The 72,089-nt window shown below is 40.9% G+C and overlaps 1 protein-coding gene across 1 annotated transcript; it reads right to left on the minus strand.

The window, feature by feature from the left end:
- Positions 1-3,410: 3,410 nt before the first annotated feature.
- On the minus strand, positions 3,411-47,979 carry RP2 (RP2 activator of ARL3 GTPase). The gene is made up of 5 exons (XM_010376466.2): positions 47,689-47,979; positions 31,335-32,000; positions 24,991-25,105; positions 7,824-7,909; positions 3,411-6,087 (listed from the first exon to the last, which is right to left on the minus strand). Exons 1-5 carry the CDS (start codon positions 47,788-47,790, stop codon positions 6,004-6,006), a joined length of 1,053 nt encoding a protein of 350 aa, XP_010374768.1. The 5' UTR covers positions 47,791-47,979; the 3' UTR covers positions 3,411-6,003.
- Between the last annotated feature and the right edge of the window lie 24,110 nt (positions 47,980-72,089).

The following is a 72,089-nucleotide window of genomic DNA, read 5'->3' on the forward strand; positions in this document are numbered from 1 at the left end:
TGGTGTTCAGTGCCTGTAATCCCAGCTACTTGGGAGGCTGAAGCAGGAGAATTGCTTGAACTGAGGCGGAGGTTGCAGTGAGCCAAGATCGCACCATTGTACTCCAGCCTGGGCAACGAGCAAAAACTCCATCTCAAAAAATAAATAAAAAGTATAAAAGGTCCTATCAGTTCACCTAACAAACCAACATACATTTGACAAATGAAAGTACATCCATCAATAGGAAAACCACAGTAAGTCTTGTATTTTTAGTAGAGACGAGGTTTCACCTTGTTGTCCAGGCTGGTCTTGAACTCCTGACCTCAAGTGATCCTCCAACGTCGGCCTCCGAAAGTGCTGGGATTACAGGCGTGAGCCTCTGTGCCTGGCCCAAACTGCAGGAAGTCTTAGCAGCATCTTGCACTTGTTTTTTCCTATTCAGTTGCCTATTTGTGGCCGGGTGTATGGCTTCACAGCTGAACTACTTTAAAAGAATACCATATAGAAGTCTCTCTTTATTTGCAGCGATACATTCCAAGACCCCTAGTGGATGCCGGAAACCATGGATAGTACCAGACCCTATATAAACTATGATTTTTCCTTATATACATACATAAATACATATAACATTTATAAATTAAGCACAGTAAGAGCTTAATAAAACAGAACAATTATAACAATATACTGTAATAAATGTTATGTGAAGGTGGTATCTTTTAAAATATCTTATTATACTGTATTCACAGTATTTTGGGACTGTTGGTTGACCACAGGTAACTGAAACCACAGAAAGTGAAACTGCAGATAAGCGGGGAGTCCTACTGTACTCATTTTGCTCAGCACAATAATGCTTAATATTTATAAAGTACCTTTCATTTTCAAAGCACTTGACAAACATCAGTTAATTACTTGTCACACAATTTGCAATTTAATTTTCATTAGTCCAATTAGGAGTGGACCAGATAAAAATGAAAGAGTAAAGGCAGGCCCCAGAGGGAGGATTCAAGCCAAGGTGAGAATGGTGGGGCTGTGTATGACTTACGCTCACAGTTTTTATAGAAAAGAAACAGCCCTCACCAGGAAAGCACTAAAACACTAGAAAAGGAAGAAATTGCCATTTCTGAACATCTTGCTGGAGCTTGCCACTAAGAACCAAAATATATAAGGAAAGTAGTGAAGTATTTTAAATGCTTATTACCCTACCCCATCTACCAAAAAAGAAGTCAACAGTGAATGACTCCATTTTCACAAAAAAGATTTCTATTATGAAAATTCAAATGAAGTTTAGCTTTCTTCGTGTTGTAGTTTTAAAGGATAAAATATTTTCTAGAATGAGTTTTGAAGGAGTGATCATACCCTAATTATAATACTTTCTCTTCCTATAGAGAATGGTTAAGTATGGCTAGGTGTGGTGGCTCACTCCTGTAATCCCAGCACTTTGGGAGGCCAAGGCAGGCAGATCACTTGAGGTGAGGAGTTTGAGACCAGCCTGGCCAATATGGTAAAACCCCATCTCTACTAAAAATACAAAATATAGCTGGATTAGCCAGGCATGGTGGTGGGCACCTGTAATCCCGGCTACTCGGGAGGCTGAGCCAGGACAATCGCTTGAACTGAGGAGGCAGAGGTTGCAGTGAGCCGAGACTGAATCACTGCACTCTAGTGAAACTCCATCTCCAAAACAACAGCAACAACAACAAACAGCTAAGTATGTCCCTTTTAAATGAGAAAAACAAATTTTAAACATCAAGAATTATCCAATAATCTTGCTGGGGGCAGTGGCTCACGCCTGTAATCCCAGCACTTTGGGAGGCCGAGTTGAGCAGATCACCTCAGGTCAGGAGTTTGAGACCAGCCTGGCCAACATGGTGAAACCCTGTCTCTACTAAAAACACAAAAATTAGCTGGGCATGGTGGCACACGCCTATAATCCCAGCTACTCAGGAGGCTGAGGCAGGAGAATCACTTGAACCCAAGAGGCGGAGGTTGCAGTGAGCCAAGATCATGCCATTGCACTCCAGCATGGGCAACAAGAGTGAAACTCCATCTCAGAAAAAAAAAAAAAAAATCCAATAATCCAGGCTGTCACTACTTAAAAAGTTAATCCAATAAAAAAAATTTTTTGTTATTGTCTTATGCATGTTTTTCTTAGTGCTCCAAATGCTGCAAGTGTACATGCAGAACCTTTATAAAAATGATAAATGTTATTTTAAAAACTAATCAATCTGCAGTTGTCTCAGTCCTTCTGATTTATGGGCTAGGAGAGAGAGAAGTTGGGTACAAAAGACTGAAAAATTTGTAATTTTAAAATAAGGTCCATTTGTATAAACCTGAAAGTGTATCCCTATTTTTGTTAAATATGGAAGAGAAAGATACCTAATCTTACTATCCATTCATAATAAAATTCAAAATAAAATTCCTTTAAGCAAAGGAAGCATTATATTGGAAATTCCTCAGATTAAAATAGGTTTTCTACTTCCTTCACATTGCTCCAGCGTCTCACACACAAACCAACACACACACACACACACAGCTCACAGCTCATATCTCATTAACATAAAATGTAGATTAGAGCATTTTACATTTAATATTTAAAAAATTACATCAAGTTTTGGCACATGTATGAGTAAATGCATGTTATAGAGTGTTCTTAGTGGTAAGTCATTTTATCAGTCCATTTCAGGTTGCTATAAAAGAATGTCTGAGACTGGGTAATTTATAAAGAAAAGAGGTTCTGGGCCGGGCAAGGTGGCTCATGCTTGTAATCCCAGCACTTTGGGAGGCCAAGGCGGGTGGATCACTGGAGGTCAGGAGTTCGAGACCAGCCTGGCCAACATGGCGAAACCCTGTCTCTACTAAAAATTCAAAAATTAGTCGGGCGTGGTGGCATGTGCCTGTGGAGGCATGTGCCTGTGGAGGCTGAGGAAGAAGAATCATTTGAACCTGGGAGGTGGAGGTTGCAGTGAGCCGAGATCACACCACTGCACTCCAGCCTGGGTGACAGAGGGAGACTCGGTCTCAAAAAAATAAATAAAAGAAAAAAAGAGGTTCTGTAGGCTCTCTTAAAGAAAAGAGGTTCTTTATAAAGAAAAGGGGTTCTGTAGGCTGAGAGGTTCAAGGGCATGGCTCTGGCTTCTGGTGAAGGCTTTTGTGCTACATCACAACATTGTGGAGAAGGTTAATGGGGAAGTGGACATTAGCAAACAGAAGGAAACCCTGAGGGCTTTATAACCCTGCTTTATAACAACTCACTCTCATGGGAGCTAATCCAGTCTCTCTAGAGACAGGACCAAGCCATTCAGGAGGGATTGGGCTACATAATTCAAACACCTCCCACTAGGCCCCATCTCCCAACACTGCCACACTGGGGATCAAATTTCAACATGAGCTTTGGTGGGGACAAACAGACCATATCCAAACCATTGCAGTCATTTTCATTTTAACATTTATTACAAATCACATTTTATAAACACTAGATAAATTACATATAAAAGCTAGACATAAATATAAAGAAGCAAAACAAAAACAGCAGTACTATTAATGCAAGAGAAATAAGCTAATATAATATTTAAACACATATAACTTAATTACCAATTTTTCATTGTTAATAATTTTTCATAAATTCAAAAGCTATTCAGAAATGAAATGTAATACATTCTGATTACTATCGAAGGTTAGAATTATAGAAATCACCACCATAGCACTACTTATTTTTTAAAATCGTTTCAAACATTCAGAAACCAAATGACTGTCCTTAAAGACAAATTAAATGGGTAAAAGGTCTTATCTAACTGAAGAATACAAAATTTTAAGCTTTGGTTAATAGATAGTAAGTTTAGTGGAAAATTTTAAATTAACATCTCCCTTATATGTTATATTCCTGAGTTGTTGTTGCTCAAATATCATAAAGAACTCAGTTTATAGCTTTATATAACATTGCATTTTATTTTTGAAAAACAAAAAGTATTGTTATTATTTTAAATGTGAATAATGGTGTTTAATAATATCATCATGGCCAGGCGCAGCAGCTCACACCTGTAATCCCAGCACTTTGGGAGGCTGAGGTGGGCGGATCACCTGAGGTCAGGAGTTCGAGATCAGCCTGACCAACATGGAGAAACCCCATCTCAACTAAAAATACAAAAATTAGCCAGGCGTAGTGGCACATGCCTGTATTCCCAGCTACTCAGGAGGCTGAGGCAGGAGAATAGCTTGAACCCAGGAGGCGGATGTTGTGGTGAACCGAGATCATGCCATTGCACTCCAGCCTGGGCAACAAGAGTGAAACTCCATCTCAAAACAATAATAATAATAATAATGATAATAATAATATAATCATAACAGGAGGGAGTCCCTTTAATTTAGCTTAACTAAGGGAAAAACTAATGCCCTCTGACCACTATTTGCAAAGATCATTTGTAAATTGTGATCAGAATTATATTAAATGTCACCAACTTTTATTTGCACCTTATGAAATCATATTGATTTTGTAGTATTGAATGCCCTTATAAAAGAATTGAAATGATGCAGTGCTAATGGTTAGCACAAGGCCACGCACAGGGTGAGTGCTCAATATTACTAATTAATTTAAAGTGAAAATCTTTTAATGTATTATTTTTGCACCTTAACATGCAATTCAATGTAGTAGTTATTAACCCAAAAATATCCAAAAACATTTTAAACATGAAAATACATTTTAGTAACAATCATAGGAATGTTTATAAGTGGTTATTTTCAGTCTTAGGTTTATCAAAATAGAATTAAATTTCAGATTCCTTTTAAAAATAGGCCTATGAAAGCTGATTTCATAATAGCTGCTATATGTGATGTGGATGGCAGATTCAGTGCCTTCTCACAAGTTCAACCTATTGACACCTCCTGAACCAATTACTTTAGATTACAACATACCCCTTAAAACAGAGTTTCCCCTGAAGACTGAATCTGTGCATCTGAGGACTGGGTCCAAGAATGTGGATTTTTAAACAAGTAGCTCTCCTCTGCTTCCTGGTAAATTATTATGATCAGGTAGATTTGGGAAACAGTGCTTTAAAGCAACCAAAATAATTTTATCATACTTGAACATTACTTGATATGAATGGCATATCTAATGAAAAACTAAATGTATCAAGCTTTTTAATAATCTGCATAGCTTATCATCATGCCTATTTCTTACCTAAAAGTCACAAGGTTTTGTTCTAATTCTCTTGATAGCCCCCAAGAGCTAATACAAGTTATCACCTTTTTAAAAACTGCTGGTGATGGCTTCTATAGTTTTAGTATTGCATATACCTTTTCTCACCAGGAAGCAGAAGAGTCATATAGCAGTTGCGTTAAAAAACTAAACAATGTGGAATTTATTCAAATAATCATACTACTTACGAAGTAGTCTTTAAATAGCTATACCAACATCTGTTAGTAGAGTTACTCGCCAAGCTGGTTATCAAATGCCTATTTCTTTAAAAAATTCAATTTACAAAGTCTCATGTCAACTCCATGTACAAAATCTCATTTGCCATATAATGCAACTAGGAAGCAATTATATAACTGGATATGTGTACATAAAAATGTGCATAGGTTCATTCTAATTCATCAACTAGTAACAAATCCCTCTAAATTGAAAAAGGTAAAATAAGCAATGAAATGTAGTCTTAAAAAAAAAGTATCATGGAGCACTGAGGAAAGTTTACATTATTAGAGATTTGAAAGAACATTTAAATAGGATTAAAATAATAAACTGTTAGCTACTTCTATTTTCTAATAAGAATATCATATGTGGAGAAACAAAACTGCAAGCTTATTAAAGTGGGTTAAATAGCTTTTAAGCTGATTAAAACTACTTAATTTAAAATGAATTATTTTTGAACCTCAAGTAAATGATGTGATAGTCAACAATTTATTAAAAAATAAACTTTAACAGTTTTAGCATTAGTAAAAACCATTGCTAATACACAAAAGTATATTATCAAATTCTATATTCACAAGTTGGGAAAGGCTTAATACCAAGTCCTGGTTCCACATTGCACTTCATATTCCCATCTGTATATCAGCAAAGTTGTAGAAGCTGTCTACATCTCCAGATGCCGTCTCCTTGCTTTCTGATACAAACATCTATTTTAAATAGAAAAAAAAAATAAAAAAATAAGTACCAAGTACTTCAGAATGCCAAAGCCCATGTTCTCCACAGAACAAAGTCCCAAGCTATTTATTCAAAAGAAGTTCAAGTACATCATTTATAATGACAATATTTAATCTGTAGATTTTCTTTAGAATTCATGTAATACAGTTTGAATAGCTATAATGTAAATTAAGCTCTTTTGGAAGCACCTATATAATTAAGGTCTCTGCTTTCATAATACTTGAGTTGTATTTTATTACATCTGGACTTTTACAACACTCAATATTATGAAAGCTACTGAGTAAGAGTCACTTAAAAAACTCTTTGTTTCTTCTGTTTTCTAATAATAATCTCAGTAGTCTGAGCAGCAAAACTTGAGATTATCCCTTTCAAAGCTGCTAAAGATATATTACTTTTTTATTTTATTTTATTTTATTTTAATTTTATTTTTGAGACAGAGTTTTGCTCTGTTGCCCAAGCTGAAGTGCAGTGGCTCACTGCAGCTAGACTTCCAGACTCAAGTGATTCTCCTGCCTCAGCCTCCCAAGTAACTGGGACTACAGGTGTGCACCACCACACCTAGTTGTTTTTTTTTTTTTTTTTTACTTTTTGTAGAGTCTCGCTATGTTGCCCAGACTGGTCTTGAACTCCTGGGCTCAAGCAGTCTTCCTGCTTCAGCCTCCCAAAGTGCTGGGATTATAGGTGTGAGCCACCACACCCAGCCTACTATTTTTAAATAAGCTATTTGCTAAACATCAATGAAGCAATATTCAATAAAACCCTTCTAAAGTAGCTTTTACAAATGTCAGCAAGGAATTAGAGCAGATGGGGGTTCTATTCTAGCTTTATCATAAACTAGCGTATGATGCTGACAATTTAATAAACCTCTGTGGGCTCAGTAACTACACCTGTAAAATGAGAAAGCTGGATTAGATAATCTCTAAATCATTCAGCTCTAAAAGTCCAAATTATAACCATTTTATCTCTCAGTTTCCTTTTCTATTCAATCTGGTATTTTCCCTCTCCCTTAGTACTACTGTGATGATAAAATGAGATCAAAGACAAAGTACTTTAATTTTGTAAATGCAAGGAATCATAAGCCAAATCAGATGACAAAACCAAAATGTCCTCCAAGGTATTTATCAAAATGTAGTCAATTATGGATTTGCTAATGTAATCTATGTTTGGTTTTAAATTTATTTATGTCTGAAATTCTTAGATATAGCAACTTCATCAATATATTTAGAAAATGCCTACATGTGATGATTTCTATATACACCTGAAGTTCAATTTTTGGTGAAGCATTACTGAAGCAAGTAAAAATGAACCCTGGGCAACAGGATCATCCATCTAAAGACTATAATCTTAGAAATAAAATATTTTCAACAAATCAGTATTTTTAAAAATGCAAAGACTTGAAAAGACATTTGATGAGACTTTTTACTTTAGAAACTTATATACTATAGAAGGTTTTTAATAAATAGATTCTTATTTTTAAATTATTTTAAACAATTAAAGTTTTAGTTTGGCAAGAAAAAAAATCACAGCTTAGTTCCCAATTATTTATGAAAGGTTCTAAAAATCATGATCTGTTTTTAAAAAAAACACACACACAAAACAAAAATTCCAAGCAACATTAGGGACAAAAGTATTAAAGTATTATTTGACTGTAAGGAACAGGAGATGAAATGAAAGGTTAGATTGAAATACAGTCAATAAAATCTTGTACCTTGGTCCCATTGAATATCTCGTTTACAATAAGTTGACATCCTTCTACAGCACCATCTCCATTAAACTCCAAGGCAATAACAGGACCTATAAGCAAACCCAAGAAACATTTTCTTAACACGAATACAAATATATTCTAAATTTAATCTTTTTATCCTTCCCTGAAGAATCTCCAGCATCTTCTTTGAGGGTGAAAGAGAAGGAAGATGAAAGCAGACAGATGGGACATATCACCTCAGCTGCTTCTTCCTACGCTAATCATAAAACAAATTAACACAGTCTCATAACAAGTAGCTTCAGTACTATTATAGGACTAGTGTCACATTTTTAAAGTGTTGTAAATAGTCTGGCTTTTCTGGTTCTCATTCTTCTATAAAAACCACAGAAATTCTACTCATTTAGGAATATAAAAATAGTTGATAAAATAGCAAATAAGATCAAAAGCAATCCAAGTCAACATAAGTAGGTTTTGCCAGGCAGCCAGCCTTGCTTCCAACTCTCCTACTTACCAGCCAAGTTCTAGGCCACCAATAATGAAGCTAAACCAAATGAGAATTGAGGTCAGGCACCAAAAAGTAATGACTATCTGAAAGTATTTTCCTCGAGTGTGTGTCTTCAAAGCTACATTCTAGAAACATAGACAAAGTTTTTATTTTTTAATCCTTTTAATATAATATTTGTGCCTCCTTTCTCATACATTAATTTGAAAACATTAAAAACCTCCTACAGTGATGGAAAAGTCTTGATCTCCAGGAAATTACAAATGTATTGAAAGAAGACATAAACCCATTAAGCAAATACAAACCAACATATAACAATGAAGTACTAAGTAATGAAATACTAGAGTGAATGAATATGAAACATTAAATTGAATGTAACTGTGTGCTGCAGTACAAAGTACAAGAATGAGAAAGAAAAGATTACACTACATTGGGCATCAAGATAACTGAAGGCTTGTAATGTTTTTTTTTTCCTTGAAGGCTTGTGATATAATACAGGCAACAAATACACATAAGGCAGGATATAGTGGTCCCTAGGTATCTGCATAGGATTGGTTCCACTGGTTGCTCAAATCCCTTATATATTAATAAAATGGTATAGTATTTGCATATAATTTATGCACATCCTCCTGTATACTTCATTACAAATTTATTAAAAATTTTTTTAGAGATAGAGTCTCACGGCTGGGCACAGTGGTTCATGCCTGTAATCCTAACATTTTGGGAAGCCGAGGCAGGAGGATCACAAGCCCTGGAGTTCAAGACCAGCCTAGGCAACAAAGCAAGACCTCATCTCTACAAAAAATTAAAACATTAGCTGGGTGCAAGGTTGCAGGCCTGTAGTCCCAGCTACTCGAGAGACTGAGATGGAAAGATCACTTGAGCCCAGGAGTTTGAGGTTACAGCAAGCCATGATCACGCCACTGCACTCCAGCCTGGACAACAGAGTGAGACCATGTCTCCAAAAAAAAAAAAAAAAAAAAGATATGGGGTCTCACTATGTTGCTCAGTCTGGTCTCAAACTCCTGGCCTCAAGCAATCCTCTTGCCTTCACCCCTGGCCAGGAGTTCAAGAACATATTGTAATAAAACATCTAACCTTGCAAAAGAGAAGCTTAAAATCTTAATTTTTTATTTAGAAATATCAATGTAAACTCATGATCTTTTCCTTTTTAAAAATACATGGTTTCTAGCTATGTCCACTGAAAAAGCTTAAAAGAAATGACAACCCAGTAATACACAGCACCTAACATGTATTTCTAAATATCATTCCCCACTAAAAATAACTAAGTAATCTTAGAAAAATAGATGAGTCCATGTCTGGGGCAAGAAATGGATTAAGATCAATGTGGAATATTTTCTTCAGCCAAAAAGTAATGAAGCTATCAAAGGCCAGTGGGGTTATATCAAAAGGAGACAGAAGCCAGCCTGAAGGAGCTCCCAATGGCCAAAGATGAGACATAGTGAGACAGAAGGAATAATGACTCTAATTTATTAAAATGTATTAATATATAAAAAGTCATGAGTTCATAATGATACTTAGAGAGATCCTCCTTACTACCAGATGTTTTTAAGGAAAATAAAAAAAGAAGAAACAAAATTCACTGTATACCAATGGAGGTTGCTAGGGCACCAATTCACTACTCTGAAAATTGATGCTTATTTTTCTCTTTATTCTGCTTTTCTGACATAAAGCATATTTCAAGTTAACCAAACAGCTCTGATATACAAGGAGTTCTGTTAACATCTGTTAATAAATGCAGAGGTAGTGACAAGATTAGAAAGTAAGTTTGCCAAAAAAAAAAAGAAAAGAAAAGAAAATACAGAAAACAGTCATTTTGCAATGCCTATTAAAATAATTGGTTCAGGCAACAATCATCAATGGTTTTAGCGTCCCACAGAGAAGACTGCAGGAAACTCTACAATAAAAAGATAACATCGTCACCCTGTAAACCCAACCATTAAATCTTAGTATCCCTAAAAGTACAACAATCAAACATTATGTGCCTTCTCAATTAATGCAATAGGAAACAGTACCATCTATGTGTTCCTGGCAAAAAAAAAAAAAAAAAAAAAAAAATTAAAATTAAAAAATAACTAAACCTGAATGTAAACAAGGCTTTGATCTAACTTCTAGTCTACAAGAAATATGGAGGAACGAATTAAACAACCTCATGAATACTATAAGATAATTGACTAAGCTTCTTTCCCAAGACAAAGGCAAGAAATAAGTAGAGAGGGAACACCTGTTTTTGATTAAGAGTGATATACGATAAAAAAAAAAAACCAAATACAGTAAGTGGGTCTATTTTAGATCTGGATCACAACTGTAAAAATACAAAGAATTATTTTAGTAAGTAGGTAAATTTGCATATGGACTGAGTATTAGAGGATATTAAGGAATTATTGTTAATTCTGTTAGATGTGATAATGCACTGTAGTTACTTAAGAAAACATTTTTAATTTTAAGATAATGAAATATTTAGGGATGAAATAACAGGATGAATCAATTTGATTAAAATGTTTTAGCAAACAATGAGATTTTTTTTTAAGTATGGCAAGAAGTTGATGAAACTGGGTGACGGGAACACATGGGGGTCACTGTACTCTCTACTTTTAGTACATTTGGAAATTTACAAAAAGTTTAAAAAGTACTTTAAACCTAATAAATATTGAACTAAAAAGAAAAAGTTGATAATAAATGTAGGGTTTCCAGTTTTGCAAGGTAGAAAGTTTGAATTAAGGTAGAATATGGTTTCATCACTACAAGGAAATACTGTGTGTGTGTGTATTTAAGTTAGACATTTATTATTAAAAGTTAGTCTTTCTATAAAGAACATGTAATCTAGAATTTAGAAATAAAATCTTGGTAGAATTACTCAGGTATATAACTTGACTGATATTCTTTGACTAGAATATGATAAACTTCCAATAAATGACCTAATGATTTTCCAACAAAAAAGTGGACAAATGCATTCGTTTTGATTAACGTGTGGATAATCTTAAATTTAAAAAGACTAAATGTTTGTCTTATACGCTTGACATAGATTTGCAACTCAGCAGTATATGGTGTTCCCGGAACACAACTGAAGAGCTGGTATGTAGAGGAAATATGAGGGGTGGTGCTAGAAGACAGACATCTGTGGAATGATTCACATCCTCTCAAGTTAGGAGGATGGAGGCCTGCTTCATTAAGAAGCTCAGGGTCGGGTGGGGGTGGGGAAAACAATAACATGGGGAACCGTCAGGGGAATCCCCTTATTTCTGTTTTGCATATGAAGAATCCTAGAGCAGCCAGGTGAGGCTCTCTAGTTTAATAAAAATCATGGGAAGAGTCTGAAGACTATTCATAAGTGTTAATAGGGATTTTTATCAGCTTATTTTGGTTGCAGTTTCCAATTTTTAAAAATGTTTAGGCAATCTTTTCCACCTTTCCAAATCCTAATTACTGTAGCTTCATTAGTGTTGAACCAATGCTTTCTCATGTCTCAATTCTGTTTATGCATTCTTTTCATATGTATTAAACAAACAAAAACCCTTAAAAATCTCCAATGTTGACAATGCACTTACTAAGCACTACTAAATTTTTAAAAAAATTACAATGTTGACAATGCACTTGTTAAACACTACTATTTGTCCCTCTATCTAATGATGATGCCAATTACTGTGATTATTTCTAACTGAACTATGAGGTCAACAAGGATTACTGGTCATGTTTTAAGTGTTTTAATATGAACATCTTATTCAGATAGTTCATGGTCGCTTTAGATTTAAATATTTCAGCTGTCATGAAAAATTGTGAGACTCTGAAGCAGACAAAAAGGATTTCTGAATGTCTTATCTAGTGAACCCTTCTGAGTTATCTGACATGACCTTGGAACAAGCCACTATGTCTCAATTAGATTACTGCAACAGCCTCCTAGCTGGTCTCTTTGCTTCCCCATTAAAGCAACCAGTGACAGGATTTACATTTTAAAAGGACCATGACATTCCTCTGCTCTAAAACTGCCTATAAAGTATGATCTATATTTTTATTTTTAATTGCTCTAAAAATAAGTGACAGTTCAGGCCAGGCACAGTGGCTCACCCCTGTATTCCTAGCACTTTGAGAGGCTGAGGCAGGCAGATCGCTTTAGCCCAGGAGTTCAAGACCAGCCTAGGCAACATGGCAAAGCCCCATCTCTACAAAAAAATACAAAAATTAGCCGGGCGTCATAGCGCATGTCTGTAGTTCCAGCTACTCGGGAGACTGAGGTAGGAGAATCATGTGAGCTCTGGGGGTTGAGGCTGCAGTGAGCCGAGATCAAGCCACTGCACTCCAGCCTGGGCATCAAAGTGAGATCCTGTCTCAAAAACAAACAAACAAACAAACAAACAAACAAACAAACAAAAAACAGTTCAAAGCAATAACATTAACAATGTATTAGGTGTTTATAGCATATACAACAGTAATATATTACAATAATGACACAGGGATGAGAAAGAATTAAGAATATAATGTTATCAGGTCCTTAGATGACAGGTGAAGTTGTGTAATATTAGAAGGTAGACTCAAATTATTTAAAAATATTTGCTGTAAAACCCAACATAACCATTAAATAAGTTTTTGAAGAAGAGGTATAAATATAAGTCAATAAAGGAAATTAAGTAGAATTATAAAATTGCTAAAAAGAAAAAGAGGTAATAAGAAAAAAAGAACAAATGGAGTAGAAATCAGCTAGCAAGATGAGAGATTTTGATCCAACTATCAATAATCCCTTTCAATGTGAATGGTCTAAATATGGCAGTTAAAAGAGACTGACAGACTGGATTAAAAAGCAAAAACCAACTACATGCTGTCTACAAAAACTCATTTTAAATATACAGCCTTGATAAGCTAAAAGAAAAGAGATAAATCTTTACAATAAAACACTAACCAAATGAAAGCTAGAGTTAGCTATATTAATTTGAGATGAAGTAGATTTCAGAACAAGGAAAACTATCAGAGATAAAGGAAGACATCAGAGTCGGACATGGTGACTTGTGTCTGTAATCCCAGCTACTCAGGAGGCCTAGGTGGGAGGATTACTTGGGCCCTAGGAGTTTGAGGCTGCAGTGAGTTATGACTGCACCACTGTACCCCAGACTGGGTGACAGAGCAAGAACCCCCCTCTTAAAAAAAAAATGAGGGACATCACATAATAATGAAGGATTCTCCAAGAAGATATAACAATCCTAAATGTGTATGCACGTAATAACAGAGCTTCAAAATACATGAGACAAAACGACAGGATCTGAAAAGAGAACAGACAAATCCACAATTACAGTTGGAGACTTCAACACTCCTCTCTCATTGATTTATGGAACAAGTAGGCAGAAAATCAGCAAGGATACAAATAACCTGAATAGCACTATCAACCAACTTGACCTAGTGGACATTTATAGAAAATTCAACCAAGCAACAGCAGATTACACATTCTTCTCAGATGCACATAGAATATTCACCAAGATAAGCCATATTGTGCCATAAAACACATTTTAATAAAGAAAACAGAAATCATACAAATGCGCATTCTTGGACCATAACAGGATTTAGAAATCAATAATAGAAATATACCTGGACAATCCCCAAATGTTTGGAAATTAAACAATTATACTTCTAAATAATCTGTGGATCACTAAAAAATATTTTTAACTAAATCAGGGGTCAACATACTTTTTCTGTAAGGGGCCAGACAGGAAATATTTCAGGCTTTGTGTATCATAACATAATAGATAAAAGGTTGAGTGGCCAGGTGCAGTGGCTTAGGCCTGTAATCCCAGCACTTCGGGAGGCTGAGCGGGCAGATCACCTGATGTCAGGAGTTTGAGACTAGCCTGGCCAACATGGTGAAACCCCATCTTTACTGAAAATACAAAAATTAGCCGGGCGTGGTGGCAGGCACCTGTAATCCCAGCTACTCGGGAGGCTGAGGCAGGAGAATCGCTTGAACCTGGGAGGCGGGGGTTGCAGTATGCCACTGCACTCCAGCCTGGGTGACGAGAGCAAAACTCCATCTCAAAAAAAGAATGAGCGTGGCTGTGCTCCAATAAGACTTCATTTATTAAAGCGCGCAGTGGGCCATATTTTGCCAAACTCTGAATTAAATAAAAATGAAAATACAACATATCAAAATTTGTGAGATGCACCTAAAGCAGTGCTTAAAGGAAAAATTGTAACATTGAATAACAAATATAGTCAATCCTCATTATATGCAGATCCCTTCATTTCAAATTTACCTACTTGCTAAAATTCATTTGTAACTCCCCAAATCAATGCTTGCAGTGCTTTCATGGTTATTTGTGGACATGCACAGTGGCAAAAAATTTGCATTGCCTGACGTGCATGCTCCCAGTTGAGGCTGAACAAGGTGACACTCTGCCTTTTTGTTTCAGCTATTGTACTATAAGAAAATGTCCTTTGTGAAGTCTAGGTAGTGCCATATTTTTCACATTTTTGTGCTTTTTGTTGGTGATTTTGCCTGTTTAAAATATCCCCTAGGTCAGGCACAGTGGCTCATGCCTGTAATCCCAGCACTTTGGGAGGTTGAGGAGGGAGGATTGCTTGAGGCCAGGAGTTCGAGATCAGCCTGGGTAACATGGCAAGACCCCAACTCTACAACATTGTTTAAAGAAAAATAGCTGGGGGCTGGGTGTGGTGGCACATGCCTATAATCCCAGCAGTTTGGGAGTCTGAGTTGGGTGGATCACCAGAGCCCAGGAGTTCAAGACCAGCCTGGGCAACAAAGCAAGACCCTGTCTCTTTTATGTTAAAAAAAAAAAAAAAAAGCTGGGCATGGTAGAGTGCACCTGTAGTCCTAGCTCCTTGGGAGTTTGAGGTGGGAGGATCACCTGAGCCCATGAGTTTGAGGTTACAGCGAGCTATGGTCACACCACTGCACTCTAGCCTGGGTGACAGAGCAAGATCCTGTCTCCAAAAAAATAAAATAGCCCCCAAACGCAGTGCTGAAGTGCTATCTAATGGCTCCTAAACTGAGGAAGGCTGTGCTGTGCCTCAGGAGACAATGTGTTAGATAAGCTTTTCTCCAGCATGAGTTCTAGTGCTGTTGGCTGTGAGTTCAGTGTTAATGAATCAACAGTATATACTAAATAATGTATCTTTAAACAGAAACACACATTAAACAAAGTTATGTCCTGGGCCAGGCGCGGTGTCTCACGCCTATAATCCCAGCACTTTGGGAGGCCGAGGCGGGTGGATCACCTGAGGTCAGGAGTTCGAGACCAGCCTGACCAACGTGGAGAAACCCCGTCTCTACTAAAAATACAAAATTAGCCGGGCATGGTGGTGCATGCCTGTAATCTCAGCTACTCGGGAGGCTGAGGCAGGAGAATCACCTGAACCCAGGAGGCGGGGGTTGCGGTGAGCCGAGATCATGCCATTGCACTCCAGCCTGGGCCATAAGAGCAAAACTCTGCCTCAAAAGAAAAAAAAAAAAAAGAAAGTATGTATGAAAACCTACAACTGAAGGCTGGGCGTGGTGGCTCATGCCTGTAATCCCAGCACTTTGGGAGGCTGAGGTGGGCGGATCACCTGAGGTCAGGAGTTTGAGAACAGCCTGACCAACATGAGGAAACCCTGCCTCCACTAAAAATACAAAATTATCTGGGCATGGTGGTGCATGCCTGTAATCCCAGTTACTCGGGAGGCTGAGGCAGGAGAATCACTTGAACCCGGGAGGTGGAGGTTGCGGTGAGCCAATATTGCACCATTGCACTCCAGACTGGGCAACAAAGCGAAACTCCATCTAAAAAGAAAGAAAGAGAGAGAGAGAAAACCTACAACTGACATAAGTCCTTTTAAAATTTTAATTTAATTTTTTTAAAGAGATGGGGGTCTCACTTTGTTCAGGCTGGACTTGAACTCTTGGCTTCAAGCAATCTTCCTGCCTTGGCCTCCCAAATTGCTGGGATTACAGGCATGAGCAACTGTGCCTAGACCTACAATCATTTTGTTGTTGTTGTTTTGAGACAGGATCTCCTTGGGTCACCACTCCCCACCAGGCTGGAGTACAGTGGTGTGATCTCAGCTAACTGCAACCTCTGCCTTCCAGGCTCAAGTGATCCTCCCACCTCAGTCTCCCAAGTAGCTGGGACTACAGGCGCACACCATCATACACCCAGCTAATTTTTGTATTTTTTTGTAGAGATGAGGCTTTGCCTTGTTGCCCACGCTGGTCTCAAATTCCTGGGCTCAAGTGATCCACCTGCCTCGGCCTCCCAAAGTGCTGGGACTACAGGCATGAGCCACTGCACCCAGCCACTGACATCATTCTTTTTTTTTTTTTTTGAGATGGAGTATTGCCCTGTCTCCTAGGCTGGAGTGCAGTGGCATGATCTTGGCTCACTGCAACCTCCACCTCCTGGGCTCAAGTGATTCTCCTGCCTCAGCCTCCCGAGTAGCTGGGATTACAGGCAAATGCCACCACGCCCAGCTAATTTTTTGTATTTTTAGTAGAGATGGGGTTTCACCATGTTGGCCAGGCTGGTCTCGAACTCCTGGCCTCAAGTGATCCACCCACCTCGGCCTCCCAAAGTGCTGGGATTACATGCATGAGCCACCGCGCCCAGCCTCCTTACATCATTCCTAATGGTGAGACTGAACACTTACAGAATAGTGATGGAGGGCATCTTTGCCTCACTCCTGAGATCAGCCTCCAGAGTAGCTGGGGCAACACGCATGTGACACCATGCTCGGCTCATTTTTTTTTTTTTTCCTTTTTGTAGAGACAAAGTCTCATTATGTTGCCTAGGCTGGTTTTGAACTTCTGGGCTCAAGCAATCCTCCTGCCTTGGCCTCCCAAAGTGTTGGGATTACAGGCATGAGCCACCACACCTGGCCTATCTTGACAACTTTCCTGTGAATCTAAAATTATTCCAAAATTAAAAGTTGATTTAAAAAACACAATGAGATACCATGACACACCTATTAGAAAACTGACAATACTAAATGCTAGCACATTACCCAAGTGATTTTAAAAGTTATGTACACTCAAAAACCTATACACAATGCAGGTTCCTCAAAAAACTAAAAATAGAACTACAGCACGATCCAGCAATTCCACAACTGGGTACAGATCCAAAAGAAAGGAAATTAATATGTCAAAGAGATATTTGCACTCATGATCACTGCAGCACTATTCACAACTGTCAAAATATGAAACCAGCCCATCAACAGATAAATAGATAAAGAAAATGTGTTACGTTTATACAATGGAATATTATTAAGTCATAAAAAGAATGAAATCCTGTCATTTGCAACAACATGGGTGGAACTAGGGACCATTAGGTTAAGTGAAATAAGCCAAGCACAGAAAGACAAATATCACATGCTCTCACTCACATGTGGGGGCTAAAAAAGTGGATCACATGAAGATAGAGAGTAGATTGGTGGTTATCAGAGGCTGGAAAAGGGGACGGTGGGGGGAGGGAATGTGGAGAAAAAAAGAGAATGTAAATGTATTTATTACCACTGAACTGTATACTTATAAATGGCAAAGATGGTAAATTATGTATGTATATTTTACCTCAATAAAAAAACTTACACACAAATGTTTATAGTGGCTTTATTCATAATTGGCAAAAACTGGAAACAAGCAGGATGTCCAATAATTGAATGGAAAAAACAAACTGGTACATCAATACAAGGAATACTATTCAGCAATAAAAAGGAACAAGTTAGCTGAGAGCGGTGGCTTATGCCCGTAATCCCAACACTTTGGGAGGCTGAGGCGGGTGGATCGCCTGAGGTCAGGACTTCGAGACCAGTCTGGCCAGCATGGTGAAACCCCATCTCTACTAAAAATACAAAAAATTAGCTGGGCGTGGTGGCATTTGCCTGTAATCCCAGCTACTCGGGAAGCTGAGGCAGGAGACTCGCTTGAACCCAGGAGGCAGAGGTTGCAGTGAGCCAAGATCGCACCATTGCACTCCAGCCTGGGCAACAGAGTGAGACTTAGTCAAAAAAAGAAAAAAGAAAAAAAAAAGGAACAAGTTATCGAGTCACCTAGCAAGAAGGCTGAATCACAAATGCATTTTAATAAATGAAGCCAGACTCAAAAGGCTACATATTGTATGATTCCATTTATGGGACACTCTGGAAAAGACAAAATCATAAGGACAGGAGACAAATCAGTTGCCAGGAGTTGTGGTTGACTGACTAAAGGGGCCACACAAGGGAAATTTTTAGGGAGAACTGTTTTCTGTGGTACTGGGGTGATAAATGGGGTGGTGGACTTAATGCACTCATCAAAACTCATGCCAAATGAATGTTACGTATGCAAAATTAACCAAGATGTCACGGTATCCAAGGATGGAATGCAGCTTGTGACAAATGAATCTAACAGTATTATAAATGTGTGCCAATACTTCAATGAAGGGGATAAGGGAAAAAGGAGCTGACCTCAGGACTTTGGAAAACTGTTTTGAGCGGCTACTGTAAGGCTAAAGACAAGACTATACAATACCAACTGCACTCTAGTTGGTAAATAAGTTTCTCACAGGGGTATCGGTTAGTAATTCTAAAACTATATTATATTTATACTAGGGTTAAACAAATAAGTGAATAAAATGTACATAATGAAAGCCAGGTTTCTCACTTTCAGAGTAAGAAGTCACAAAAAAGCAAGGGAAGGGATGCTAGAATGAACCCTGTGGTGCCGGATTAGGGTCAGACGTATTTTAATAGATAGCTAGATACAGGATTATAGATGTGTGTATATATACAGGTTAATAGTCATACATGTATTTTTTACCTTTGTCTGTTGAAAGGGCCTAGAACCAGTGGTACTCCATTAGCAAAGGACACACCTAGCACCCAGATCTTGGCTTCTAACTATCATTCTAGAATAAAAGAAACCAGGGTTCCTTAGAGAAATGGTTGATACTAGTTCTGGAGCAAGGAAAAATACAGGATGAGCCTGGAGCATCTTGTAGGGCCAGAAAGTAAGGAAGTGTTCAAAATTCAAAAGGATGGGGCATGTCAAAGGGACAAAAAAGCCAACCTAAAAGAGCTCCAGATGGTTAAAACCAGAACAATTTGATAGTATTGGATTATAACTTAAAGAATAAAATACACACCCATGAGAAATAAATGACTGAATAAATGGGAAGGGGCAAAATTTTTTTTTCTTTTTCTTTTTTTTTTTTTTGAGACAGAGTCTCACTCTGTCACCCAGGCTGGAGTGCAGTGGCACGATCTCAGCTCACTGCAACCTCCACTTCCCAGGTTCAAACGATTCTCCTGCCTCAGCCTCCCGAGTAGCTGGGACTATGGGTGTGTGCCACCACATCCAGCTAATTTATCTATTTTTAGTAGAGATGGGATTTCACCATGTTGGCCAGGATGGTCTTGATCTCTTGACCTCGTGATCCTCCTGCCTCGGCCTCCCAAAGTGCTGGGATTATAGGCGTGAGCCACCACACCCACTCAGGACAAATCTTTCTTACAGAATTCCAAATAATGTATGTGGATATTCCTGTCTCCCGATGGTAGAGCTTAATTCTCCTCTCCTTGATTGTGTGTTGATCTTAGTGACTCATTTTCAAGTGGAAAGGGAAACATGGAAACTTTACAGCAGAGAAATCCGGCAGATACCACCTCATATTGACATCATGTGCCCTGTGATGTCATGTGATGAGAAGGGCACTTCCTCTTCCTAAAAACCCATAACCCTAGTCTAACCAGAGGAAAACGTCAGATAAACATATTGAGGAACATTCTACAAAATAATTGACCACTACTATTCAAAAGTTTCAAGATTATGAGAAACAAGGAAAAACTGAAGAAATGTCACATCTGTCACAGGAAATTAAGGAGACATGGCAACAAAAAGCAATGTGGGATCTTGGACTGAATGCTGGAACTGAAAAAGGACATAAGTTGAAAAACTGGTAAAATTTGAATAAAGTCTATAGTTTAAGTTAGCATTTTACCAATGTAAATTTCTTAGCTTTGACAAATGTACTATGGTTATGTTAACATTTAGGGAAGCTGGGTAAGGGATATACAGAAACTTTCTGTACTATCTTTGCAATTTTTCTGTAAACCTAAAATCATTCCAATATAAAAAGTTTATTTTAAAAAAGCCCACAAATGTCCAGTAGCATCTCATCTCACTCAGACTACTATAGAAGCCAAAGTCTCTATAGTGGCCTACAAGGCCCTACATTATCTGACTCTCTCTCTGCTACTTCTCGGACCTTATCTACTATGTTTGTTGAATAATTGAATGAATTATTCCCTAAAACAAAAGAACCCAAGTCTGACTAATCTGGAGAACTATCAAAAAAGGAATATTCCAAGGGTACATCTCAAAGATTTCTGAATCAGGCTTTCTGGGGTGGGAGTAGAAAATTTGTTTATTGGCTGGTCTCGGTGGCTTATGCCTGTAATCTCAGCACTTTGGGAGGCTGAGGCGGATGAATTGCATGAGCCCAGGAGTTCGAGACTAGCCTGGGCAACATGGCAAAATGCCGTCTCTACAAAAAATGCAAAAATTAACTGGGTATGGTGGCGCACGACTGTAGTTCCAGCTACCTGGGAGGCTGAGGTGAATGGATTGCTTGAGCCCAGGAGTCGGAGGCAGGAGGATTGTTTGAGCCCCGGAGACAGAGGTTGCAGTGAGCCAAGATTGCATCACTACACTCTAGCCTGGGCAACAGAGTGAGACTCTGTCAAAAAAAAAAAGAGAAGAGAGGAGAGGGGAGGGGAGAGGAGGGGAAATTTGTTTATGTATTTATGTATTTGAGACAAGGTCTCACTCTGCTGCCCAAGCTGGAGTGCAGTGGAGCAATCATGGGTCACTGCAGCCTTAACCTCCCTGGGCTCAGGTGATCCTCCCACCTCAGCCTCCAAGTAGCTAGGACTATAGGTGCACACCATCATACGCAGCTACTTTTTGTAGAGACAGGGTTTGCCATGTTGCCCAGGCTGGTCTTGAACTCCTAGGCTCAAGCGATCCACCTGCCTCAGCCTCCCAAAGTGCTGGAATTACAGGTGTGAGCCACCGTGCCTGGCTGAAAATGTACATTTTTAAAAGCACCCTGGATGATTCTGAGAATTATTCAGATTTGGAGATCCTCATGATGGAAAACAATGAATTCTCTTATTAAGCAGTCAAATAGCTTTATTAAATATTAAAAATAAATGTGACTATTGCAACTAAAGAGGAAAATTGAGAGACTCTGAGATGCAAATTATTTAAGATACATGGGAATTCTCAAAAAAAAATATAATAAATAAGACGACCCTTAGTTCAGTACAGTGGTTCTCAACTGGGAGCAATTTTGCCTCCTTCCCACACCCCTGGGGACATCTGGCAACATCTGGAAACATTTTTGGTTACCACAACTGGGGTGGTGTTTTATTGGCATCTAATGGGTACAGGCCAGAGATGCTGCCAAACATCTTGTAAGGTATAGGACAGCCTCTCATAACAAAGAATTTACCTGGCCTAAAATGTCTGTACTGCCACAGTTGAGAAACCCTGCCTAAGGATGACTGATGGCCGCTTTCAGATAAGGGCCCAGTCCATCCAACTCCTGCTAGAATATCACCACTGCCAGCCTACTCACTATTCCACAGGAATCAATGCACTGCTGAGCAGCTTAAAAGTTTTCCCCAACTTTTTATTTTGAAAATTTCTATACATTATAGAAGAGTTGAAAGAATAGCATAAATATGCATTTGTCCTTCACTTACACCCACCAAAAGTTAACATTTGTCCCCATTTGCTTTATTACAAAATAAACACCATCTATCTGCACATATATGCTTTGTTTTGCTGAGTCATTTGAAAGTAGCAGACATAAGAACACTTCAACATGTATCTCCTGCATAACCACACCACCATTATCATACCAAAGGATATTAACGATAATTCTATCTCATCTTCAAACTTCCCCACTTGTCCCAAATATGCCTTTACAACTCACTCCAACCCAATCTAAGATCCAATCAAGGTTCACTCATTGCATTTAGTTATGTCTCTTTAGTTTCTTAATCCAGAATAATTCCCCCATCTTTTTTGTTTTCCATTATACTGTCTGAAGAGACCTAGCCAGTTGTCTTGTAGAAGGTCTTCTATTTTGGATTTGTCTTATTTCCTTATGGTGTCATTTAACATATTTATTATCTTCCTACAAACTAGAAGTCTTGGCTCAATTAGATTCAGGTTACTTTGGCAAGAACACTCTACATGTGATGTTGTGTATTGTTTTCACTGCATCACATCACAAATAACACACGTCAGGCTGTCCATCAATGATGCTGTTTGATCACTGGGTTAACATGGTGATCACCAAATTTCTGCTGTAAAGGTACACTTCCCCCTTTGAATTAGGTTGTATAAATATCCTTTTTTTTTTTTTTTTTTTTTTTGAGACAGAGTCTTGCTCTTTCTTTTTTTTTTTTTTTTTTTTTTTTTTTTTTTTTTTTTTTTTTTTTTGAGACGGAGTCTCGCTCTGTCACCCAGGCTGGAGTGCTGTGGCCAGATCTCAGCTCACTGCAAGCTCCGCCTCCCGGGTTCACGCCATTCTCCTGCCTCAGCCTCCCGGGTAGCTGGGACTACAGGAGCCGACACCTCGCCCGGCTAGTTTTTTGTAGTTTTTAGTAGAGATGGGGTTTCACCGTGTTAGCCAGGATGGTCTCGATCTCCTGACCTCGTGATCCGCCCGTCTCTGCCTCCCAAAGTGCTGGGATTACAGGCTTGAGCCACCGCGCCCGGCCGAGTCTTGCTCTTTCACACAGGCTGGAGTGCAGTGGCGCGATCTTGGCTCACTGCAACCTCTGCCTCCCAGGTTCAAGCAATTATCTGCCTCAGCCTCCCAAGTAGCTGGGATTACAGGTGCCTGCCATCACACCAGGCTAATTTTCGTATTTTTAGTAGAGACGGGGTTTCACCACGTTGGCCAGGCTGGTCTCAAACTCCTGACCTCGTGATCCACCCACCTCGGCCTCCCAAAGTGTTGGGATTACAGGCATAAGCCACCATGCCCAGCCAAATATCCTACTTCTTAGCAACTTTTACCCCAATAGTTTTAGCACCCACTGATAATCTTTGTCTGAAATAATTATTAATTTGGGGTTGGAAATGGTGATTTCCAAAGTCCATCATTCCTTCTGCATTTTTTAGCTCACAATATTCTGTAAACAGCAGATGAACATTCTTTTCTTCCCTCCCCTTTTTGTTTAACAATATGGATGCATAGATTTCTGTTGCTAAATCATTACCTTCATTCTTCTTCTCTTTTTTTGGGACAAGGTCTTGCTCTGTTGCCCAGGCTGCAGTGCAGTGGCATGAGCATAACTCATGCAGCCTCAAGCTCCTGGGCTCCAGTGACCTCCCACCTCAGCTCCTGAGTAGCTGGGACTACAGGTGTGCATCATCCCTAGCTAATTTTTGTATTTTTTGTAGAGACAGGGTCTTGCTACGTTGCCCAGGTGGGTTTCAAACTCCTGGCCTTAAGCAATCCTTCCACCTCACCCTCCCAAAATGCTGGGATTACAGGGGTTAAGCACTATATCCAGTCCTAGTATTCTTTTTAATTGTTAAATTGTCCCGAATTTGGCCCATGGAAACTCCTTCAAGCTGGCTCCTAAGATCTTTTGATATGAACTCATCAGTCTTTGAATACCTCCTATAGGCATCTCTGGTTTTTAAGACTTTGTTCTCACATCAAAATGGTTGCATTAAAGGGGCCACGTCAGAATTTCCTACATATATTCTGGGGTAGAGTCATGCAGTGGGTCACAGCAAGTCCTTGCTACCACTACAGTAACCATAAAAGTATTATCAAATACTGCATTAATACTTACCAGCTGAGTTACACCCAGCATTACTTATTATCCTAACAATCCTCTAACATTTGCATACAGATTTTTGCAGTTTATTATAATGTTTTTATACATAAAGAGCACATAAAATGCAGATGTGCCCTCTCTCTAGGGTATACCCAATCAACACTGCATATTACTATACATATTTGCTCAGGCCAGTCAAGGAAAGCCTGATGAGCCTTGAGCAAACAATGTACCCACTCTGAACAGGTAAAGAGTACTCTGTCCTCTAGAATCAATACACCTTCAAATACAGGTAGGCAAACAGTAACCCTTCAGGTGGGCACACATACTCAAGTTCCTCTCTTTGAAGACCTATATCCAGTATCTGAAATTTATTGCTGGCATTTACCCATTAGGGAAAACAATTCTAATTATACACGGGAAGTTAATCCATCATATTAAATACATAAAATAGTATACCACTTTATATTTCTTATTTCTTTTCCGGTATGATTAAAGCACAAGTGCTTTGCAACTCTGAGCAGGGAGTATGAAATATTTACTCACACTATAAAGGTACAACGATAATACAATAATTAAAATAATAAGATACATAATAAAATGTGACTTTCAGTACTAAGAACAGAGGATAGGGAAAAAAAAGAATGCCTAATTTCTAGTTAGTTATCTAGGGCTCCTTGAGTGATGTGAAATTTTGACATCTCTGAACAATAACAGAAAAAAAGAACAAATGAGAGAAGGCAATGTAAAAGAAATGTTAAAGGCAAAAGTAAATCAAATTGGTATGTAAAGAAAATATCCACAAAAGTATACCAATCATCCAGAAGGTACCTTTGTTCAAAAGAGGAAGGAAGTCAGGTGCTTTTTCCCGAAAAACCCTTTGAGCATCCTCAGCTTTCATGGACACTTCCTTTGTCTGAACTAGGAAAAAGCCTTTACCAACCATCTGTGAAAATAAAATTTCATTGAGATTTTAAAATGAACTTCTGAGACTAAAACAATGATTTCCTATTCTAGTATTTCTCTGTATAAAATGCAACAACAGCACACTGATTTTTGTCTTAATTATAAGTCTAATTCAGGGTGTTTGCTATAATAAGTTCTCACTATATATATATAAGATTCTTTCTTACAGATGGGTGGTTCTGGTTTAGTACTGCAGTTAAGAGTAAGGGTCAAATAAATGTGAATTATCTCTCAAGTTTAAAACATGATTAAAATTTTTCTACGACCAGATGGAAGTTTTAGTTTGGTGATACTGCAAATGTCCAATAAGAAGAGAATGGTTAAGTAAATTATGGTACAGTCACATGATGAAATGCCATAGTTCATTACATTTATCATAGTTCATTAAATACAACAAAGATGTTATAATAAAATGAGGAAAAGCTTATGTAATAATGTTAATTTTACTTTTATTTATTTTTCTTTTCTTTTTTTTTTTTTTTTTTTTGAGACAGGGTGTCACTCTGTTGCCCAGGCTGGAATGTAGCGGTGCAATCATAGCTCACTGCAGCCTCAAACTCCTGGGCTCAAACAATTCTCCCACCTCGGCCTCCCAAGCAGCTAGGACTACAGGCCTGTGCCACCATGCCTGGCTAATTTTTTAAATTTTTTTGTAGAGACAGGTTCTCGCCATGTTGCCAGGCTGATCCTGAACATCCTGGGCTCAAGCCATCCTCCTGCCTCAGCCACCCAAGATGCTGGAATTATAAGCATGAGCCACTGTACCTGACCAATAATGTTAATTTTAAAAGGCATGATACAAATTTATATAGTATAGCACAATAATGGTAGATCACACTTATGGAGCACTTACTATGTGGCAGGCAGTTTTATGTACTTTACATATATATATATTTAACCCTCTCATGAAGTAGGTATCATTACCCTCATTGTACAGATGTGAAAACTAAGGCGCACAGTGATTAAGGAACTTGCCCAAGGACATTTAACAATTAAGTGACAGAGCTGTGATTCAAACCTAGTTAATCTGATTACAGACTAAATAAATTTAAAAATTATTCCTAAAAAGATTATTCAAGGTATGGCACAATTATGTATTGATTTTAAACTTATTTTACTCTTTCTTATTTCTGTAATTCTCCACAATGAGGACATATTAATTTTTAAAGTAATTATGAAAGTAGTTTTTAAAAATGCAAAGTCAGCCCAGCATCATGGCTCACACCTGCATTCCGAGCACTCTGAGAGGCCAAGTTGGGAGGATTGCTTGAGACTAGGAGTTTGAGACCAGCCTGGGCAACACAGCAAGACCCCATCTTTATAAAAATTTTTTTAAAATTAGCCATATGTGGTGGTGTGTGCCTGTAGCCCTAGCTACTCAGGAGGCTGAGGTGGGAGGATCCCTTAAGCCCAGGAGTTAGAGGCTACACTGAGCTATGATCTCACCACTGCACTCCAGCCTGGACAACAGAGCAAAACCTTGTCTCTAAAAAAAAAAAAGTAGTCATTCCAACCACTTAATTTTTAGCAAAGCTTGTTAGGTTTTTAATAATTAAAAGTAACATATATTTTCAACACAGAACATCTGAAAAATAAAAAATAGAAATGAAGAAATATCAACCAGGGTGCTACAACTAAAAGATACTACTGCCGTACAGGCATACCCTCCCAGTTTTCTTTTTCTCCCATTACAGAAATAATATATGCTCATTGTTAAATCCACAGAACTACAAAAAAAAAAAAAAAAAAAAAAACTCTTAATAAAATAAAACAACTGTTAACATTTAAGTATCTATAACTTTCCAGACTTACCCACTTAAAAAAATCAGTTACTTACATAATATTCTACAGATTTTCACTTACTTGCTTGTGACATTTTCTACATAAAATCAGTTTTAATGGCTGATAGAATTTCATCCTATGGCTACATTATTCCATACCATTCCATCAAATTTTATCAAACTCAAATCCTATTTCAGAATCTTGAAATATCCTCATTCAATGCTGCCTCCAAAAAAAGAAACATACATTTAAAAATTGTAGAGAATTACATGGACATCACTGCCAGATGACTGTAAAATAAAAATATCAGAAACAATTCTACCTCTCTTATTTTCTAGAGTGCTTATCACCTCTCATTTTATAAACACAAACTGATACGATTATGATGATTACTTCAAAATAATGTTACCTAAATAATAAACTATATTTTAATATTTCCCCACAGATATTTGGAGAGACTCCTTTTCATGAAAATCTTCTACTTTTAAAGACTTGAAAACAGTGGTAACTACCCAACTTCAATTTCAGATGATGAAATACTCTCAAACAATTCAAACTATTTTATTCTACTTTATCCTGTACATATCTGTGATGTAGGTAAGAGAAGTCGAGGAATGTGATTTTTATTGTTTGTTTGCTTTTGAGCCGGAGTCTTGCTCTCTCGCCCAGGCTGGAGTGCAGTGGTGTGATCTCGGCTCACTGCAACCTCTGCCTCGTGGGTTCAAGCAATTCCCTGCCACAGCCTCCCGAGTAGCTGGGATTACAAGCGCCCACCACCACGCCTGGATAATTTTTGTATTTTTAGTAGAGACGGGGTTTCGCCATCTTGGCCAGGCTGGTCTTGAACTCCTGACCTCATGATCCACCCGCCTCGGCCTCCCAAAGTGCTGGGATTACAGGTGTGAGCCACCACGCCTGGCCGGAATCTGATTTTTACGTGAGAAAACCAAAGTCTAGTAACTTCTCTTGGCTTCCTATGGAGTTACTTTCTGCTTTACCCAGCCTTTCTAGACTTCCTACCCTCTCTCAAATTGTATACTTCCTATTGCAAAAAAAAAAAAAAAAAAAGTATTTAATGCATTAAAACAATGTGAAACAAAATTCTGTGATCCTCCTGGGATTTAACAAATATAGAGTTAGCAATCATAGTTTCAGTCTAAGCTGTCCTAAGACACTTGTGTTATGACATGAGAAAGACTCAAGTTTTATTTTTTTCATCTCAAGATTCACCAGCTTCTATACATATTTCCCTGTGAACTCATTTCATTTTTAAAAAATGTAATCTCTCAATATAATATGTAAGTCTTTTGTCTTTCGGCATGTTTTGATACCCTCTTCACATGTACTTGGTATTTTATTTTTTATTTTTGTTTGTTCTCTTCATTCCTTAATTCTGTACTTTCAGAATAAGATAGGATAACTATAGCCAAATAGTCCCTAGACTGGAAGGCCCTAGAGTCCACATGCTTTCAGTCACATTCCTGCTCCACCAGGCATTCAGCAACTTGCCTTTACCACTGAGGCAGCATAACAGCATCATGTTTAAGGGTTAAGGTGTGGCCTACACAGCTAGACTGCCTGGACTGGAATCATGGCTCTGCTGTTTACTAGCTGAATGGCCTTTTGCAAGGTACTTACCCTCTTTTGGTCTATTTTTCATATCTGTAAAATGGGGAATAATAGCACTTATTTCATAGAGTTGTTTTGAGTATTGAGTTAATTCATTTAAATTCCTTTCCATAGTGCCTGGCATATAGTAAACACTATGTAAGTGTTAGTTATTATTGTCGCTGTGGGATTATTGTTTATATTGTATTCCAGGGGATATCTAAAGAACATCATTCTTCCTGGTCATATTCTTTTCAAGGGCACACAACACTGCCATTTCACATACCAGATACCAAAGGTTAAAAGGTTAAGAACATTTGATGACTCATGAAGAAACACTGTTTTGATGGCTTTTCTCTTTAAACATGCTAAATATTCTTTATGTCCACTCCTCATTACCTACAAAAAAGGAGTTTAACCTAAATAATTACATATTTTGAAAATTGTATATAGTTTTTTTTTTTTTTAAATCACCATACAGCATAATGAAAGCATTTACCTCTCAGATGTTGGATTAACATGTGATCAGATAGCTCAAAAGCCAGAAGCACATTTTTCTTTTTTTTTTTTTTTTTGAGACGGAGTCTCGCTCTGTCACCCAAGCTGGAGTGCACTGGCCAGATCTCAGCTCACTGCAAGCTCCGCCTCCCGGGTTCACGCCATTCTCCTGCCTCAGCCTCCCGAGTAGCTGGGACTCCAGGCGCCCGCCACCTCGCCCGGCTAGTTTTTTTTTTTTTTTTTTTTTTTTGTATTTTTTAGTAGAGACGGGGTTTCACCGTGTTAGCCAGGATGGTCTCGACCTTCTGACCTTGTGATCCGCCCGCCTCGGCCTCCCAAAGTGCTGGGATTACAGGCTTGAGCCACCGCGCCCGGCCCAGAAGCACATTTTTCTATATCTTACCAGATTCATAGAGTGTTTTTAACACATAGGCATAAGTAAAAAAGAAAATCTAAAAGTCTTAAAATTATACTTTGACTTCTGTTGGTTTAAAAACTATACCTCAGATATACTTTGTAGATTTCAGACATTTCTACATGGGTTTTCTACATTGTGGAATGTATAGCTATTGAGAGGTATTCATTTTTAATATTTTCCTAAAATCATTCCTTTTGATATGTTCCAACTTTAAAAAAAAATCCATTCAAAAAGAGACTTGATGAGTTTTCCAGCCGAGCATGGTGGCTCTTGCCTATAATCCCAGCACTTTGGGAGGCCGAGGTGAGTAGATTGCTTGAGGTCAGGAATTAGAGACCAGCCTAACCAACATGGCAAAACCCTGTCTCTACTAAAAATACAAAAATTAGCAGGCATGGTGGCGAGCATCTGTAATCCCAGCTACTTGGGAGGCTGAGGCAGGAGAATCGCTTAAACCCAGGAGGCAGAGGTTGCAGTGAGCTGAGATGGCGCCACTATACTCCAGTCTGGGAGACAAAGTGAGACTCCGTCTTAAAAAAAAAAAAGACTTGATGAGTTTTCCATTCACTTCTCCATTTCTGTAAGTTTGGTTTTTAAATTCAAACAGAGTCCTCCTGAAGGTACCTGATTAATGCATAATCAGTACATCCTACTGCTGTCTTCCCACTGGAGCACCCACCAACTAAGGAACTGCTGTTTCTGGAGCCCCTAACCTCTGTATCTCCAATTATTTTTCAAGCAGAAGCTGCAACCCCAAAAACCCTTCTCTACTCATGAGCTCACCAAGACCCACTGTTCATAAGCCTATGAGTTTTGCCAACCTAGCTTCCATCTCACTCTTCTGCATCAAGCTCCCTTCTATGGCAATAAAGGAAAATAAGGAACATAATGTGGAGGTTGCTGTCACAGTCACAACAGGGTCCAAAAGTTGTATTCCTAAATGTATTTTTGGCTGAGCATGGTGGCTCATGCCTGTAATCCCAGCACTTTGGGAGGCTGAGGCAGGCAGATCACGAGGTCGAGAAATCGAGATCATCCTGGCCAACATGGTGAAACCCTGTCTCTACTAACAATACAAAAAAAATTAGCTGGGCGTGGTGGCGCACACCTGTAGTCCCAGCTACTTGGGAGGCTGAGGCAGGAGAACTGCTTGAACTCAGGAGGCAGAGGTTGCAGTGAGCCGAGATCGCACTACTGCACTCCAGCCTGGTGACAGAGCGAGACCCCGTCACACACACACACACACACACACACACACACACACACACACACAAATTGCATTTTCTTACCCCCTAACCAATTAGAACTCCAAAGAAATTTCCCCACTAAATAATTATAAAATGTCATGCTTTACTAAGCAGTACTACTTTTGTGAGCTTCTCTGGAAATCATCTAGTATAATGAAAACTCTAAGGGCAGAGAATTTTGTCTCTGTATCTTCATCTCCAGCATATACTGTAGTTCATCATTTCTGAGTTGCTATCAATTATAAGATGCATTCCAGATAAGCAAAACCATGGAAAACAAATAGACATCCTATCATCAGTGAAATATAACAGTAACTAGCACATAATAGGTGCTTAATGCTTACTGAATTGAATTATTTTTTTTTTAAAGTTTCTTTGGGAAAGTATTTTGAAGCCCACGCAATCTACTTACAAACAAATGCTTAATGCTTACTGAAGTGAATTATATATATTTTTAAAGTTTCTTTGAGAAAGTATTTTGAGGCCTCAGAAATCTACTTACAGACAAATCTATTGGGGGAGGGGGTGGTGGCAAAGGATTACAACTTGAGGGTTGCCTGTATTTCCAATAGCCAATTTGAAAAGAATGGAAGTACTCCATAGTGGTCCATTTTTAAATCTAGGTGTATGACTATTTCTCTTCTCTTTGTCCTTACCTCATCAATTAGCTTCCTGGCATTTGCAATAGTATAATCACCAGCAAATAAAACCACTAAGCATGATTCATCGCTGCTCTTCTGTCTCTGACCCCGGGATATTGGAACAATGCTTCTATTGGCTTCTGTGGAAACACGAACAGCTTTGAGCTCTTCAGTAGTAGGTATAGGAACATAGTCCTGAATCACAGCTTCTTCTGGAAGAAGGCTCCAGTTGAGTTCTCCTGACACAGGTGTAAAGTCATGAATGTTACTCCATGTATTGTTGAAGATACTTAGCCCTGCATCTTTGAACTGGAAAGCTAATTCAGGATAGTACCATTGAAAACAGCCAAATTTGATATTTGAGGAAGACTCAATGATGGGTTGAGTGGCACAACACAAAAAGACTTCCAGCTTTCTACAATCTCGCACACGAAATTGTTGGCAGGCTAATGTGCACTTGCAATCTCTGCAATTCCGGAAAAACACGCTGCCTTTCACGGGTCCCAGAAAAATTATGCAGTTAGTACAGTCATCAATGGTAATTGTAGCAGAGTGATCAAAAATATAGATGTTACAGTTCTCACAGTCTTGAATGAGAAACTGTTGACCTGCTACTGTCCCAGGTAAGCGACCTACTGTTTCATCCTTCAGTCCACTGAACATGTAGTCTTTTGGATCAACCTGCAGGAACAAAACACAGACCTTGAGTATTATTAACATTATTCAACAAATATCAGCTAAATGCCTATTGGCTGCCAGGCACAGTTCTTAGTGCTGAAATAGAAATTCTTAAATCTCAAGGACTTTGAAACACAATAAGAAAATGAACAGGACAAATTGTTTCTCTCAATAATAATATAAAACTTATGATCTTAGTCAATATACACACCTCCCAGAAGACAGATCCACTATTTTTGCTATTAAATTGTGTTCTGGGCATGAAAGCTAAAGGGTAGCCTCTGTAACGCTATGGTTTGAGTTTCCCCATGACTTAACCCAAGTGACACCTACATCATCATTGCTACTGTCAATATTGTCAGTAGGCTTTTAGCCTATTTGGAATTTATATAAGTGAAAAATGTACTAAGCTTTGTAGAGTACCAGGGTCAAAAAAATATTTTTAAATGATTGTTTTAATAAAAGGGACTATGAAAAATTCAACTCATATCCTATGTATCTAATGATCTTAACCACAACCTTGCTATTTCAGCTTTCTGATACTTTTTCTTTTTTGATGCTTCATTTTTAAAACTTCTACTTCTCTGAAAAATTCTGAGGCTGGGTGCAGTGGCTCTTGCTTTTAATCCCAGCACTTTGGGAGGCGGAGGTGGGAGGATCAGATGAGACCAGGAGTTCGAGACCAGCCTGGCCAACATGGCGAAACCCCGTCTCTATTAAAAATACAAAAATTACCCAGGCGTGGTGGCACACGTCTGTAATCCCAGCTACTTGGGAGGCTGAGGCACAAGAATAGCTTGAGCCTTGGAGGTGGAGGCTGCAGTGAGCCGAGATCGCACCACTGCACTCCAGCCTGGGGGACAGAGTGAGACTTTCTCTCTCTCAAAAAAAAAAAAATAATAATAATAATAATAAAATAAAATTCTGAAAATGGGAATGTACCCAGACTGAAATATATTTCTCTATCCTTTTTCAAATCAATGTATGGGTCTCAGTTTCTAAACCCCAACTGATTTCTGCAATATGCTACAGAAAACAGAAGAACCTGAAGGCACAAGAATCACAATATGTAAATGCAAGCAAATTCGATTCAAGCATTTATTAAGCTACAATGCAATTTTTCAAATTTGGCCATTTCTATCCTTAGATCTTCCAAACTGTAGCTCAATCTTTTCTTTCTTTCTTTCTTGGCCATTTCTATCCTTAGATCTTCCAAACTATAGCTCAATCTTTTCTTTCTTTCTTTCCTTCCTTCCTTTATTTTTATTTTTAGTTTTATTTATTTATTTTATTTTTTTGAAACAGAGTCTCGCTCTGTCGCCCAGGCTGGAATGCAATGGCGCAATCTTGGCTCACCACAAGCTCCACCTCCCAGGTTCACGCCATTCTCCAGCCTCAGCCTCCTGAGTAGCTGGGACCACAGGCGCCTGCCACCATGCCTGGCTAATTTTGTTCATATATATATATATATATATATATGTATATATATATATATATTTTTTTTTTTTTTCTTGTCTGAGACGGAGTCTCGCCCTGTTGCCCAGGCTGGAGTACAGTGGCGCGAACTCGGCTCTCTCCTGTCTCAGTCTCCCAAGTAGCTGGGACTACAGGCACCCGCCACCACGCCCGGCTCATTTTTTGTATTTTTTAGTAGAGACCGGGTTTCACCATGTTAGCCAGGATGCTCTCAATCTCCTGACCTCGAGATCCGCCCGCCTCAGCCTCCCAAAATGCTAGGATTATAGGCGTGAGCCACTGCGCCTGGCCCCTGTTTTTGTATTTTTAGTAGGGATTGGGTTTCACCATGTTAGCCAGGATGGTCTCGATCTCCTGACCTTGTGAGCCACCTGCCTCGGCCTCCCAAAGTGCTGGGATTACAGGCATGAGCCACCATGCCCGGCATTTTTCTTTTTTTTTTTTTTTTTTTTGAGATGGAGTTTTACTCTTGTCACCCAGGCTGGAGTGCAATGGCGCGATCTTGGCTCACTGCAACCTCCACCTCCTGGATTCAAGCGATTCTCCTGCCTCAGCCTCCTGAGTAGCTGGGATTACAGGCATGTGCGACCATGCCCAGCTAATTTTGTATTTTTAGTAGAGATGGGGTTTCACCATGTTAGCTGGTCTGGTCTTAAACTCCTGACCTTGGGTGATCTGCCCGCCTCAGCCTCCCAAAGTGCTGGGATTACAGGCGTGAGCCACCGAGCCCAGCCCACATAATCTTTTAAACAGTATGCCTGGAAAATGTCACATTAATTTTTTTATTTTAACTGACCTATCAAAATATGGTCACTAAAAGCCTATTTTTGTTTATTCCATGTGACTTTCTTATCTACTTCAACTGTTATAACTGTTTGTGACTATATAAATTTCATGCAAAACTATTCATGCACCATAAGCTCCCATATATACAATATGTAAAAATTTGATTTACAAAGCAAAATTTAATCATCTTAATAATTAGCAAACGAGCTTAAATTGACTTAGTAATTGCACAATAGGTATTGTACTTAGCCAGTTTTACATGCTGTACTAGGAGGAGTACTGGTCTGCAGTATGAGGCAATAAAAGAGGTACTCATTTTCCAGTCTCAATTTTGTCCCCTATAATCAACCTGATCTTGAAAATGTTACCTTAACTTTCTGGATGTTCAGTCACTCTACAAATATTTGAATACCCAGTATGAGCCAGACATTGTTTTAGGCACTAAAATGAATATGACCAGCTCTTTCCATAAAAGAAGTAAACATTCACCTAAACTAAACTAAAAACAACTTGACCATGTAATGAGAGATGCTGAGAATATTCTGGAGGGGACAGAGAAGGGACCTCTGGGGCGGGGAAGAGAAGTGGGGTAGAAGTTCTGCAAAACGTGAGAATGGATAAGCTAGAGCTCGTTAGGTAAAAGGGATAGGAATAAAGGACCCTCCCTTCCCATGCCAGGTAAAAGTAACAGAAGGAACAAAGTAAAATTCTTCAGGGAGTGGGAGGAAAACAAAGTAGTTTGGTGTTACACATGCTATCAGAATGCTAGTAGATGAAGCTACAGAGGTAGGCAGAAACTGGATTATAAAGCTTAGAAGTTATCCACAGACAAGAGGGAACCAGAGAAAGATTTAAATAAGCAAAATTTACATGTCAGAATAATTACTCTGATGAGATAAGGACATGTGGAACATGGATTGATCTCAGAGATTATTGTAGTCGTACAGAAAGGGCTGGAACCAGAGCTGTAGTTAGTAGGGAAGAAGATGATGGGATGAATTTGAGAAATACTGAAGAAAGAGAATCAGCAGACTGATAATTCAATGGCTGTAGGAGGTAAGGCAGAAGGATGAATCACAGAGGAAAGGCCATGTGAGGACACAGCAAGAAGGCAGCTGTCTGTAAGCCAGGAAGAGAGCCCTCACCAGACACTGAATCTGCTGGCACCTTGATCTTGGACTTTCCAGGCTCCAGAGCTGTGAGAAATAAACTTCTGTTATTTAAGCCACCAGTCTGTGGTATTTTGTTATGGCATCCTGTTTTAGTCTGCTCAGACTGCAAAAGCCATCCTCTTGCTATGTCATCACCAGACCTGTCCTCTGTGTGAAGGAGAGGGAGGGAGTAAGTGCAAGCTAACTGAATCTTCTTATAAGGACACTAATCCTATCAGATCAGCACTCTACCTTTATGACCTCACTTAACCTTAATTACTTCCTTAGAGGTCCCATCTCCAAATACAGCCATGTGTAGGGGGGCAGGGCTTCAAGATATGAATTTGACAAACATTCAGTCCATAACAGCTGCCAATGCTGAGGAGTTAAATGTAATTTACTATCCTAAGTATTTTCTCTGGACACTCCAGTTTTCTTAGCTCATAGGGAGAAATTAACCTGATAGCTAAAGATTTTATAGCTAAATAGTTCTGCAGTATAAAATTATTTGGATTGTCAGCACAGCCTTCCAAGGAGAAATTTAAGATTTATGTTGCTGTACTTTCTCAACAATTCCTGAAAGTTTTCAAAACAAAAAGTAACAGGAGCTAGACACAGTGGCTCACATCTGTAATCCCAGCTACTTGAGAGTGGGCCAGTGGCCTAGTGAGGCTAGGAGTTTGAGACTGGCCTGGGCAACACAGTGACAACCCCCAGCTCTAAAAAAGTTTTTTAAAACTTAGCAGATTATTTGAAGTGAGTTGGTGGAAGAGGAAAAAAAAAAAAAAAACCCTTAGCTGGGCATGGTGGTGTGCACCTGCAGTCCTAGCTACTCAGAAGGTTGAGGCAGGAGGACTGCTTGTGCCCAGGAGTTCAAGGCTGCAGTGAGCCATGGTCATGCCACTGCACTCCAGCCTGGGTGACAAAGCAAGACCCTGACCCTTAAAAAAAAAAAAGTAATAATAAACAACTGAAACTGAAATCCATCGTAATTTTGCAGGTTACTAGTTCTGAAATAAAGTGTCTACAGTCACAAACACGGAAAGGTCATGTTTTAAATTATTTTTTCCTAAGAGCCATTTATGAAGTGAGTTTAGTTTAGACTGTATTTTTTTTTCTGACATAGGGTCTCACTCTGTCGCCCAGGTTGGAGTGCAGTGGCCCACTCACAACTCACTGCAGCCTCGACCTCCACCGTTCAAGCAATTCTCCCTGCCTCAGTCTCCTGAGTAGTGGGGACTACAAATGCACACCACCACGCACAACTTATTTTTGTATTTTCTGTAGAGATGGGGTTTTGCCATGTTGTCCAGGCTGATCTCGAACTCCTGGACTCAAGCGATCCGCCTACCTCAGCCTCCCAAAGTGCTGGAATTACAGGCGTGCGCCACTATGCGTGGCCTAGACTGTATTTCTTACTACAATCCTTAAAAGGTTACGAATGTGCTTTTAAAAATCAAAGAAAGTGGTTGGGCATGGTGGCTCACGCCTGTAATCCCAGCACTTTGGGAGGCCGAGGTGGGTGGATCGCCTGAGGTCAGGAGTTCGAGACCAGCCTGGCCAACATGGTGAAACCCCGTCTCTACTAAAAATACAAAAATTAGCTGGGCGTGGTGGTGGGCGCCTGTAATCCCAGCTACTTGGGAGGCTGAGGCAGGAGAATCACTTGAACCCAGAAGGTGGAGGTTGCAGTGGGCTGAGATCGCACCACTGCACTCCAGCCTGGAAGACAAGAGCCAAATTCTGTCTCAAAAAAAAAAAAAAAAAAAAAAAAAAAAAAAAAAATCAAAGAAAAATTTCAAGAGTTGTAATTCATCTGATATCAATTTAATGTCCTACATCTATTAAACCAAGTTAAGCATTATTTTCCCAACAGAAAACAAAAATGAACATCTTATTATCTAAGAAGCAATACAAATTTTTCATTAAAATTCATTTCCACAGTTAAATTCCCATAATGATAATGTGAGATAAAATAATGGGATTTGTTAATTCCAATGAAAATCCAGTCCCAATAGAAGTAAAAAGATTCAGGAGTATAAGAAGCACTATAATGTACCAGGCACCATACTAAGTACTCTATAATCATTCACTCAATCCATAAAAACCCCTATAAGGATTGTGTATTATAATTATCTCTGTTTTATACTTGAAAAAACTGAGGCACACGGAGACTACATAACTTGTCCAAGGATACACTGTGAGTCAGTGCTTGATCTTAGTCTCAGGCATAGACGTTCTGGCTCCTAAATACATTCTCTTGGCGGCTTCTTCATATTCAACCATATTCAGACAAAAACAATTGCTTACTAGATGCACAAATCAATGGAATAGAGAGTTCATAAACAGGCATATCTCTCTTTACATATATATCTCTATATAGATCACACTATGTATGTGTATGTATATATACACATATATATGTATATACATATGTGTATATGTGTGTATATACATATATGTGTGTGTATACATATATGTGTGTATATACATACATATATGTATGTGTGTGTATATACATATATGTGTGTGTACATATATATAGTGCAGTGAGCCGAGATCACGCCACTGTACTCCAGCCTGGCGACGAAACAAGACTGTCTCAGAAAAAGAAAAAAAATTCCTAGATGTGAAAACAAAAACACAATCCACAAAAGAAAAAGTGAGTGGAAATTGAACTTTTACCCAAATTGAAAATGTTTGCTCTTCAAAAGACACTCTTTTTTTTTTTTTTTTTTGAGACGGAGTCTCGCTCTGTCGCCCGGGCTGGAGTGCAGTGGCCGGATCTCAGCTCACTGCAAGCTCCGCCTCCCGGGTTCACGCCATTCTCCTGCCTCAGCCTCCCGGGTAGCTGGGACTACAGGCGCCCACCACCTCGCCCGGCTAGTTTTTTGTATTTTTTAGTAGAGACGGGGTTTCACCATGTTAGCCAGGATGGTCTCGATCTCCTGACCTCGTGATCCGCCCATCTCGGCCTCCCAAAGTGCTGGGATTACAGGCTTGAGCCACCGCGCCCGGCCAAAAGACACTCTTAAGACAAGTTATTAACTGGGAAAAAAGTATTTGCAAAACATACATATAACATGGGACTTGTATCCAGGATATATAAAGAGCTCTGAAAAACTCAATAATAAGAAAACAAATAACCCAATAAAAAAAATGGGCAAATGATTTGAATAAACACTTTACCAGAGATATATGGATGGCAAATAAGTACATGAAAAATGCTCAACATTTAGGGAAACACAAGTCGTTAGGGAAATGCAAGTTAAACTACAATGAAACATCACTACACACATATTAGAATGGCTAAACATTGTTTTTAAAAGCTAGGAAAGGTGCAGTAGTTCACAGCTATAATGCTAGCACTTTGGGAGGCCAAGGTGGGAAGATCGCTTGAAGCCAGGAGTTTCAGACCACCCTGAGCAACATAGCAAGACCTTGTCTCTACAAAAAATAAAAATATTAGCTGAGTGTGGTGGCAGACACATGTAGTGTAGTCCGAGCTACTTGGTAGGCTGAAGTGGGAAGATTGCTGGAGCCCAGGAGGTCCAGGCTGCAATGAGCCATGATCATGCCACTGTACTCCAACCTGGGAGACTGAGCAGACCCTGTCTCTTAAAAACAAATTAACCTGACAATACCAAGCAAGTGATGTGAGGAGGATGTGGAGCAACTGTATCTCTCATATACTGCTGGTAGGCAAAATGGCATAGCTACTTTGAAAAATAGTTTGACAGTTTATTTTTTAAATTTTTAATTAATTTTTTTTTTAATAGAGAGAGGATCTTGCTCTGTTGCCCACACTGGAGTGCAGTGGTGCAATCTGAGCTCACTGCAGCTTCAAACTCCTGGGCTCAAGCAATCCTTCTGTCTCAGCCTCCCAAGTAGCTGGGACTACAGGCATATGCCACTATGCCTGGCTATGTTTATCCATTTTGCAGAGATGGGGTCTCACTATGTTGCCCAGGCTGGTCTTGAACTCCTGGCCTCAAGCGATCCTCCTGCCTTTACCTCCCAAAGTGCTGCGATTACAGGTGTGAACCACTGACCTGGCAGTTTTTTGTAAAGTTTAATAAACAATTTCCATATGATCAGCAATCCCACTCATGGGTATTTACCCAAGTGAAATGAAAACTTATGTTCACTCAAAAACCAGTACACAAATATTTATGGTAGCTTTATTCATAATTACCAAAATTGGAAACAACCCAAATGTCCTTTAACTGATGAATGGATAAACAAACTGTGATATATCCATACAATGGAATACTACTCAGCAATTAAAAAGGAACCCCTGGCTGGGCATGGTGGCTCATGCCTGTAATTCCAGCACACTGGGAGGCCAAGGCAGGTGGATCACCTGAGCTCAGGAGTTCAAGACCAGCCTGGGCAACATGCTGAAACTCCATCTCTATCAAAAAGATACAAAAAATTAGCTGAGTATGGTGGCACTCGCCTGTTGTCTTCACTACTTGGGAGGCTGAGATGGGGGATCACTTGAGCCCCAGAGGCTGAGGTTGCAGTGAGCCGAGATTGTGCCACTGCATTCCAGTCTGGGTGACACAGTGAGACTCCATCTCAAAAAAAAAAAAAAAAAAAAGGAACTCCTGATACATGCAACAACATGGATAAATCTCAAATGCATTCTGCTAAGTGAAAGAAGCCCAACTCAAAAGATTATGTATTATATGATTCCATGTATATGACATTTTCAAAAAGACAAAACTAAAGGGATAGAAACTTATCAGGAGCTGAGAGTGGGGCTGACTACAAAGGAGCAAACTGACTATACAAAGGAAGAACTTTTGGGGGCAATGGAACCATTTTATATCTTGATTGGCGATAGCTCCACAACTGTATTAATTGTCAAAACTCATAGAACTGTACACTTAACAAGGGTAAATTTCACTGTATATAAGTTACACTTCAATTAAAACAAATACTTAAAATTTAAACATTGTTAAGTCAGCTTCAGGGCTAGATAGCTATGTAACTGAGAGGTTATTTCACAAATGAAAACATTAGTGCCACATAATTATAGAACTAATAGTGCTGAAATATGAATTCTTAATCTCAATGACTTTGAAACACAGTAAGAAAATGAACAGGACACACTGTTTCTCTCAATAATAATATAAAACTTATGATCTTAGTCAATATACACACCTCCCAGAAGACAGATCCATTCTCTTTGCTATTAAATTGTGTTCTGGGCATGAAAGCTAAAGGGTAGCCTCTGTGACGCTATGGTTTGAGTTTCCCCATGACTTAACCCAAGTGACACCTACATCATCATTGCTACTGTCAATATTGTCAGTAGGCTTTTAGCCTATTTGGAATTTATATAAGTGGAAAAATGTACTAAGCTTTGTAGAGTACCAGGGTCAAAAAAATATTTTTAAATGATTGTTTTAATAAAAGGGACTATGAAAAATTCAACTCATATCCTATGTATCTAATGATCTTAACCACAACCTTGCTATTTCAGCTTTCTGATACCTTTTCCTTTTTGATGCTTCATTTTTAAAACTTCTATTTCTCTAAAAATTCTGAGGCTGGGTGCAGTGGCTCTTGCTTTTAATCCCAGCACTTTGGGAGGCGGAGGTGGGAGGATCAGATGAGACCAGGAGTTCGAGACCAGCCTGGCCAACATGGCGAAACCCCGTCTCTATTAAAAATACAAAAACTACCCACTATCTTGAGCTTATATACTATTGATGATTCGAGAAACTGAAGTACTACATTTATATTAGCTTACCATGTTGTGAAATATATAACAACAAAATAGAATTATGAAATTTTAGGATTGAAAAGATTCCCCATATCATCTAATCTAATCTGAATCTATTTTTACATCCTACCACATTCCCTTTGTTCATCCAGATTTGCCTGAATGTTTCTAGCAATGCTTACTTCCCCTCATGACCTGCTGAAAGAATTTGAGAACTGGAAGGGATCTTAGGAAACTGAGGGCTAAAAGCTAAATTACTTTACCAGTGAGGTGTAGTTAGGTTCAGAATACAAATTAAAATTCCAGCCCCATATACTTTTCACTCTCTATGCTTTTTACCTTTATCAAAATTTTATATGGGTGAAGAAGCTGAACACTCACATATTGCTGGTGGAAATTTAAATGGTGCAGGCACTCTAAAAAACAGTTTAGCAGTTCCTCAAAAAGTTAAACATAGGCCGGGCGCAGTGGCTCACACCTGTAATCCCAACACTTTGGGAGGCCGAGGCAGGCAGATCACGAGGTCAGGAGATCAAGACCATCCTGGCTAACATGGTGAAACCCCATCTCTACTAAAAATACAAAAAATTAGCCGGGCGTGGCGGCGTGCGCCTGTAGTCCCAGGTGCTGGGGCGGCTGAGGCAGGAGAATGGTGTGAACCGGTAAGGCGGAGCTTGCAGTGCGCCGAGATCATGCCACTGCACTCCAGCCTGGGCAACAAAGAGAGACTCCACCTCAAAAAAAAAAAAAAAAAAAAAAAAAAAGGCAAGTTAAACATAGAGTCACCATATGACCCAGCAATTCCAAACCTAGATGTGTACACAAGAGAAATGAAAACATGTCCAGACAAAAACTTGTATACAAATGTTCATAACACCATTATCCATAATAGACAAAAATTAGAAACAACCCAAATGTCCATCAGCTGATGAACAGATAAATAAAATGTGGTATATCCATACAATAGAATAAAGTCTTGATACATGTTACAATATGGACAAACTTCAAAAACATGCTAAGTGAAAGATGCCAGTCACAAAAGGCTAAATATTGTGGCTCCACTGAAGTGAAATGTCCAAAATAGGAACACCTATAGAGACAGAAAATAAGTTTGTGGTTTCCAGGGCCTGGGGGAGACGAGAATGGGCAATGACTACTAATGGGTACAGGGTTTCTTTTTCCAGGGATGAAAATGTTCTAAAATTAGACCATGGTGATAAGCCTGTGAACTTACTAAAAAATACTGAATTATATACTTTATTTTTAAACTAAATTTATTTTAAATTTTTATGGATATATAATAATAGTAGTATGCATTTATGGGGTACATATGGTATTTTCATACAAGCATACAACAATGTAATGATCAAATATGGGTAACTGGGATATCCATTACCTCAAACAGTTATCATGTCTTTGTGTTGGGAACATTCCACATTTTCTCTTCTAGCTATTTTGAAATATACAATAAATTATTATCTACAATAGTTGGCTGTGGTGGGTAGTGGGGAGGAGAGGATGAAGAGTGGTGGGTTAATGAGTACAAAAACACAGTCAGGCACGGTGGCTCATGCCTGTAATCCCAGCACTTTGGGAGGTCGAGGCGGGCAGATTGCCTGCAGCCAGGAGTTCGAGACCAGCCTGGCCAACATGGTGAAAGCCCATCTCTACTAAAAAATACAAAAACTAGCTGCATGTGGTAGCGGGCGCCTGTAATCCCAGCTACTTAGGAGGCTGAGGCAGGAGAATCACTTGAACCCAGGAGGCGGAGGTTGCAGTGAGCAGAGATCATACCACTGCATTCCAGCCTGGGCAACAGAGCGAGACTCCATCTCAATATATATACAGTTAGATAGAATGAATTATATACTTTAAATGGGTGAAGTGTATGGCATATGAATTATATCTCTAAAAAGCTATTTTTAAAATTAATAAAGAACTAGTTACATCCTTTAAACAACTTTATGTAGAGGATTTAAAACCTACTGGCAAATTCTCTGACACTCCTCCCATTAAGAGGTCACCTCCTGTTGGAACTGGGTGGGCATTTGTGACTGCCTCAGCATTACTTCTGCCACATCCAAATTAAGTCAAATTAAGTGACTTAAGAATTCATTTAAGAAGCTAGTTAGAAAAAACCATGCAGCTTCTGCCAGTCTCTCTTAGAATGCTTGCCCTTGGAACCCTGCCATCACGCTGTGAGGAAGCCAGGGATACGTGGAGAGCCCCCAGCTGAGCTCCCAGCCCAAAGCCAGCATCAACTTGCCAGCCAGCTATGTGGTCAAGCCATCTTGAAAGCTGTCATGGTTGATGCCACATTGAGCAGAGTCAACCCTGCTTAACCTTACACAAATTAAAGAGCTGTGAACAAAATATCTGCCATTATTTTAAACCATTAAGTTTCAGGGTGGTTTGGTACACAGCAATGGGTAACTAGAATACTTTTCATACTTAAAAGAAGGCTAAAAACAGTATCTAGCCTCCTCCTACTTAGTGCAGACACTTCTTTCTAGCAGATTACCACCCTAACTGTCCAACAGTTTTGACTAACATGGCGATCAGGTCCTCAACAAAGCCACCCCTTCCACTGATGACCAACTCTGGGAATTATGATCTGCCTTATGTTAAAACCAGTTCTGTCATGCCCAACCTCTGGTTTAAGTTCTTTCCTCAGAGGTGACCATTACTCTCTAAACCTCTTCTTCAGGACAGGCCTTTACCTTGTCCTACTATATAGCTGAGGAACCTGAAGTGCACAAGTTGGCTGCTTTACCCAAAGTTACACAATAGATATTTGAATTTCTGATATAAGATTTTTGTTTAGTATTATTTCTATTGAATATGAGACAAATATGACAGATACAACATGTGTTGTCCTTACTCAAATCGCAGTTTTAATACTTAAGCCATAATTGTTTAGAGAGTTAATCCTCATTTCTATTATCTAGGAGGAAGAGTATGGGCATGAATAACTGGAAGATGAAAACTACTTTTCCGTATCACTCTTCCTCACCTCATGTGTACTTAAATGTTTCCTGTTTTAACTCCAGAAAGCCAGTAAACTCTTGCAGGGCAGGGATAAATCTTATAATTTTGAGTCTTACTTGGTGTTTGAGTACATATAAACTGAATAATTTGCCTACCTATGGGTGGCAGCATACAGATAAGGATAAAAACATTTCTTCTGAAATAATTTAAACACAAGTCTTACAATCCAAAAATATTTCTCATCACATCAGTGTAAGAATTGTAAACTTTTTTCTTTTTCAAAGTCAGCAGCAATAGAAAATGAGCTTCTTACACTGTTGACTACAGTATGTCAGTTGCTATGACAATGCTTAGTCCCCAGACATTCCTTCTAATTGAGAATTTCTCCCAGCTTCAGTCCCCTAAGACTGACCCAATTACACAACTCAAACCCCAAAACCTAAGGGGTGCCCTTCAATAAAGATACTCTGGGCTGGGAGTGGTGGGTCACGCCTATAATCCCAGTACTTTGGGAGGCTGAGGCAGGCGGATCACCTGAGATCAGGAGTTCAAGACTAGCCTCGCCAACATGGTGAAACTCTGTCTCTACTAAAAATATACAAAAATTAGCCAGGTGTGGTGGTGCGCACCCGTAATTCCAGCTACTTGGGAGGCTGAGGCTGGAGAATCGCTTGAACCCAGGAGGCGGAGGTTGCAGTGAGCTGAGATCGTGCCACTGCATTCCAGCCCGGTCGATGACAGAGCCAGACTCTGTCTCCAAAAGAAAAAATTAAAAAAAGATACTATGATTACACAACCTAAGGAAAAATGTAAATACCCTTTTCCAAATTGCAAGGAAAATTTTCAGGCAACCCATTTTGTTTTTACATGTAAAAGTCTTACAAGTTGAATGGTAATTGTCTGATATAACTTTAAAACTATATATGCTATAATCCATAACCACATTCCAGAAGCCTTAACTTTTAATATAAACCATTTCTATTAATATGCATGCATCATATCTCATTTATGTTCTCTGGGCTGTATTTGCATTCTGTTCCTTTTAAGGTACAACTGAAATCTTCTAGGAGCAAGCAAGGCCATGCTCAGTAAATGTATCATTGGACTAATACAGAATATTTGCATACTAGCCCAAATTAACCTCATGGGAGGCAAGGAACTAGGAAAAAATATTTTATTTATTTATTTATTTTTGGAAACAGGGTCTCACTCTGTTGCCCAGGCTGGAGGGCAGTGGCCTGATCATGGCTCACTGCAGCCCCTAAGTCTCGGGCTCAGGTGATCCTACCACCTCAGCCTCCTGAGTAGCTGGGACTACGGGTGTGCGCCACTATGCCCTACTAATTTTTGTACTTTTAGTAGGAATGAGGTTTCGCCATATTGCCCAGGCTGGGCTGGAACTCCTGGGCTCAAGAGAGCCACCAGCCTCGGCCTCCCAAAGTCCTGGGATTACAGGCATGAGTCACCATGCCTGGCCCTAGAAAAAAATATTTTAAATTGTATAAAATTTAACAAGCTATCATAAATGAGGCACCTTAGAAAGAATTCCTAGTAATTCCAAAAGAAAAAAAAATCCAAAAAGATAAAGCTATGTTGGGAAATGTGGTATCTGCATTGTCTCAAAATGTAAGCTGGTAATTCTCTTTTAACAGTCCAAAAGATTTTAAAACCGGGTTTTTTTTTTTTTCAGAATATAATGCTCATTTGGTTAGAAATTCTCATTTTGATTGGCTGAGTTGATCAAGATTTTAACTTTTATTATACACTCAGAAGCATGAGCTTATTTTATATATCCAATAACATCTCTTACATCTCTGCAACTACAGAACTTAGTAGTGTTCTCAAAAAAAAATGTTCTCTGTAAGCTCAAAACAGTTTCTATAATTGAAAGTTTACTACACACTCATTTGTGGGGAAAAAGCTTAGACGTTGGTGTCCAATATTGTATTTCTCAATGCATTTACTTAGCCAATAGGCAAAAGAAGAAAAAAAACCACAAGACACACACACTTATATAAAAGAAGGATTAACATGAGAAATCCCGACTAACCTGAATATTATGTTAATAAACGCTAACTGTAAAACAATTTATTGTGAAACAATGAGTCATAGGCAGCCAAGACTACTATAAATAAAACATAAAGGCATTTGATTTAGTTTAGATTTAGCCTGAGTTCAAAAGAAAAAACTAAAATAAAAATGAAATACACAACTTTCTCTATGGCAGACAGTTCAAGCTAAGAGAACATTGTTAGAAATCCAAAGGCTGAGGAAAATGTTATCTTTTAAAAATCGCCCATCAAATAACTTTAAATGGCAGGTGCAATCTTCTTGTGAAATAGAAAGCATAGTACATTCTTCCCCTACATTATAAAATGCTACTATCGAGTATGACTAAGAGAGAATAAATGTACCATGTGACCCAAGAAGGGTGTGTATGAGAAGTAGGGGCAGAAAGACAGGGCTGAGAAAAGCTGCAAAAAGCTTTCAATTTCTTAACTCTGACTCTTAGAGACCAGCGCTTACCTGAATACGTTCTGCTGGGGTTTGGAAATCACGCAGAAAGGTCTGTGATTCCAAAACGTTAATACACTTATTATAAAGTATTCTTGGGTAAAGACATGTTGCCGTAAGCAAGGAGTTAACTGCTTATAATACTCATTTGAAAAATCTCTCATTTTGTTTGGGAGAAATAATTGATAAGTCCATCAAAGTAGTTCAGTAAGCACAAATGGAGAACTATGTAGAAAGAGGAACTATTATGAAATGTATGACCGAGTGTGTTTTGTGTAAGACTAATGGAGGTTTTCAAAGTTTTTTGGTTTCTGGCTATATACAAAAATAAAAATAAGGGAGTTTTCATTCATTTAAACCAGCAGTAAAATACTGCCCGGTTTATGCCGCTTATTTTCACCTTACAGTCTTAATACACATTCCAAGACTGATGCGATATTCATTATTTCTTCCGGATAACTGGAAGAGGAGGAACAGTAAAGCTGTACATTAAACAGTCCACTTGGTAATTGAGAAAATTCAGCAGTGAAATATATCATGAGGCACCAAAGAGATGCCGGGGAGGGCAGACAAAAGAGAAAACAGCCACAGAACATTAAGCCCCGGAAGAGATGAGAATCAGTCCCATATACGTAACTCGACGACTGGACAAAACCCCGCTTGACGCTGCCGGTGGGTGAAACGAGGTGATTTGAGATTCAGGGCGTTCTCGGTTCTTTCCCTCTCTCGAATCGATCATCTCCGACAGGAAGTCAGAGCAAGGCAGGGTTCGGAGCCAGAGAAAGCTCCCGGGGGAGTCTGTCTACCAGGACAACAAACTCCTAAGGCTCCTTCCGGAGCTCCACAGCCCTCTGGGCGCCCTCTCTAGCGCTGTACTTTACGCCCCCGCTCCCCAAAAAAGTCTTGCACCCCGACTTCAGCTATTCGCGTTCAAGAGAGTGAGGCAGCTGTTGGGTCGGCCCACTCAGCGGTCCCGGGCCGTAAGGGACCCCGGCGGAGCGGCTCAGGGAGGCTGAGACAGCGGCTACACGACTTTCATTACCTTCTCGCGCTGATCCCAGCTGTACTGCTTTGGCCGCTCCTCCTCGTTCTCGGGCCGCGACTCCTTGTCAGCCTTCCGTCTCTTGGAGAAGAAGCAGCCCATGGTCCCAGCCCGCGGAGTTCGCTGGCCAGCTCACTCGCTCAGGTACCTCCTAGAGTGTGGCGTGAACCCTGGGCACCCCGGCCCCGCAGCTCTCCGGACTACGCCCCGCGGAACCGCCCAAGAGTCCGCAGCCTTAGTTTGCCCGCCAGGCCCAGCACCCCTTCCCCTTTTTCGTCGCCCTGACGACCCAGCGCAACCAATGAACACTAACGCCTGTTGAGCCAATCAAAGCCTCTCGAGCAATCCTGCGCGGCCTATGAAGAGAGGCCTACGTACTCACACACCAATCCACGCCTGGCTCCTGCGACAGCCCCTAGGGGCGGGGCGGGCCGGCTATGGCGCAAGCACGGGCAACCCCGCCCACAGCCTGACCCGGCCCGCCCTCGGCCCCGCCCCTCTTGGGACTTGGTGGGCTCTCTGGCTGGTGGGAGGCCAGGCTCGGCATTCGGGTTTTTTTGCCTCTGATTCATAAATTTGCAAATTCGAGGCGCGGGAGAGGTCTCCAGTTGAACATTAGATTTATCGTATGAGGAACGTTGTGAGGGAACAGAAACTCCCGCTGACACAAGAAGACCCTGAAATTTGTATTACTAAATCCTCTTGTCCCCTCATCACCCTTCCTACCGCCCTCTCATCGCCTGGCCAGGGTCACCCCCTCAAGAATTGTACCCCATAACCTCCCAATCCTCTTCTGTGCTCTTTCTTTCTTTCTTTCTTTCTTTCTTTCTTTCTTTCTTTCTTTCTTTCTTTCTTTCTTTCACAGGGTCTCATTATGTCACTCAGGCTGCGATGACACAATCATAACTCACTGCAACCTTGCAACCTTGTCTTCCTGGGCTCAAGCGATCCTCCTGCCTCAGCCTCCCTTCTGAGTAGCTGGAACTGTAAGCAAGCACCACCATGCCCATCTATTTTTTTTTTTTTAACTTTTGTAGAAATGGGGTCTTGCTATGTCGCCCAGGCTGGTCTTGAACTCCTGGGCCCAAGCGATCATCCTGCCTCAGCCTCTCAAAGTGCTGGGATTACAGGCAGGAGCCACCGCACCCAGGCTGCTTCTGTGTTTTCTTAAGGCTTTCACATATGACTCTAAAATTGCACAAGTACATGGTGAAATAGTTAATTGTGTATTGTTTCCCTATTGGAATTGTGACTTTCCTGAGATCAAAAAGGTATGTCTTTTTTTTTTTTTTTTTTTTTTTAACGGAGTTTTTGCTCTTGTCGCCCAGGCTGGAGTGTAGTGGCGCCATCTCGGCTCACTGCAACCTCCACTTCCCTGGTTCAAGTGATTCTCCTGCCTCAGCCTTCTGAGTAGATGGGACTACAGGCGCCTGCCACCACGCCTGGCTAATTTTTATATTTTTAGTAGAGATGGGGTTGCACCATGTTGTCCAGGGTGGTCTTGAACTTCTGATCTCAGGTGATCCGCCAGCCTCGGCCTCCCAAAGTGCTGGGATTACAGGCATGAGCCACCGCACCTGGCCTAAAAGGTATGTCATAAAGGGGATGTAGGGCCGGGCGAGGTGGCTCACGGCTGTAATCCCAGTACTTTGGGAGGCCAAGGCGGTAGGATCACGAGGTCAGGAGACCCAGACCATCCTGCCCAACATGGTGACACCCCATCTGGTGAAACCCCGCCTCTACCAAAAATACAAAAATTAGCCGGGCATGGTGGCGCGCGCCTGTAGTCCCAGCTACTCCGGGAGACTGAGGCAGGAGAATCGCTTGAACCCAGGAGGTGGAGGTTGCAGTGAATCAAAATGGCGCCGCTGCACTCCAGCCTGGGCGACAGACGGAGACTCTGTCTCAAAAAAAAAAAAAAAAAAAAAAAAAAAAAAATCAGGTTAGGGGCCTGGCACGGTGGCTCAGGCCTGTAATCCCAGCACTTTGGGAGGCCGAGGCGGGCGGATCACAAGGTCAAGAGTTCGAGACCAGCCTGGCCAATATGGTGAAACCCCGTCTCTACTAAAAATACAAAAATTATCCAGGCGTGGTGGTGGGCGCCTGTAGTCCCATCTACTCGGAAGGCTGAGGCAGGAGAATAGCTTGAACCCAGGAGGTGGAAGTTGCAGGGAGCTGAGATCATGCCACTGCACTCCAGCCTGGGCTACAGAGCGAGACTCCGTCTCAAAGAAAACAAAACAAAACAAACAAACAAACAAAAAAAACCAGGGGTGAGGAAAACTGGGGGGAGGGATGTACCTTTGAATCCCCTGCACCTGGCCCAAGTCCATACTAGGTGCTCAATACAAAGTTTGTCAAATGAATGAATGCATGCATGCATGGGTGTTACTGAAGGAAGCATTTATAAACTTTCCCCCATCCCTTCCCAAAGAAAGTGACCGAACTGTGGGGGTGGGAGGCATGTGGATTTATGGTAAAGGGGTTCTCCCCATGGAGTTTATAGCCTCATTGAGGACATAAGCATTGCATATGAACAATCAGATCTGTTCTAAGCAAATAGCATAGGGTTTGTCAGAATATATTTAAAAATATATACGCTAAATATTAACATTTGCTATACTTGGATCAAATTTTACTGCAATACACATGCATTGCCTATGTAATAGAAAAGAAAGGTAAGTCAGTTTCTCTGAGAAACAGTATTTTGACATCTCAGTAGGACATCAAATGCTTATCACTTCAGGTTCAAATTTGGTTATCATTTAAATTTCCCATACTTATTCACGTCTAGTTTGTATCCTAAATGAGCCTTTGACTTTTTTTTTTTTTTTTTGAAATGGAGTCTGGCTCTGTCACCCAGGTTGGAGTGCAATGGCGTGATCTCCGCTCACTGCAACCTCCACCACCCAGATGCAAGCAAGTCTCCTGCCTCAGCCTCCCGAGTAGCTGGGGCTACAGGCACACGCAACCACACCCGGCTAATTTTTGTATTTTTAGTAGAGACTGGGTTTCACTCTGTTGCTCAGGCTGGTCTCAATCTCCTGACCTCAGGTGATCCACCCACCTCAGCCTCCCAAAGTGTTGGGATTACAGGCGTAAGCCACTGTGCCTGGCCGACTTAATTTAAACATAAAGAATGTTCCCCTTTTTACTTCCCGTCCTTTACTGCACAATCGGGAAGAAAAGTACATGTGATTAAGTATTAGAAATTATTGCAAATTTAAGTTTCAGATCTTAGGCAATAGAGTCTTGACCCAGTGCACACTTTTTCTCCTTCAGGGTGAGATGAAAGTTTTATGTGAAGATGTTTTTGGATAAGACCCTCATTCGATATTTTATAATCTATGATTGTATTTATAATCTAAGGTCTATGATTATAAAATATCTGTGACCGGATGTAGCAGAGGGAGCAGAGATCCAGAGAGGTGAAGGGATGAATCTGTGGTCACGATGAGAGTGGCTGAGCAGGGATTGGAAAAACCCAGAGCCTGTGTTTCCCAGTGCCTCCTCCTGCCTTAAGTTTGTTCCTCTCTATTCATCTGAAATAAAGAAGTATCTGCCTTGGCCTTCTGAGGCCTATGGAAGCTCTGTCTCACAGTGATGCTATTCCTCTTAATGAACAAACAATATAACAAAACTAACTTTAGAGAAACAACCTCTGAAACTCTCACTGTTTTGAAGTATTCATTAAAGAGAAAAACTCAAACCTACAATAAAACCTGTATCCAACAGTGATCTTTTCAGGGACCCTTAAAAGTGAAGATTAAGTCCCTTTTCTGTTCATTCCCATCCTACCATCACTCTTGACCAAAAACAAAATTACAAAAAGAAAATTAAATTAAATATTAAGAACTGGGGACTAGAAAGCTAATGAATAGAGCTAGTACTAGTGCTATCTCATCCTTTTTTCTCTCTCTCTTATTCTTTCTTTCTTTTCTGTCCCCTCTCTTTTTCACCTGCCCCCATGAATTCTCATCACTACTTATTTTTGCAAACCAGCTCTCTACTTACTCATCAGCATTTACATGGCTGACAACAGCTATCCCACCCTAATTCCTCATGGCCTTTCTGTACAAGGGCATTCTACAGTTTCAGACTCTCAAGGGAGATAATCATATACATCGCTGGCCAGTCAATAACAGATTGACACTAGGTTGGTGTGCACCCCTGGTCCCATTGCTGCAGCTGCAGGGATGAATTCCAAACATGCGTGTTACAAATATGGGTGGGAAGCAGGTCCTGAAAAGGGAACGCTAACTCTGCAGAGTTCAGGCAGAAGTTGGTTGCTTCTTCTGCTGGTACTTCTCCTGCTATTTATATTCTTGTGATTTCTTTTCTATAGAAGGCTGCCCTTCATGTTCAGCTTAATGTATATATATTCATCTATATTAAAATGTTGAGTTGTGGGTTTACACCTGGCCACAAGCTCCAGAGATGGCTCTGGGTCCCCTGAGTCTTGACCACAGAAGTGATACAGTTACTTCTCAGAAGACAGTCCCAGCCGGGCGCGGTGGCTCACGCCTGTAATCCCAGCACCTTGGGAGGCCAAGGCAGGTGGATCACCTGAGGTCAGGAGTTCGAGACCAGCCTGGCCAACATGGTGAAACCCCATCTCTACTAAAACTACAAAAATTAGCCAGGCGTGGTGGCACACCCCTGTGATCCCAGCTACTCGGGAGGCTGAGGTGGGAGAATTGCTTGAACCCGGGAGGCAGAGGCTGTAATGAGCCGAGATCGCACCACTGCACTCCAGCCTGGGCGACAGAGTGAGACCCCATCTGAAAAACGACAACAACAACAAAAAGACAGTCCTGAAGCAGTGTATCTCTACAGCATGAATAAAGTCAGTTACCCCAGCAATGATGGCTGGAAAATTCCCTATGTTTGAGTTGACCTGACATACCCTTGCTCACTCTGCACTCACCTAAGGAAATACTTCACATCAAGTGAAGGAGGACTGTTTCAGTCGTCTATTGCTGCATAACAAACCGCCTGAAACGTGAACGCTTAAAGCAACAATTAATGTTTCTTTTACTCATGAACCTGCATTTTAGGCAGGGCTTGGTGGGGACAACTCAGTTGTGTTCCATAGTACATCTGGAGCCTCAGCTGGGATGACTCAAATGGCTGGGGTGCTGGTCAAGAATCATTCTACACGAAATCTCAGAGGCTCTCCACCCAGTCTCTCCTGCAAGGTGGCTTTAGGGTAGTTGAACTCTATATATTGTGCTCAGGGCTCCAAGAGTGAGTGTTCCATGAGACCAACACGGAAGCTGTAAGGCTTCTTATGGTGTAGCCTCAGAAGCCATGCAAAATCACTTCGCTGGATTCCATTGGTCACACAGGCCTGGCCCTGACTCACTAACGGAGGACACAAAACAAGGGACATGGATACTGGAAGGTGCAGATATTTGAGGTGTCATCTCTGTGGCTAGTCTCCATGGCAAGAGTCAAATCTGTTCAATTCATATACTGATGAAGAGGATTGGAAGGTTTAAAAATACATATAGGCAGATCACTTTTTCCCCTTTTCATAAGTTTTTTATTTTTTATTTTTATTTTTTTTAAACAGGGTCTCACTCTGTCACCCAGGCTAAAGTGCAGTGGTGCAATCATGGCTTACTGCAGCCTCGACCTCCTGGGCTTAAGCGATCCTCCCATCTCAGCCTCATGAGTAGCTAAAACCATAGGTGCCTGCCACCCCACCTGGCTAATTTTTTTTTCTTTTTTGAGACAGGGTCTCACTTTGTTGCCCAGGCTGGAGTGCAGTGGCACAATCTTGGCTCGCTGCAACCTCTGTCTCCTGGACTCAAATGATCCTCCAACCTCAGCCTCCCAAGTAGCTGGGACTACAGGCACGTGCCACCATGCCAGACTAATTTTTGTACTTTTTGTAGAGATGGGGTTTGCCATATTGCCCAGGCTGGTCTCGAACTCCTGGACTCAAGCAATCCACCCACCTTGGGCTCCCAAAGTGCTGGGATTACAGCATGAGCCACAGTGCCTAGCCACACCTGGCTAATTTTTCAAATTTTTCGTGGAGACAGGGGGCGCACTATGTTGCCCAGGGTGGTCTCAAACTCCTGGGCTCAGCAATCCTGTCTCAGCCTCCCAAAGTGCTGGGATTACGGGCATGACTCACCACACCTGGCCCCCTTTTCTTAAGTTTTTGAGTCAACATTTCTTCTCCCGCTTTATTTTTTTTCTTTACTTTTTGTTTGTTTGTTTGTGTTTTTTTGGAGATGGGATCTTGAGATCACCGCACTTTCTTAACTCCTGGACTCAAGCGATCTTCCCAACTCAACCTCCCAAGTAACTGAAACTACATGTGTGCAACACTATGCCCAGCTAATTATTCGTTAAATTTTTTAGAAACAGGGGCTAATTATTTTTAATCTTTTTTTTTTCTAGAGACAGGGTCTCGCTGTGTTGCCCAGGTTGGTCTCAAACTCCTGGTGTCAAGTGATCCTCTCACACTTAACTTTTAAATAATTCTTATCAATTTTCTTTCACTATCTTATTGACCAGTTCCAATTATTTTTAAAAGCATTGAAAATTGTGTATAATCAGTTTATAAAGACTATATATATTTTTCATACCATGAGGTATCTTATTCACTGTTGTTGGTAAAAGTCTTAATTTAGGCAAAGTAAAAAAAATTGTCCGTCAATGATCTGACTTCCTAGTCAGCTTTCTGAGTACGTGACTGTAACATTTATTGAATTCTGTGTGTTTTTTCCTTCTTTCTATTACTAATCAGTGACTCTACCCTCCCGTGTACATGTCAACTCATAAACTGTGATATCATACTGGGCTGTCTGACAGCACTATCATTCATTCTTATTTAAAAAGTTCATGAATATCCCAGTGTGTTAGGCACTGTGCTAGGTAATGAAATGAAAAAGCATCAAACTGTCAGTTTAGTGGAAAATATAGTCCAGAAAGTAAATGATCACAGTACAATTTTATAGTAAAGATATAACAGAGAGTTGGTAGTTAGTACAAAAGAGGAAAAACAGGGGAAACAGACTTCTAACTCAAACAGGGGTGGGGAGGATAGAAGAGTCAAGAAAGGCTTCTCAGAAGTAAATGGTCTTAGCAGCAGAAAATTATAAATTCTAGTAACTTTTTACATCAAAGCAGTTCCAATGGAGACTTTTTTTTGTTGTTGTTGAGACAGAGTCTCACTCTGTCACCAGGCTGGAGTGCAGTGGCACGATCTCGCCTCACTGCAATCTCTGTCTCCCGGGTTCAAGTGATTCTCCTGTCTCAGCCTCCCTGGTAGCTGAGACTACAGGCACCCGCCATCACGCCCAGCTAATTTCTGTATTTTTAGTAGAGACGGGGTTTCACCATGTTGGCCAGGATGGTCTCGATCTCTTGACCTCGTGATCCGCCTACTTCGGCGTCCCAAAATGCTGGAATTACAGACATGAGCCACCGCACCTGGCTTTTTTTTTTTTTTTAAGACAGAGTCCCACTCAGGCTGGAGTGCAGTGGAATGATCTCAGTTCACTGCAGCCTCTGATTCCTGGGTTCAAGCAATTCTTGTGCCTCAGTCTCCCAAGTAGGTGGCATTACAGGCATGCGTCACCACGCCCGGCTAATTTTTTATTTTTAGTAGAGACAGTTTTTCACCGTGTTGCCCAGGTTGGTCTCGAACTCCTGAGCTCAAGCAAGATCCACCTGCCTCGGCCTCCCAAAGTGCTGGGATAACAGGCATGAGCCACCGCATCTGGCCTACCCAATGGAGACTATTTTTAAAAGATAGTTTCAGCTGGATACGGTGGCTCACACCTGCAATCCCAGCACTTTGGCAGGCCGAGGCAGGCGGTTCACCAGGTCAGGAGATCGACATCATCCTGGCCAACATGGTGAAACCTCTTCTCTACTAAAAATACAAAAATTAGCTGGGCATGGTGGCACGTGCCTGTAGTTCCAGCTACTCGGGAGGCTGAGGCAGGAGAATCACTTGAACCCAGGAGGCGGAGGTTACAGTGGACTGAGATCGCATCACAGCACTCCAGACTGGATGACAGAACGAGGCTCCATCTCAGAAAAAAAAAAAAAAAAAAAAAAAAAAAAAAAGATAGCTTCTGGACTTACAAATATCTTTTTTTCTTGTCCTAGCAGAATTCCCATTTTCTTTTCTTTCTTTCTTTCTTCCCTTCTTTCTTTCCTTCTTTCTTTCTTTCTCTCCTTCCTTTCTTTCCTCCTTCTCTCTCTCTCTCTTTTCCTTCCTTCCTTCCTCCCTCCCTCCCTCCCTCCCTCTCTCTTTCTTTTTTTTTCTGAGCTAGGGTCTCACTCTTTTGCCCAGGCTGGAATACAGTGGTGCAATCTCAGCTCACTGCAACCTCCACCTCCTGGGTTCAAGCGATTCTCCCTCCTCAGCCTCCCGAATATCTAGGATTACAGGCTCCCACCACGACGCCTGGCTAATTTTCTTTTGTATTTTTAGTAGAGACAGAATTTCACCATGTTGGCCAGGCTGGTCTCGAACTCCTGATCTCAAGTGATCCGCCTGCCTTGGCCTTCCAAAGTGCTGGGATTACAGGTGTAAGCCACTGTGCCCAGCCCAGTTTTCCCATGTTCTAAGCATTCCTTTTAATACTTTTCAGGAAAGGGACAAACTCTGAGCAAATTAAAACTACAGAGTTAATTAGAGTATGTTAGAAAATCTGTTTTCATCCTTGGGATTTTATTAGAACTACTTCCCATTTCATCCAAGCTAAATAAGAGATATAGGGCTAGTGCTAGTTTCCTCCTCCTCCTCCTCCTCCTTTTTTAACGGAGTCTGGCTCTGTCACCCAGACTGGAGTGCAGTGCTGTGATCTCAGCTCACTACAACCTCCGCTTCCCGAGTTCAAGACATTCTCCTGCCTCAGCCTCCTGAGTAGCTGGAATTGTGGGCGCCCACCACCATGCCTGGCTAATTTTTGTCTTTTTAGTAGAGATGGGGTTTTGCCATGTTGGCCAGGCTAGTCTCGAACTTCTGACCTCAGGTGATCAATCCGCCTCGGCCTCCCAAAGTGCTGGGATTACAGGCGTGAGCCACCACGCCCAGCCTAGTTTCTTCTTCTTATGTTTGCCAGACTGTCAGTCTGACATTTAGAAGATCCCAACTCACATAATTGCTACTCATCAACATTTATATATTTTAAAAATAATTTCAAAATAGTGAAAAAAGATTTGGGCAAGATAACTGATGCCACAAGAAAAAAGTGTCAGTAAAAGAATAACATTTCCTAAATCTTACAGAAGAAAATGGTTAATATCATATAGATGGCCAATACCTAAGCAGTCCCAACAGTCCCTGGATTTATAAGAGTAGGATCTCTTTCCTACTTTTCACTCTTCCTCTCCCCTGGTTTTGAACAAAGTGAAGAAAAGTTAGGGGTAATTCTAGATAAAATCTTCCTTCAGAGATGCTCTGCTAGGCTTGGTCTAATTCCCACTTCCTCACCTCCCCCACCACATACACCCAGCTGCACAGTATGTTCTTAGATTTCTTACATTCAGGATAAGAAAGTGAATTAGGAAGGAAGACATCTTTCTCTCTTTCTTTCTTTCTTTCTTTTTCTTTTCTTTCTTTCTTTCTTTCTTTCTTTCTTTCTTTCTTTCTTTCTTTCTTCTTTTCTTTCTTCTCTTTCTTTTTCTTTCTTTCTTCTTTCTTTCTTTCTTTCTTTCTTCGTTCTTCCTTCCTTCCTTCCTTCCTTCCTTCCTTCCTTCCTTCCTTCCTTCCTTCCTTCCTTCCTTCCTTCCTTCTTTCTTTTTTCTTTCTTTTTTTTTTTTTTCTTTTTAGACTGAGTTTCACTCTTGTTGCCCAGGCTGGAGCACAATGGCTTGATCTCAGCTCACTGCAAACTCCGCCTCCCAGGTTCAAGCGATTCTCCTGCCTCAGCCTCCCGAGTAGCTAGGTTACAGGCATGTGCCACCACGCCTGGCTAATTTTGTATTTTTAGTAGAGATGGGGTTTCTCCATGTTGGTCAGGCTGGTCTTGAACTCCTGACCTCAGGTGATCCACCCGCCTCGGCCTCCAAAAGTGCTTGGATTACAGGCATGAGCCACTGTGCCCAGCTTTTATCACTTCTTTCATACATTCCCTAATTATCACAATGCTCAGAACGGCACCTAATAAATAATAATTCACTCTAAGCCAGGGAGAATTTCAGGATTTGTAGGCTCTAAAGTCTGTACAATGTGGATTGGGTCCTCTGAAGAAAAATAACACTGATTACTAATGTAAAATTTCCAGGGCCTTTCCTGAGGTGTGTACAGGACCCATACAAGCAAAGGGCTCTCAAGTTTACATTTCAAAAACTATGTTATAAAATTACCTGTCCAGAGGTATACAGAATATTATCTCTTGAAGAGTCAGGATCTACATTCACAAAGGCTACCTGTTTTTCATATACCGATTGACTTCAAATGTCTACATGACAGCACATTATACAGACAAAGGACTAAGAAGACCATATTCTCCTAGCAGTGCTGCCAATCTGCCACAACTTATTAAAAACCTCAATGGGAACAGAGAAACCAATAGGTGCAAGCTCATGAAAGCCAATAAAAAATTAGCTATTAATACTACTCTGGGCACACTGCCTATGGGGTAGCCCTGCTCCACAAGGAGCAGCATAAAAAAAATTAGCTAATGGGGCCAGATGTACATAAAACATAATTCCTAATGTAACCTGTACTGATTTGTTAGTAATAAGCAGAGACAACTACACAATCAGGTATTCAGATGACCAGAGGCACAAATTTGGTCAAACTCTTAAAAAGTTTGGCAAGAGAAAGAAATAAAGGGAATTCAAATTGGAAAAAGGAAAGTCAGATTGTCCCTCTTTGCAGATGACATGATCTTATATACAGAAAAACCTAAAGACTCCACCAAAAAAAAAGCTTGGAACTGATTCTTAGAACAAATTCAAGGTCAGGTGCAGTGGCTGATGCTTGTAATCCCAGCACTTTGGGAGGCTGAGACGCCTGGATCACTTGAGTCCAGGAGTTCAAGACCAGCCTGGGCAACATGGCAAAACCGTGTCTCTACAAAAAATTGCAAAAATTAGCCAGACATGGTGGCACATGCCTGTAGTCCCAGCTACTTGGGAGGCTAAGGAAGGAGGATCATTTGAGCCCAGGATGCAGAGGTTGCAGTGAGCCGAGAAGATGGCACCATTGCATTCCAGCCTGGGTGACAGAGCGAGACCCTGTCTCAAAAAAAAAAAAAAGGGAGCAAATTCAGTAAAGTTGCAGGATATGAAATCAACATACAAAAATCAGTAGCATTTTTATATACCAATAATGAACTTTTTGAAAAAGAGCTAAAAAAGCAATCTCTACCATAGCTACAAAAAAACAGGAATAAATTTAACCAAAGCAGAGAAAGATCTATACAATGAAAACTACAAAACACTGATGAAAGAAATTGAAGAGGACACCAAAACATGGAAAAACATCCCATATTCATGGATTGAAAGAATTAGTATTGTGAAGTGATTGTACTACCCAAAACAATCTACAGATTCAGTGCAATCCCTATGAAAATACCAATGACATTTTTCACAAAAATAGGAAAAAAATCCCCAAATTCATATGAAGCCACAAAAGATCCAAAATAACCAAAGTGACATTAAGCAAAAAGAACAAAGCTGGAGATATCACACTACCTGACATCCAAATTTCCTACAAAGCTATAGAAACCAAAACAGTATGGCACTGGCATAAAAACAGACACATAGACCAATAGAACAGAATAGAGAACCCAGAGATAAATCTATGCATTTACAGCCAAGTCATCTTTGACAAAGGTGTCAAAAACATACATTGGGGAAAGGACAGCCTCTTCAATAAATGGTGCTGGGAAAATTGGATAGACATATGCAGAAGAATGAAACTAGACCCTTATCTCTCACCATATTAAAAAAATCAGGCTGGGCACAGGGATTCACGCCTGTAATTCCAGCACTTTGGGAGGCTGAGGCAGGCAGATCACTTGAGCTCAGGATTTTGAGATCAGCCTGGCCAACATGGTGAAACCCCATCTCTAATAAAAAATAAAGTACAGGCCAGGCATGGTAGCTTACACCTGTAATCCTAGCACTTTGGGAGGCCGAGGCGGGTGCATCACTTGAGGTCAGGAGTTCAAAATCTGGCTGGCCAACATGGTGAAAACCCGTGTCTACTAAAAATAATAACTTTAGCTGGGCAGGGTGGTGGGTGCCTGTAATTCCAGCTACTCAGGAGGCTGAGGTAGGAGAATTGCTTGAGCCTGGGAGGCAGAGGTTGCAGTGAGCCAAGATAGAGCCATTGCACTCCAGCCTGGGTGACAGAGCGAAACTCCATCTCAAAACTAACAAACAAACAAAACAGAGATTAGCCTGGTGTGGTGGTGTACACCTGTAATCCCAGCTATTCTGGAGGCTGAGGCAGAAGAATGGCTTGAACCCAGGAGGCAGAGACTGCAGTGAGCCAAGATCGTGCCACTGCACTCCAGCCTGGGCAACAGAGAGAGACCCTGTCTCAAGAAAAAGAAAAAAAGAAAAAATGAAAGAAAGAAATGAAGTTTTCTCAAAACTCCCTAAATTGAAAAAAGGTCCAAACAGAATTCCAGGCTGGGCACAGTGGTTCACGCCTGTAATCCCAGCACTTTGGGAGGCTGAGGCCAAAGGATCACCTGAACCCAGGAGTTTAAGATCAGTCTGGGCAACATAGGGAGTCCCTGTCTCTACAAATAATAAAAAAATGAATTAGCCAGGCATGGTGGCGTGCACCCGTGGTCCCAGCTACACAGGAAGCTGAGGTGGGAGGATTGCTTGAGCACAGGAGGTCGAGGCTACAGTGAGCAGTGATCACATCACTGCACTCCAGCCTGGGTGACAGAGTGATACCTTGTCTCAAAATAAAATAACAGAATTCCAAGACTCTTTACCTGCATCGTATGCAGCAGTGGCTCCACCACGGTGTTCTGATAACCTTGCATGGATCCACGTAGGACACAGCTGAATCAAATTCTTGGCAGATCACCTTGTGATCTTTCTGGAACACTAGGGGATGGGAGGCTTGTGAGGAGCTACAACAAAGCCGTTTCCCACTTACCTCCCTATCTTCCCTGGAAGATATCAGCCTGGAAGGCTGTCATCAGGTAGTTTCTTTTTTTGTTTGAGTTTTTTTCTTTTTTTTTTTTTTTGTTGTTGTTTTTTGAGACAGTCTCACTCTGTTGCCCAGGCTGGAGCGCAGTGGTGAGATCCTGGCTCACTGCAGCCTCTGCCTCCTGGGTTCAAGTGATTCTCGTGCCTCAGTCTCCTGAGTAGCTGGGATCACAGGCACCCGCCACTACGCCCGGCAAATTTTCTTATTTTTACTAGAGACAGGGTTTTGCCATGTTGGCCAGGCTGGTCTTGAACTCCTGGCCTCAAGTGATCCACCTGCCTTGGCCTCCCAAAGTGCTGTGATTACAGGCATGAGCCACTGTGCCTGACCAACATAGTTTCTTACAGCCTTCTGGATTTTGATGAAGAAGCTTTCTGCCTCACTCGCTTAGGGCACAGCTGCAGGTCATAAAATCACTTCACTGCAGTCTGGAATGGGCCCCTCAGTGACAGGGTGTCATATCATTTGTGTTGTAGTCATTTGGCCCTTTGTTTTAGTGTTGCCCTGCTCCAAGGCCATGGGGAGCTGACACCCTTGGCTACCCTTCCTTTCACTGTCTTTGTAAGTAATAAACTGTCTGAATCTAAAAAGTGCTTGTTGTTTCTTTGCTGGTAGAGTCTGTCAGGCCTAGACTTGCCTTGTGCTTGACATACATTTCCCCTGCTCTCCAGGTGGGTAGAAAGGCCAAGAACTTGTGGGAAGAGAGAGTGTGGAAAAGTTTTCCTGGGGCAAATCAGAGTGTGTCCTCCAATTTTCAGAACCAGAGCACCCTTATTTTCTTCCCCCAAACCTACCTCCACTCACAGTCCTTTAATGTTTTTATATTGGTGGGATTTGATTAAAAAGAGCAGCAAATAAATAGGCAAATGACATGAACAAGCAATTGACAATCATGGAAATGCAAAGAACTATTAAATACCTAAAATATTTAATATATGTAATCGCACTAGTAATGAAAATGTGAAGACTAAAATTAACAAAGTGTTGGCAAGAGTCAGGGAGCAAGTAGGTACCACCTTTCAGGAAAGCAAATTGGCAATATGTAGAAAGAGCTTTAAAGATGTTTATTCCTGGCTGGGCGCAGTGGTTCATGCCTGTAATCCCAGCACTTTGGGAGGCTGAGGCAGATGGATCACCTGAGGTCAGGAGCTCGAGACCAGCCTGACCAATATGGTGAAACCCTGTCTCTACTAAAAATACAAAAGTTAGCCAGGTGTGGTGGTGTGTGCCTGTAATCCCAGCTACTTGGGAAGCTGATGCAGGAGAATCACTTGAACCTGGGAGGTGGAGGTTGCAGTGAGCTGAGATCACGCCATTGCACTCCAGCCTGAGCAACAAGAGCGACTCCATCTCAAAAAACAAAAAAATGATTTTTTACTATAGTCACCCTGTTGTGCTAGCAAATGCTAGGTCTTATTCTAACGATTTTTTGTTGGATGCATATATATTTAAAATTGTTATATCCTCTTGCTGAATTGACCCCTTTATCATTATATAGTGATCTTTTTCTCTTCTTACAAGTTTTGTCTTGATATGTATTCTGTCTGATAGAAGTGCAGCAACTCCTGCTCTTTTTTTGTTTCCATTGGCAAGGAGTATATTTTCCCATCCCTTTATTTTTAGTCTATGTGTGTCTTTATAGGTGAAGCATGTTTCTTGTAGGCAACAGATCATTGAGTCTTGTTTTTTAATCCATTCAGCCACTCTATGTCCTTTGATTGGATAGTTTTGTCCTTTACATTTGATGTTATTATTGATAAGTAAGGATTTACTCCTGCCATTTTGTTATTTGTTTTCTAGCTGTTTTGGGTCCTTCTCTTTCCTTCCTTCCTTCCTTCCTTCTTTTTAGTGAAAGTGAGTTTCTTTGGTGGTATGATTCAGTTTCCTGCTTTTTATTTTTTATGTATTCATTGCATGGTTTTTGGTTTGAGGTTACAATGAGGGTTGTAAATACTATCTTATAACCCATGATTTTAACCTGATAACAACAACACTGTTTGCATAAACAAACAAGCAAAAAGAAAACTAACAAAAACTCTACAGTTCAACTTCATCCCCTCATTTTTTAACTTTTTGTTGTTTCTATTTATATCTTATTATACTGTCTATGTCTTGAAAAGTTATTGTAGTTATTACTTTTGATTGGTTCATCATTTAGTCTTTCTACTTAGGATAAGAGTAGTTTACATACCACAGTTATAGTGTTATGGTATTTTTCTGTGTACTTACTATTAAATATTACCAGTGATTTTTACCTTAAGATGATCTCTTATTGCTCACTAATATCCTTTTGTTCTTGATCAAAACACTCCCTTTAGCTTTTCTTGTAGGACAGGTCTGGCATTGATAAAAATCCCTCAGCTCTTGTTTGTCTGGGAAAGTTTTTATTTCTCCTTCATGTTTGAAGAATATTTTCACCAGATATACTATTCTAGGGTAAAAGTTTTTTTTCCCTCAGCACTTTAAATATATCATGTCACTCTCTCCTGGCCTGTAAGGTTTCCACTGAAAAGTCTGCTTCCAGATGGATTGGAGCTCCATTTATGTTGTTTCTTTTTTCCTGTTGCCTTTATGGTCCTTTATCCTTGACCTTTGGGAGTCTGACTATTAAATGCCTTGGTGTAGTCTTCTTTGGGTTAAATCTGCTTGGTGTTCTATAGCCTTCTTGTACTTGGATATTGATATCTTTCTCTAGGTTTGGGATGTTATCTGTTATTATCCCTTTGGGTAAATTCTCTATCCCTATCTCTTTCTCTACCTCCTCTTTAAGGCCAGTAGCTCTTAGATTTGCCCTTTTGAGGCTATTTTCTAGATCTTGTAGGTGTGAATCTTTGTTTTTCATTCTTTTTTCTTTTGTCTCCTCTGACTGTGTATTTTCATACAGCCTGTCTTCAAGTTCACTAATTCTTTCTTCTGCTTGATCAATTCTGCTATTAAAAGACTCTGATGTATTCTTCAATATGCCAATTGCATTTTTCAGCTCCAGAATTTCTACTTGATTCTTTTAAATTATTTCAATATCTTTGTTAAACTTATCTGGTAGAATTCTGAATTCCTACTCTGTGTTATCTTGATTCTCTGAGTTTCCTTAGAATTGGTCCCTGGTTCCTTATTTCATTCATTTGGTGAGGTCATGTTTTCCTGGATGGTCCTGATGTTTGTGGATGTTTGTCTGTGTCTGGGCATTGAAGCATTAGGTGTTTATTACAGTCTTTGCAGTCTGGGCTTGTTTCTACGTGTCCTTCTTGGGAAGGGTGTCCAGGTATTTGAAAGGACTTGGGTGTTGTGATCTAAGCCGTGTCTGCATTAGGAGATATGCCCCTAGCCCAAAAATGCTGTGGTTCTTGCAGACTCATAGAGGTACTCCCTTGATGTTCTTAGATAAGATCTGGAAGATTTATCTCTCTCCCTCTCTGTTCTGAGCTGCTTCGAGCTGGGGGTGGGGTGACACAAGCACCCCTGTGGCCACCATCACTGGAATTGTTCTGGGTCAGACCTGAAGCTGGCACAACACGGGGTCTTGCCCAAGGCCCTCTGTAACCACCACCTGGTTACCATCTATGTTCACTCAAGGCCCTGAGGCTCTACAATCAGCAGGTGGCAAAGCCAGCCAGGCGTGTGTCCTTTCCTTCTGGGCAGTAAGTTCCCCCAGGCCCTGGGTAGGTCCATAGGTGTTATCTGGGAGCCAGGGACTGGAGTCAAAAACCTTAGAAATCTACCTGGTGTTTTAGTGTACTGTGGCTGAGCTGGCACTCAAACTGCAAGACGAAGTCCTTCCCACTCTTCTCTCCCCTTTCCACAGGCAGAGGAGGCTCACCTCATGGCCACCATCACCACAGGCCCACAGGGCGTACTGCCAAGCTACGCTGATGCTTCCTTAAGGCCCAAGGGCTCTTCAGTCAACTCTTGGTGAATGCTGTCTGGACTGGGACTCACCCTTCAGGGTAGTGGGCTCCCCTCTGGCCCAGGCCATGTCCAGAAATGCCATCTAAGAGCCAAGGCCTGAAATTGGGGACCGTAAGAGCCCACTTTGTGTTCTACCCCCTGTAGCCAAGATGGTACATAAGGTGCAAGACAAAGTCCTCTTTCCTTTTCCCTCCACTTTTCTCAAGTAGGAGTCTCTCCCTGTAGCTACCATAGCTGGGAATGTACTGAGTCTCACCTAAAACCAGCAAGTCTCAGAGTCTCACCCAAGGCTCATGGTGTACAACCTGGGCATTGCTGCTTATTATTCAGGGCCCAGGGGCTCTTTAGTCAGCAGGTGACAGGTCTTGCCAGGACTGGGTCCTTCCTTCAAGGCAGCAGGTTCCCCTCTGGCCCAAGATGTGTCTAGAAATGTTGTCTGGGAGGTAGGACCTGGAAAGGGGTCCTTGTGACCCTGACCAGTGCCCTATCCTACTGTGGCTAAACTGGTATCCAAGATGCAAGACAAAGTACAAGCTCCTCTTTTCTCTCTCCTCTCCTCAAGCAGATGGAAGGGGTCTCTTTTGGAGCTGTGAGCTGTGCAGCCTGGGGTAGGAGTGGGGGTGGCACAAGCACTCCCTTGGCCACCCTGGCTATTGTCTCAGTAGGTTGTGGGCCTCGCCCCTCCCCGGCTCTGAGCCCAGTTCAGCACTAGGACTTGCTTAGGAGTTGCAGTTCTTGTGGCCTCGACTGCCTTTCCAGTTTATTTAGGGCCCCAGAGTACTCTAGCCCACAGTGGTGAGGCTTGAAAGAATTCAAGTTCCAACTGCTGAGATGGGCATTTCCCCTCTGGCTAGAGCTGGTTTAAATATTCTTTCTGTTAGTGGGCATCAGCTGATTTCAGCCTGTTTTGGCTTTCTGCTGTGACAGGGGACCACTGAGTTCAATGCAATGTCTCGCTATTGCTGTGGTCTCTCTCTCCCAAGCACACAGATTCTCTCTTTATGCTGCATGGCCACTGCCAGGGGATGGGGAAGGGGTGGCATTGGCAGTGCAAAACTGTCTCCTACCTTCTTCAGTGCCTCTTTCAATGATATGAAGTTAATACCAAGTAGTGTGAGTGCTCACCTGATTTTTGTTTTTTATGAAAGTGCTTTTTCTGTGTGTTCATAGTTGTTAAATTAGTTTCCTTGTGGCAGGAGGAGGGGGAGACAATTGGTGGAGCCATCTGTTCTGCAGTCTTACTCTGTCCCTCTCCCTAATAACAATTTTGAAACCAAGCACAAGAATAATAAGAAAAAACTACTATTTATTGACCTCCTGATGTGGCAAACACAATTCCAAGTTATCAAATCATTTAGTTCTCCTAAACGCTCAATGAGGAGGGACTCTTATTATCCCAGTTTTGCAGATGAGGAAATTGAAACCCAGAGAATAACTTGCCTAAGGTTACATAGTAAGTGGGTAAGCTGGGCTCTGATCCCTGGCAGATGGCTCTGAGCTTGTTCTAAACCACTACACAGGCTGCCTCCAGCAAGAACTAGAAAGTGGAGTAAAGTCCCTACTGCTCTTGTTTCCAACAGTCCTCAGAGCGGCGTTCGAACCCTGGTCCTGGCCAGTCATATGGACATTTGTCCTCTCAGCAAGGATGCTCATGTTCAGATGGGTCCCCCTACAGACCTAGATGATGTCACTCCCATAGCCTCAAAGGTTATGGCTCTGTGGTTCACATTCGCATGCTGAGCAACTCCCCTCTACCGGAACACCACGCCAGGATGGCTTTGTCTTGGGAGGCCTCTAGTGTCAGCCTTATCAACCCTTACCCCCTATTGCTGGGCTGGGGTTTCCCATCCCAATTTCTCCTTTCCTCCCAGTAAGTTCCTTTTTGGGATCATTGACATCCTTTCCTTCCAGCAAATCTTAATTGGAGCCACCCAGATCCAGAATGACAAGATTCTCTAACCATCCATCTCAGGGAGCTGCACACCAAGGAGTATTAAGAGAGTTCTAACTTTGACAAGCCACAAAAAGGTTTCTTACATCCTTGCCTCAGAATAATGGAAAGCTGTTATGACTTTCCTAACATTGCCACAATGTTGGGCGGCTACTGGTATGAAGTCAAGAAGGCGTGACAGGAAGCTTCTGACATCCTCTTGCATAAAATCAACACACTGGCTGGGTGCAGTGGCTCATGCTTGTAGTTACAGCACTTTGGGAGGCTGAGGTGGGGGAATCACTTAAGCCCAGGATTTTGAGACCAGCCTGGGCAACATAGCAAGACCTTGTCTCTACTAAAAGTGAAAAATTAGCTGGGCATGGTAGCACATGCCTGTAGACCCAGCTACTTGGGAGACTGAGGTAGGAGGATTGCTTGAGCCCAGGAATTTGAGGTGGCAGTGAGCTGTGATGATGCTACTGCACTCCAAACTGGGTGACAAAGTACAATTCTGTCTCTAAAAAATAATTACAATGAAGTAAAAGAAATAAAATAAACACTCTTGCAAGTTGGTATATATAGGCTGAATTGTGCTCCCCCCAATTCATATTTGAAAGTCCTAACTCCAACTGCCTTGGAATATGACTATTATTTGGAGATAGGGCATTTAAAATGAGGTAAAATGAGGTCACATGGGTGGACCCCGATCCAGTCTGACCAGTGTCCTTATAAGAAGATGAAGGTAACACACAGACATGCATACACACAAAGGAAAGACCATGAGGACGCAGTGAGAAGGTGGCCATCTTCAAGCCAAGGAGAGAGGGCTTAGAAGCACCCAAACCTGCTGGCACCTTGATCTTGGACTTTCCAGCCTCTGGAACCATAAGAAAATAAATTTCCGTTGTTTAAGTCACTCAAGCCTATGGTATTCTGTTATGGCAGCCCTAGCAAACTAATGAACAAGGGAAAATAATAGATGATGATACTACAGGTACAAGCCAATGACATGCCCTCCTGACGGCCAGTGTATATAGAAGTAGGGAGAGGGGAGCAGCCCATGCCTATATTGCCTCTGAAGCCTCCTTTTCCCCACCTTCCTACCTTCCTGCCCACAGTCTCAGAAGGGGAAGAGGCAATGGGAGGCCTGTGATTACTGCCCCAACCGCCCAGATTCTTTTCTCTCACAGTGGATTGATGGGGTTTGTGTGTGTGTCTATACTCACTGACGGTACTATCTTATTCCACTTCTGCCTTTTCAAGTTCAGAAAATCCTGAACTTCTGTTATATGTTGGTCAATTAGCTATTTCTGTTACATCTTACTAAAGCACTCTCTAGTAGATGTAAAATGGAGATTTTTGGCTTGCTCAGTTTTCTAAACTGAGGTCTGAAAAATGTTATTGAACTTTTGAATCTTGGTAGATTTATTTTGAACAACAGCAAAAGGCAGAATATGTTGTTATTTGGACTGGCAAGACCCAGAAGTTTTGGGTGGACTAGCCCCAGGACTCATCGTTTACTTATTTTTATTTTTATTTTTTTTGAGATGGAGTCTCACTCTGTCTCCCAGCAGGCTGGAGTGCAGTGGCATGATCTCAGCTCACTGCGGCCACTACCTCCCAGGTTCAAGTGATTCTCCTGCCTCAGTCTCCCAAGTAGCTGACATTATAGGCTCCCAGCACCATGCCTGGCTAACTTTTGTATTTTTAACAGAGATGGGGTTTTGCTATGTTGGCCAGGCAGGTCTTGAACTCCTGACCTCAAGTAATCCGCCCACCTCGGCCTCCCAAAGTGCTGGGATTACAGGCATGAGCTACCATGCCCGGCCCGTCATTGATTGTTAATAGCCAAATCTGTCCCAACCTCTTTGAAGTCAATCTGCAGAAGGAGGAAGATTTTAGGGAAAAGGAGCCAAATCAGCATACCCCGGTTTAGAGCCAGCTCTTCTGTGAATCAATATTCCGTATACAAAAGTGTTTCTATTTGGCTTCCATTCAGTTGGCATTGCAGTTATGATAGTAGCCAGATTCCTTTCCTGGGTGACCAGAAAAACCCCCTTTATAGAATCTAGAAAAGAAGTATTTAATATATTTTCTCCCTTTGTAGTTTTGTTGGTGTATTGTCACCTTGAGTCAGAAAAAGAGAAGAATTGAGCAAACTTAATATGATTGTTTATAATCAAAATAATCTAAGTTTAATTTTTGCCCCATATTTCTCTTTGTTGATTTGAAGTGTAGGGGATCTAATTTGACTCATCTTCTAAATGTGTAGTACAATAGTACCGTTCATTTCCTATTCCCTGGAATTCTACCAAGAGGATAAGTTTTTTTCTTCTTTTATGGTTCTTATCAGTGTTAGAAAATAAGCAGATAATGTTATTGGATTAAATATTATAATCATAATAACAAAAAAGTCCCTTCATGCATTGTTTATGAGCATAGGGAAAGCTCCTTCCAAATACATTATTGAAGCATTTGCCTTGGGCTTCTATTGGGGGTTAGGGTGGGAGGAATCTAAGATGACAGGAGAGACAGCAGGTGTTTGTGGCTCTTCATCCTAGTGCTCCACTGTTATTACGCTTAAGCTACTCTCCACATGTCTGCTTGTTTCTATCTGACTACCATTTACCTTCTCACTCTATATCTTTTCAGTACCTCATAGCTTTTTTTTTTTTTTTTTTTTTTTGAGATGGAGTTTCACTCTTGTTGCCCAGTCTGGAATGCAATGGTGCAATCTCAGTTCACTGCAACCTCCGCCTCCCAGATTCAAGCAGTTCTCCTGCCTCAGCCTCCTGAGTGGCTGGGATTACAGGCACCCACCACCACTCCTGGCTAATTTTTTTTTTTTTTTGTATTTTTAGTAAAGACCAGGTGTTACCATGTTGACCAGGCCGATCTTGAACTCCTGACCTCAGGTGATCCGCCTGCCTCGGCCTCCCAAAGTGCTGGGATTGTAGGCATGAACCACTGCACCCGTCCTCATAGTCTTTTATTCCTACTTTCTGTTCTCTCATAATTTCTCCTTACACATGGCCCATCATAGACACTAATCATCCAATTATTTTGGTATTTCCCAATGAAATTCCTGAGCATGGATTGTGACTCAGCTAATCTCTTCTTTGCAGGTGAAATCATAGATTGCACGCATGTCTATGGATTTGTTGCTTTTGGGCCAGACCTTCAGTTTAGAGTGACATGTGTGCCTAGTAAGACATCTTGGGGAAATGGTACAAGCCTAATGGCTCTCTCTTGAGTAGGATCTGTGGGTGGGGCCTACAGTACACTTCACTTGTGGATACAAAGTCCTCTGCCTCCCTATACTCAATTAACTGACTGATTTCGTTGCTGGTTATTACGTATATCTTCTTTGCTTGCCTTCAATAAAGTGTCTCAGAAATTTGGGGGCCGCTTGAAAGGTTAAGAATGAGTAGGGACTGTGACTGGCAACAAGAAAATTTCCCTTTAACTCTGGATATGACTTTTCTGAAGAGGAGGCTTATGTAATAACCACATAATATCCTTAAGCTTTGGTACAGACAGAAGTGTGCCTCTTTCCAGGTCCACAAACCCCTGAGGACTTCACCTCTATTCTTCCATGGTGCATGTTTTCACCACAGGTAAAATCTGTAAACTTCTCTTTGTTTGTAAGATGATGATGATGATGATGATGATGATGATGATGATGATGATTATTTGAGGCAGAGTCTCACTCTGTTACCCAAGCTGGAGTGCAGTGGCACGATCATGGCTCACTGAAGCCTCTAGTTCCTGGGTTCAAGGAATCCTCCCACCTCAGCCTCCTGAGTAGCTGGGACCACAGATGTGCCCATCATGCCTGGCTAATTTTTTAAAAAACATTTTTGTAGAAATGGGATCTCCCTATGTTGCCTATACTGGTCTGGGCTCAAGCAATCCCCCTGCCTTGGCCTCCCAAAGTGCTGCAATTGCAGGTGTGAGCCATCATGCCCAACCCATAAAATTGTAATTAAAGATATATAATAAAATGTTGGACCAGATGTCAGCAGAGCTTAACAATTGTAGGAACAGTAATTCAGTTGTTTTTTGGTGGGGTGTGTGTGTGTGTGTGTGTGTGTGTGTGTTTAGTAAGGAATCACCAAAGTTTACTTCTTGAATTTATTAACAAAATAATTGATCACCTACTATGTGCCAAGTACTGTTCTGGGCACTGGGGGTATAATAGGCCAAGCCCTCATATTGCAGTGGATCACCCTTGCAATCCCAGCACTTTGGGAGGCCAAGACCGGTAGATCACTTGAGTTCAGGAGTTTGAGACCAGGCTGGGCAGCAGAGCAAAACCCCATCTCTACACAAAATACGAAAATTAGCCAGGCATGGTGGCATGCACCTGTAGTCCCCACTACTCGGGAGGCTGAGGTGTGAGGATCACTTGAGCCTGGGAGACGGAAGTTGCAGTGAGCTGAGATCCTGCCATTGCACTCCAGCCTGGGCAACAGAGAGAGACTCTATCTCAACAACAACAACAACAACCTACTATGAATAGTGTCAGGTGGTAAATTCTGTGGTATTATAAATAATCTCCAAAGATAGCCATGGCTATCATCAGTTCTTTCCCTTCCTGCACATGCCTGCTGTTCCTTCTGCCAAGTGGTAGAATATATTTTCTCTCTTCTTTTATGGGCTGGCCTTGTTTCTTTCCTTGACCAAGAGCATGTTGCAGAAGTGTTGCTATATCAGTTCTGGCCCAACTCTGTAAAAGCCTGGCAATTACCACTTCATCTAGGAGAGAAGCCAGCCACCATGTAAGATATCCAACTACTCTGAGACCACCTCTCTGTGAGGAATGAGGAATTCCAAGCTAGCTACATGGAGAGTCCATTATGGAGGAGACATGAGGAGCTTAGATATAGCAAAAGTGAGGCCCAAAGCATGTGAGGCTCACTCTCAGCCATTAAATCCATCCCAATCGAGGCCCCAGGATGCCTGAACTTTTTTTTTTTTTTTTTTTTTTTTTGAGACAGAGTCTTACTCTGTTGCCCAGGCTGGAGTGCAGTGGCCTGATCTTGGCTCACTGCAACCTCCACCTCCTGGGTTCAAGTGATTCTCTCGCCATAGCCTCCCTAGTGGCTGGGATTACAAGTGCCCACCACCACTCCTGGCTAATTTTTGTATTTTTAGTAGAGACAGGGTTTTGTCATGTTAGCCAGGCTGGTCTCAAACTCCTGACCTCAGGTGATCCGCTGCCTCAGCCTCCCAAAGTGCTAGGATTACAGGCATGAGCCACCACTCCCGGCCTCAAGATGCCTGAACATCTGTCCCACAAAATTGTGAGTAAAATGGTTGTTGTTTAAAACCACTAAGTTTTGAGATGGCTTGTTAGGCAACAGTAGCTCACTGGGACAAATGCTAAGGAGAAAAATAAAT

The sequence above is a fragment of the Rhinopithecus roxellana genome, chromosome 7, assembly GCF_007565055.1.
Source record: "Rhinopithecus roxellana isolate Shanxi Qingling chromosome 7, ASM756505v1, whole genome shotgun sequence".
NCBI classification, from domain to species: Eukaryota; Metazoa; Chordata; class Mammalia; order Primates; family Cercopithecidae; genus Rhinopithecus; species Rhinopithecus roxellana.

What these genes read in the sequence shown, in the direction of transcription:
- RP2 (XM_010376466.2), bottom strand. Translation starts at nt 47,790, where the DNA reads ATGGGCTGCTTCTTCTCCAAGAGACGGAAGGCTGACAAGGAGTCGCGG. An exon ending in CCTTCCTCTTTTGAACAAAG is followed by an intron (nt 7,910 to 24,990) that starts GTACCTTCTGGA and finishes GTTTGCTTATAG; the next exon opens with GTCCTGTTATTGCCTTGGAG. An exon ending in AGATATTCAATGGGACCAAG is followed by an intron (nt 6,088 to 7,823) that starts GTACAAGATTTT and finishes TATTTAAAATAG; the next exon opens with ATGTTTGTATCAGAAAGCAA.